The sequence below is a fragment of the Cololabis saira genome, chromosome 12, assembly GCF_033807715.1.
Source record: "Cololabis saira isolate AMF1-May2022 chromosome 12, fColSai1.1, whole genome shotgun sequence".
NCBI classification, from domain to species: Eukaryota; Metazoa; Chordata; class Actinopteri; order Beloniformes; family Belonidae; genus Cololabis; species Cololabis saira.
In genome coordinates, this window is record NC_084598.1 from 21,576,531 (window position 1) to 21,648,619 (window position 72,089).

The 72,089-nt window shown below is 40.4% G+C and overlaps 2 protein-coding genes across 2 annotated transcripts; one reads left to right on the plus strand and one right to left on the minus strand.

Moving 5' to 3' along the window:
• Positions 1 to 8,435: 8,435 nt before the first annotated feature.
• spata2 (spermatogenesis associated 2) lies at positions 8,436 to 17,273 on the minus strand. Its single transcript, XM_061735979.1, has 3 exons — positions 17,212 to 17,273; positions 14,923 to 15,750; positions 8,436 to 14,453 (listed from the first exon to the last, which is right to left on the minus strand). The coding sequence occupies exons 2-3, from the start codon at positions 15,271 to 15,273 to the stop codon at positions 13,098 to 13,100; spliced, it is 1,707 nt and encodes a 568-aa protein (XP_061591963.1). The 5' UTR covers positions 15,274 to 15,750; positions 17,212 to 17,273; the 3' UTR covers positions 8,436 to 13,097.
• Positions 17,274 to 20,100: 2,827 nt separating this feature from the next.
• Positions 20,101 to 30,105, plus strand: rnf114 (ring finger protein 114). The gene is made up of 6 exons (XM_061735980.1): positions 20,101 to 20,258; positions 21,833 to 21,983; positions 25,454 to 25,560; positions 27,203 to 27,317; positions 27,423 to 27,530; positions 27,643 to 30,105. Exons 1-6 carry the CDS (start codon positions 20,122 to 20,124, stop codon positions 27,706 to 27,708), a joined length of 684 nt encoding a protein of 227 aa, XP_061591964.1. The 5' UTR covers positions 20,101 to 20,121; the 3' UTR covers positions 27,709 to 30,105.
• The last annotated feature ends 41,984 nt before the right edge of the window (positions 30,106 to 72,089 follow it).

A 72,089-nucleotide genomic window follows, 5' to 3' on the forward strand; every position in this document is an offset into this window, starting at 1 on the left:
GTCTCGATGCAGAATAACAACGTAACAAATGAAGCATACAGATTTTATAGGCACAAAGAATGATTCATTGTTAAGATTCGAGTAGACAAAAACATGTTTAAGTGTTAATCTTTTTTGAGCAGACTCCCAGTCTGTACATCTGGCTGCTATTTTGCTGCTCTCAAGAGCTTGGGTTTAATCAAGTAGCCAAGGCTGAATTTCCTATCACAGGTATCATAATTCATGTGGCGTTTTGCCTATGCGCATGCATGATGGGGGGGTTGGCAAGCGTCCAGAGCTGAGGTTAGCCGTGGCAGAGCTGCAAAAATCAATTGGCAATGACAGGTTTGTTGATACAAATTGCAAATGCCGAAGGGTATCAGATGCGTGCTATTTCAGAGAGCTCTTGCGTTAGCATCAAAGGCTGAAGCGAGGCAGCTGTAGTTATGACAATAAAATGTCAAATTGTCAAATTATATTTTTGCCAAAATTGGAACAAGTTTGGGAAATGCAGGTGATAGAGTGAACCTGATGACATGCATCCTACAGGAAGTAGCCTATATCTTTTTTTTTTTTAGTTTTTTAGTTTTAACCCCACCAGACCTCCTAAATTGTGCAGATCTAGCCTGTTTTACAAAGTGCTTAGATGTAGTTTTTATACTAGTTTCTGAACAAGCAGCCTTGTGTGTGCTTGCTTGTTAAAAGGATCTCCCAAACTCCTTCAACAGTACTTGTGAGTTCACAGTGACCTCTTACTTTTTTCTGTAGTAAATGTGAGCAAATGTAAACATACAATTTTTAAGAGAAATGTTCAAGTACTTGTATCACAGTTTTTTCAATTAAAGACAACATATTTTGAAATTAAATCACATTTTATGTGTCTGAGTATATATTTTGTTGTCTGAGACCTCAAACACACACACACAAACACTGACACTGATACACACGCAAACCATCTTTGGTACCCAGAGGTCGGTCAGGGCGATTATGACCTCAGGTCAACATCACGATTAATTGAATTTTAACTCAATAACGATCAATCAACAATGATTTTGTGTGTGCGTCCCCCCAAACAAAAAGATATACAAATCAACACATACACACAAATGAGCTATTAGGTTATTTATTGAATGCCAACTATTGCAATTAAAGCACTTACTTAGCGTACAAATTAAGGTCACATTTCAATTTCGTATTCAAAAAATACATTAAATAAAAACAAATAACTTCCATAACTTACTAATAAAGTAAATTGCATTCAATCTTGTAATATTTAAATGGCATTAACTATTTTAAATCTTTCTTTGTTTCTCTAAACATATATCTGAAATAAAACCAATGAAAAATAGAAAATAATTTTTCAAAGTTCACACATAAATAATTTCTGTTAAATTAATGTTTCAAACATTGCAATGTACAAAGCATAACATATCTTATACCTCTTGCAAACAAAATTTAATTTACAATAGTGACATGACCGAAATAATTGCCATGAGCATGATTACATCGGTTATAGGTTCTAAATTTTGGTTTCGATTAATTTGCGGTTAATTTCCCAGCCCCACGCAGAGGTAATTTAGGGAGTGATGGGCCACAGTCCTACGTGGTGGTGACTATGTGATTATGTGAAATTCAACTTTAAAGCCCAGTTCTGAGGCCTCAGTCTGAGACCAGCCTCAAATTTTATTCACTGACCACATGGTTTGGGGAATAAAGGAAAAGACTCCAAAGCCCAGCGGGTTTGTAGTCCACAGGAGGTGTCAAAAAAAGGGCGTGCCTGAGGCGGCGCGCTTTACAGTAAGGACAGTGAACTGGTCCGCGCGCGCTGCTGATGTCAGCGCGTTCCCGGCGGACAAAAAGAAGTGGCTCCCCGAAATCTTCCGTTCCGACAAAGTAAACGGGGGACCCGCACACACCGAGACGTGACCAGGCTCCGACGACCAGGGGGAACCGCCCGGCTGCCAGCGGCGCTGCATTATCTTCTTTTTTGTTTCAGAGTCAGGAAGAGAGGGGGATCCGAGGGCCACTCACACTGAACCACCAGTAAGAGCGTTAATCAGTACCTGGTGGACCAGGACTGAACCAGGAGTTCTAAAAATCCCAGGACGCCGCCGACAAACTCCAGGGCAGCTCGACGTAAGAGGCCTTGGTGACGAAAGACCAGACACCTAAAACAGAATGTAAAGAAGGTGTACTTTCTTTTTCACATGATGTATAAAATTGACAGTCAATTAATTCTAAGTTTGGTTTTCTGTGTAATGCTTAGGCATGTCAAATTAGCGCGTTAATTGCGATTAATTACTTACAGGCATATTTAGTGTGTTATGTTTTTTAATCGCTTAATCTAATTTTTAATCTCTTTTTTTTTTTTTTTCTTCCCTTGTCTGCACACATATTAATGATTGATACCATGACGGTAGAAACCAAAAGTATATATATGTGCATTATTACTATATTTAATATACAGTTGTATGAAAAAGTTTGGGCACCCCTGATCATTTTCAAGATTTTCCTTTATAAATCATTGGTTGTTGGGATCAGCAATTTCAGTTAAATATATCATATGGCAGACAAACACAGTGCTATTTGAGAAGTGAAATGAAGTTTATAGGATTTACAGAAAGTGTGCAATAATTACTTAAACAAAAGTTGGCAGGTGCATACATTTGGGCACCATTGTTGTTTTATTGATTTGAATATATTTAGCATTAATTATTGGAACACAACAGTTGTTTGTTCAGTTCATTGACCCTTCACCTACATACACAGGTGAAGCCAATCCTGAAAAAGGGTATTTAAGGTGGCCTGTTGTAAGTTGTTCACCTCTTTGCATCTTCTTTGAAGAGTGGCAACATGGGAGCTTCAAAACAACTGTCAAATGACCTGAAAACAAAGATTGTTCAACATCATGGTTTAGGATACAAAAAGCTAGCTCAGAGATTTCAGCTGTCAGTTTCCACTGTAAGGAACATAGTGAGGAAATGGAAGACCACAGGCACAGTTCTAGTTAAAGCCCGGAGTGGCAGGCCAAGAAAAATCTCAGATAGGCAGAGGCGAAGGATGGTGAGAACAGTCCAAGTCAACCCACAGACCAGCTCCAAAGACCTACAACATGATCTTGCTGCAGATGGTGTCACTGTGCGTCGTTCAACTATTCAGCGCACTTTGCACAAGGAGATGCTGTATGGGAGAGTAATGTGGCGGAAGCCTTTTCTGCGCACACGCCACAAACAGAGTCGCTTGAGGTTTGCTAAAGCACATTTGGACAAGCCAGCTTCATTTTGGAATAAGGTGCTGTGGACTGATGAAACTAAAATTGAGTTATTTGGACATAACAAGCGGCGGTATGCATGGCGGAAGAAGAACATAGAATTCCAAGACAAACACTTGCTACCCACAGTCAAATTTGTTGGTGGTTCCATCATGCTGTGGGGTTGTGTGGCCAGTGCAGGTACTGGCAATCTCGTTAAAGTTGAAGGTCGCATGGATTCCAGTCAGTATCAGCAGATTCTTGCCAACAATGTTCAAGAATCAGTGACAAAGTTGAAGTTGCGCCGGGGCTGGATACTTCAACAAGACAACGACCCTAAACACTGCTCAAAGTCTACTAAGGCATTCATGCAGAGAAACAGGTACAACGTTCTGGAATGGCCATCTCAGTCCCCAGACATGAATATTATTGAAAATCTGTGGTGTGATTTAAAGCGGGCTGTCCATGCTCGGAAACCATCAAACCTGACTGAACTGGAGGTGTTTTGTAAAGAAGAATGGTCAAAAATACCTTCAACCAGAATCCAGACCCTCATCGGAAGCTATAGGAATCGTTTAGAGGCTATTATTTCTGCAAAAGGAGGATCTACTAAATATTGATGTAATTTTTCTGTTGGGGTGCCCAAATTTATGCACCTGCCTACTTTTGTTTAAGTAATTATTGCACACTTTCTGTAAATCCTATAAACTTCATTTCACTTCTCAAATAGCACTTTGTTTGTCTGCCATATGATATATTTAACTGAAATTGCTGATCCCAACAACCAATGATTTATAAAGGAAAATCTTGAAAATGATCAGGGGTGCCCAAACCTTTTCATACAACTGTATATACATATATATACGCATACATATGCGTACACATACATAAATATAGACATACAAACCCAGTGATTTTTTTTTTTTTTTTTTTTTTTTTTGGGGGGGGGGGGGGGGGTGACGACATCCACTGCCAATCCAGGAAGCAGGAACACACGGAAACACACGTCAAGCACTGGAAATCTGCAACAAAAAACCACAAACAAAGCACGAAACCGGCACGGAGCCAACCAAAACAACAACAGCAATCGACCCAAATCTCGAGATCCGACCGCAGTCCGAGCCAAGCTACCGCTACCTAAACCCAAAAACCAGAGAGCCAGCATGCAGGTGAACAAGCCAGCGTGCACGTCCATGTGCGTGTGCGTGCATGTATATGATCATGTGTGTGTGTGTGTGTGTGTGTGTATATGCGTGTGACTAAGTGACTATGTGTGTGTGTGTGTGTGTGTGTGTGTGTGTGTGTGTGTGTGTGTGTGTGCGCGTGTGTGTATTTTTTAATCTCTAACTTTACTTTTTCTGTTTTCTGCGAGTTGCCTTTTTGAAATCTGTGTTTGTGCGGTGGTACTTCTTGTCCTTGATTGGTTGGGGTGGACACTGATTGGCTGTCACTGTGTTTGGGCCTGTTTAGGATAAACTGGTAGGATCTCATTGTAGCTGGACAGACATGGGGGGGTAGCGGAGAACAGAAGTGAAAATGGAGGAGCATGTGAAAGTTGTCGATCCAGTGAGTGGGGAATTTACATTTCTAAAATGCCCCGACGGCGTTATGAAGCTACAGCAACGCTCTTCCCCAAACTAGACTCGAGGAGAGCACCACGCGCATGCGCACGTCTGCGACTGAGAGGCTGGCGAATGTTCTTGCCAAGTGGATGTAAATGGTTAGAACTGCATCTGTTCAAGTCTGTTAAACAAATAAATAAATGACTTTATAAAGCCACTTTTTTTGTTGTTATATATCAATCTTTTGATCTGCCACAATAATGTAATGAATTTAAAGGAAAACACCTCAAGCTGAGGACTTTTCTCAGCAATTTTTAGGTGAGATTAAAAAAGAGATCAATTAGATTAATTACAGATCTTAATTAATTAATCGCTCAATTTTTTATCGCTTGACAGCACTAGTCATGTTACTGTGAGCTCTAACGCTAGGGATTGCATGTTTTATCATAGAGTAAAATGGGTTTCAAGGGTTATTGGGTGTCATTTCTGTCAAAATGAATATTTGCATGATTGTTGGAGGCTGTAGGGAGATCTCAACGAAGAAACACCACATGGAAGCGACAGGTAGACTGGAGTCGAGTAGTTTTACTTGCTCTTCTGTGTTGAAAACCAATATAATATTCCTTTTTCATTTTTTCTTTGCTCTATCAGAACACGAATAAATCAAATTCAACATGAAATAGGAAAGTCTTACAATTTTAGGACGCACGAGCTGCAGCAGACTTACAGAGTCCTAAGAGTATTTTGCACATACATGGCTGATAAAAACTAAAGGAGGGTACTCCAGGTTTTGTTTAAGTTTGACAGAAAGAAACCCTGTTCCGAGTTATCTAACATGGTTGGAATGTTCATAATATACAAAAGCTGGGATTTTAGCCTGAAAGCAATTGCAATGTTATGATCCAACAACAATATTTAAAAGTCAGAAAGCCAGTGCAGAAACCTCAGAACAAGTACAATATGATCCACGTTCATGGTCTTAATGAAGGCTCAATCAGCAGAGTGAGCTGCAGAGACCTCTGATCTACTTTTTTGGCCGACCACTTAATATACAGCTAGAGTAACATAGTCTACTACAAACAAATCCCTGGACCTGCTTTTTAGAGTCACCCTGAGACAGAAGCTTTTTTAATGTTTGAAATATTTTTGAGGTGTGACTAACTGAGTTGATGTAACTCCAGTTTCACAGAAAAATGTGCTCATGGACATGAAAATAATTAGAAGAAACATTGTTACCACAGTTCATGAAATACGCGTGAATGCTGTTATATCACATTTAACCAGGAACACAGTTGGTGGTCAGAGGGGGAGTAAAACATGGCTGTTAAATGGAAGAAATAAGTTTTGAGTCATGTCCCAGAACTGTTTTGAACTATTTTTTATTTTGAAATGTCTTTCTTTCTTTTTTCTTTATTTTTCCTAAAATGTCATGGCTTTTGTTAAAACAGTCACTGTTATAATGTATCACATCAAAATCCTTTTTTGGGGATTACCTACTGACAAGTTCAGTCTCCTTGGCGGCACAAAGCACATGCCCTACTGAACTACATCACTTATGAGATCCTGCTGTTTGGCAATGAAATAGAATTTGTGTTCATTAGTAATGCAACAAAGTTTTCTGTTTCATCACAGTTACAAGCTTCAAATGGCTGTTGAAATTCAAGTCTAAGTGAATAATGACACACAGATATCTAAATTTGTTTTGTGGTTCTTAAGATTAAAGATGGAAACTAATCAAAAATATTAAAACCATTTTTTTATTAAGAATAATAATTCTGTTTAGTGCTTACTTAATTGAGGTGAATAATAAATTTACATGTTGAGGAAATGCATGTAATACTAGATGACATAGTGTAAGTGTAAGAGTAACAGTCATGCCAACCCTGGCATGTTTTTGTCTCGTTTTCAGTTGTATTTAATATGTTATTACAATCTACACTTTGCCAGATTACATACATGGGGTTGATTTGTGATTCTAAATTTTGTAGGAGTGTGAGCATATCTGGTTGTTTGAGTTGTTTGTTTTTATGTGGCCCTATCAAGGACTGCCACAATATTCAAGGTGTGACCTATTTCATGCCCAATAACCGCTGGGAGGCTCCACCCCTCCTGCATCCTTTACTTAAATCATTTGAGTTGTCCAAATTGTTTTTTTTTTGCAGTTTTCTTTATTTTCAAAAGGGGTGTAATGACATCAGTAATATTTAAATGCATTTAACACCAATCTCCTCCAATATCAGCCTTATGGCTTGGATCCAGTGGGTATCACTATGCTAAAATATGTATGCCGTTTTAAATTTGCCTCACAAGAATAATGCATCCGGTAATATACTAATTCAAGAAACCGTATGAGCTGTTTTTGCAGCCAGATTTAAACTCTATAACCCAACTGAAGGCAGCCAACTGTTAAAGACCTTGGAGCTGGAATATATAAACTCCCATCACAAAAGTACTTTGCATATACCTCCACGTTTGCTTTGTTTTGCTTTTGTTTTTAACTTTGGTCAGGTCAGTTCGAGTTGACTGAATTATATGCAACATACAGTACATGTATTTGGTGAAAACAGATGTGCACATGCTTATGCAGTAATTATAACCTGATACTACTTCATTCTGGTGAGTAGTACATTTCACGGTTAAGATGTATGTCATCTGCCATTATCTTTCTGTCCTGCGGAACAGTGATGTTTTTTTCTCAACATTTTCTCACTTCGCACGGCATGTAATACTGTTAGTCAGCACATTTCTGACATGTCCCAGTGGAGAGGGTGATCCAGGGACACTGCTGCGACCCACTCAGCATTTCCCTTATGCGCGTGGCTTCACTAATACCCGTTTATGTTATTACCTGATTGAGTATAGTCTCAGCTCCAGCTACATTACAGCAGTTTATTGGAGGCAGGCCCTGGTCCATCATTATACCCAGCATGGTGGGTTACCAGACTTCAGCTCTCATTTGTTAAACCCGTCTGCCAAAACACACACCTGGAGGATTATCCCAAATGTGTGCCAATTCCAAAATAACCCTCTTGTTATTGATAAATGATACCATAGGGATCTGAACTAAATCAGGTTAGTTATGTAGGACCAGCTATAAACAATAAGAATTTGATCAGATCCTTTCCTTAACTTGTGATATCTACTCAACTGCCTGTCATCCATATTAAGAAAGAAAGGAAAGAACTGGCAGTGTAACCAAAGGTACATAATAAAAACGTATTACAATATTAAAGTTAACAGTTTGCTGTCCAGTGTTTCATAAGATGTTGACTTTAAATTCTGTCAACAAAAACTCAAAGCTGCATTATGAAAGTTCTTCTGCAGACCTTGCTTCAAATAGCCGGACCTCTGTTACCCTTTTCTCCTATTGCTTTCTTCTGTCTGTACAATTATTGACTAGTTCATTATACTTCACAATTTGGTTAAAAAAAAAAGATTACCACAGCCCCTCCTAAAGTGCAGTTATGGGAGTACAGTTAGGACAAAGATTAATTTAGATTGTGTCAAAAAGACACATATGATCCAATTTGTTTAGCTTTGTATAACATATGCAAATTTTAACTGTCAAATATAATTGAATGATTTTTCATGGCTTCAAAAACAAAGAAAGAACAAAAGGAAAGAGAAGGAATTGGTAACTCCATATAAGCTTTATTCTTTCTACCTTTTGGTATGTATCTCCATCTACTGTTCATGATGGGAAAATCAACCAACTCAGTATTGAGCTGCCCCACAACATGGAAGACAGAAAAAAAGAAGTAACAAGTGGATGAAAAAAACCAACAACAGCAAGATTTTATGCGGATATTCCCTACGTTGTTAGTGCAATCACACATTTTTGCATTCTAGCTGCATTTAACAGGTCAATAATGCCACAAACTCAAAGCACGACATTTTTTCATAATTTTATTCTTTAAATTATTTATAAAATCTCATTTACATTTCGATTCTCTTCATATCATATGTGTATATATATATATATATATATATATATATATATATATATATATATATATATATATATATATATATATATATATATATACACCCAATTAACAGTTTATTAACAGTTTTGGCTATTTTCCCTTTCCACCTTGATTTATGCCCATACATTGAACTAAGGTCCATACCCCTTCACATAGACATTGTGCAATAGTCCTCAGTGCCAATGCAGGTGGGGATTTGGTTTATGGGTATGGGCCTTGTACAGAGCATGCCAAAAGAAAGGTTACAGAAACAGAGAATGGTAAAGAGGCTCCCTAACTACACCACAACTGTTAATATCAGTAAGATAACCACACAAAGAGGTAAAGGGAGTACTGACTTCCACAATGACTTGAGTGTTTACGGTGTGCATTAAACCAATCATGTTAAAATAGCTCGATGTATTCCATGACCTTTACCTTTTCAATAACTATCACCACAATCAGCAATGAATGCTTTTGACTTCCAGATGAGATATTTATCTATGACAAGTCCATTTATCATTAAAGTATTGAAAGTGAGCCCACAACTTGACAGCAGCCCTCAAGACTGTTTAGCCCTTTTTAGTGACCTACACGCTATCAGTTCACTGTTTGAAGTCAAATCCACATCACATTGCGTGTGAGTTATGTATCTATGCTGATGACTTTCTTCCTAGGTTTCTGAAAAAGGCCGGCATCTACAGATACAAGGCTAAACTTTTTGCAGAATAAAAAAAAAAACAAAAAAAAAAAACAGATCAGCTGTACATCCAGGCAAGCCACAGGATTTCGTTTTTTTTTTTTTTTCTCTTCCAGAGATATTTGTTCTTCATTTGGCAACATGATCGCTCTTGCAACATGGCTCAATGCTTCTAAAAATCATCCTTGTTGCTGGTATGATTTGCAAACTGAGCAAATTAAATACATCTATGATATATCATTCAAATATTCAGAGAGACTTAATTCAACAGAAAAATTGCACAATTCCCCTAAGGTCACTGAAGACTTTGAACACTCAAATTCGCTTAAGTTGACCCAAGAACATCTGTCAAGGAATAACATTGGTATCAAAACATCCCCTTTTCAATTATTATCATATGATTACGACAACAGACTGGACTGGAGACGCAACACTGAGGCTGCTTACAGGAAAGTACAGGTCAGATAACTTCTTGGTGAAGTTTGGGTCCTTCAGTGTTCACAGCTGATGTTGCATATCATCTATGAAGATGTGATGAAGAGTTCCATTTCCTTTGCAATCCTATGTTAGGACCACTGTATCACAGCCAGTGACTTATGTTGAGTTGAATAAAATTATATAGAAATCTGGCTCTTTTCTGGGTGGGGACTGTTAAGACCCTTAAACTGATTGTAGATAGGAGAATGTTGCAAAATAATGAAAGAAAGTAGACCCTGACCAACAAATGATGACAGAACAGTGTCTTCAGTCGGAGGATTCTTCATTTTTACTGCAGTCAAGGTGGTGCAGAATGTCAGTCTTGACCACAGACTTTTAAAAGTACTCCCTGTGCCACGAGAGGAGGCTACTTTAGGATGCATGATCTGACCGCCTCTTTATTTGTCCTTTCAAAGATTATCATTGAAACATAGCACAATGCAATACTATTCCCTTAAATCCAGTTTATATAATTATACATGTAAAGCAAACAAAGAAAAATCTGTAAACAATCCAGAGTAAAACCAATTAAACTTCCAAGCAAAACCAAATTACAAATACACTTTTAATCCATGTACAGGAGTACATCATATGTAACCTGTTGTGCTCTGACTTAGAAACCCATCTATCATTTTCAGTTTTTAATTAATTTCCCAAAAGGGAATTTAGTTTGTGAAACCTGACAAGCACAGGTTAATGTTTAATCCACTGATAGGAAAGACACAATACAGGGTAAATGACAACATGAAAAACAAATGATGTGCGATGATAGAGCGGAACGAGTTTAAGGCATTTAGCGGTTATTCCTGACAGAACATGAAGGCTACAGTAGCCTCTGTGATCTGTCAAAATAAACCAGACCTGTTTTCTCTTTTTTTTTTTTTTATGAAATGGCATTAAGAATTAGCCCTTGGTGACCATGAACTGCAAGATAAAATAGTTCTGCTCTTACATGGTGTCTAACACTAAAAGTACCCAGAAAATATGGGCATCAGTATGTAAGCAGGGTATACGTCGACATAATGGATAAGCTTTTCAAGCATATGAATGAATAAGTTTAATTCATTACTAAATCCCCTCTAACAAGTAGCTGTCAGATATAGGGGTCTTTTAGTGTCTTACACGGTCATTAACACTAGCTAGCTAAGAAATGATCAGAGCTCTGGTTGATCTAAACTCTTGACACAATGCTGCAGTACATGGAAGTACTCAAGTGAAAAAATTCAAATCAACATGTGCATGTGAAGAGCTGTAAACTTTCATTATCAGCTTTGTGTCTGTTCAGTGGTTTACTGAACAGTGAAGCGTTTTTTGTCTTTTCCCAATTAGTCAAACTGGGGACAACCTATGCTAAAATACAACCTGAAACAGCATTTTTTAAAAACAAAACAAAAAAGCTTAATATGACCATAAAACATGCAATGCCTGTGTGAAAGTCTCAGCCACCTCTAGTCTCGTTTTATCAAAAGTTTTAACATTCATATTTATTTTACAATCTCTTTATTAGGATGAGGGGCAAATATGATCATAATGGATGCTGACCAATTATTGTCCATTCAAACCAAGCACATATTTAACTCTTCTCATGAAGAATTTCCCATGCTGATGTTTGCAGTGATATTCCATTCTGTTTGGGTTTAAGAAAGCCAGGTTTCTGTTTTTATCCTAAAAGAAGGTGGAAAGTAAATACGAATGTTATTATAAATTGGACAAAACAAGACTACAGGATCTTATTACCTTTTCACAATACTATTTAAAAAATACTAAAGTTTAAACTTGTCTTGTTGTAAAGCCACTATTTATTAAAAAAAAAAAAAAAAAAAAATCAGATTTCATTGCTTTTTTTCCCCTCCTTTCTTCTCTCCAGTCTTCTGAATTGTGTAAATCAAAAGATTCAGACACAGAAACCTCTGAATGTGAAGGATTCAGGTGATTTTAAGAGGGGATAGTTTCTGCTTGGTTAACATACACGTGGCAAATAAGAAAAAACGTGTTCGTTCAATACTTTTTTCCAGGTCTGAGGGCATATTTGAAGCAATGTCAAACTGGATGTATAGGCTGATGCCATCTGAGGTAGACAGAAACAATGCTAAGAGTCTAAACTTTCATACTGCCTACAACCGATCAATGAGCTCTTGCATTCTGCTCTCACTTGACTTGTGGCCAAGCATGAGGCTTCCTGTGACCCCACCTGAGACTGACAGGAAACCACCGATGTGGTGAAGGAGTACATGAACAATGGAGGCTTAAGGAGTGTTATAAAATGGCAAGATTAGGGCTGACAGAACTGTTAAAAATAAAAAACAACACCACACTTGTTTAACGTTGAGTCAACAGCAGCATTTAAACCTCAGTCATATCATCAGAAACGATTCAGGGTTAATTTACAAGGCATAATCTTTTAAGTAAAACATATGGCGTCTGACCATTGTCTCAGTATGACCCTTCACGATATCTCCCACCCCACATCCACATACATACGATGTATACACAAATAATTCCAATGGCAGACCTCGTGACTTTTTAACAGTCTCACATTGATCTAGAGAATAGATTAAAAATATATATACTATTCATTTATTGACTTCCAGTGTATGTTTTTTTCTTTTCCTAACATTTTTTCAGTTTAAAAACATTTCTTTTATGCCAATGCTAGCTCAGAGGTCTTTTTCCACACACACGCTCACACTCTATCTCAGACACACATACATATATACTATATATTTATATATTAGAGGAATTTTTATCTGAGAAGTTAGGCAAAGTATATTATGTTCATTTGGACAATTTCATTCAAAATTATATGGAATTATACTCTAATCCAGTTTCCCTTTTGAACAGGATAAAAATATGAGGACACTGGGAAGCGCTACAACATCAGATGAATACTTCAGAGCAGGTTGCAAGGTAAAATGAAGAAATAAATAAAACGCCTGAAGTTGTACAAGGCAGAGAGATGGGCAGACGATATGACTCTCTGTGGCATGTGCATTCCATGGCCCTACTGACAGTAAGCAGAAATGTACAAGACGGGGCTCGAGAAGGACCATCACATAAAAGGGAGGACAGTGAATAAACTGCTAAAGCATGAAGAAAGCTAAAGCAATAGTGCAAGACTACACACTGCAGGTTGATTGGAGATGGGATTAGTCAATCTACCTAATTCACCGGTACACCAGGTGAGATATGGTGCCAGATTTGAAGTTGAGCTGATGGTTAGGCACAAAGCTGTGCTGAGGATTCTTTCGCGTGCACATGTCACTTCCATACAAGCCCATGCATGAGTCACATGATACCTTGGAGCAATTCACACAGGTGTGTGATGCACCTGGCTTGTTGCAAAACCCACATCTGGGTCCCCCCATGCTTACTCTTTCGCTGATGCCCCCCTTTGGTGTTGTTAAAGCAACAGGCTTGCTTGGAAACAGCTTGGTGGACATCAAGGGTTTCTCCACCATCTGGGGGTGAGGGTGGGGATGAGAAAGTGAGTGGGTCAGTGTTAGGGGATGTGGATGGAGATGGGAGTGAGAATGAGTGTTAGAATAGACGGAGAGCTTTTCCTTAACAGGAATGTATCCATCAACGGGTCGTGGAGATTTGGGGTGGTAGTCTTGGAGGCCACAGCAAGGGGAGGGGTCCAGATCATGACAGGCAGTGCAAAGAATCATGTCACACCTTTGGCAGGCAGCCATTGTGGAACAGCCCAGCCCACAGCCCTGACACTTCACACTACCATGAGCTTTGAGCAACCACCCGTCCTTCGTATCTCGAGGTTCCCTGGATGGTGGTCGAGATGGGGTTTGCCTTCCTCCTGTCCCAGCACCCCCCCTCTCTGTGTACAAGTCGATCTCATCCAACGAGGACAGATGGTAGGATGTATATGGATCAGCTGGTGGGGGTGACTGAATTGGGAAAAAGTCAGCAACTGGGCTATAGGAGGGTGGACCTGCAATTGAGAAAAAAGATGCTGAGGTGCTGGGCCTGATGATCTCATCCTTCATATCCTCCCCTGCATCCACAAACAGAGGCTCCTTCCTTAAACTCAACGAGGTCTTCAAAACGGGCTTGCTAGCAGCTGCGTGCCAGTGGCCAGCTCCATCTGTAACATCCACAGACTTGGAGGGCCGGCTACCTCGCCTCAGGTGATGGGCATGAGGCCTTTCTATATCCAGTGGCCGCACAGTCAGCCGAGCCATGTCTGCCCCAAGGCTGTCGCGCCTGCGGAGCGCCTCTGCACAACCAGCTGCATCATCTCGGCTACCTCTGCGGAGTTCCACAGCCTCCAGCTCCGAGGCTGAACCCCGGGCCAAAGCCACCACCTCCGCCAGAAGCCGACACTCTGCCTGGGCTAGGAAAAGCTCAAACGCCAACTGGCGGAGATGATTTACGCTGCCTGGCTGCTCCTGCAAATGGAACTGTGAATCGTGATCACAGGCATATCCGATGGTGCGCATTAGAGTTCGGAGTTCAGCATCACAAATGGCAGACTGCAGATGGTAGACATATGGGCCGGTAAAGGTCTAAAAGATAGAATTCATTGATCATCATTAGTGTCTGTTACATTAAGATGGATTAACAGATTAAGTTAAAATCTGAAATAATGAAAATGACTGTTATTCTACCGATATGACTGCAACATTTGCTCTACTATTATTGTGAATATTATATATACACCTCTCCGTATGGCGCAGCACAGATTAACAAAGCACAAACTAAAAGCAGCAAACAGTTATCAAATAGATTAGTTAAAATAAATTATAAAATCCTTTATGAATCAGAATTACATATGCTTTCTCACAACATCTTCACTGACAGAAGTTTGTATGCATGATTTCAAAAGGTAAACAAAACCTGCAGCACTCCAACTGCAACAATATAAGTGTTCAATGATTAGTGCTGTAATGAGACAAGTGATACATCAACAACAATGAATGAATATGAACTAAGTGAGGTGAAAAGAATACTATGACAAAAACACATTAATATCACCTTTATACATCTGAACTCCTTCTTCCAAGGGAAAAGCAAGAGATTGGTGCAAATGGTTTCCAGGGTGCGGAAGGCTCTCTCCAGGCTCTTGAGGTTACCTCCCCTCTGGTAGTGGAGGGAGTTCTCCACCATCTCATAGAAACGCACCAGGCGAAATCGCTGTCCAGGATCTGGCTGGTAGGCTCCCAGCAGAGCTGTAGCTGTGGAAAGTAGAGCCTCATTGTCCTTGTGTCTGCTTCTGTCTCCCTCTGGTGTAGTTCCAGTCCCTGTATATCCACCCCCCTCCTCCAGGCGCCTTTCCAGTGTCGTCACATACCTCCGAAACAGGTCCTCTTTTAACTTGGCATCCATTATTTTCAGCAGACTATCAGTCAGCTGTTACACGTTTCTGAGAGAGCCTGACCTGTATAGGTACAACCCACACCAAGATGCCATATTCAAGCACCATTTTTGATCACCATATTTTACTGTCTATTGCTGTATTTTAATGCTCGGGGGAGATGGGAGAGGAATGAGACTTTGCATCCAACCAGAAGCACATCCTCTAAACCAGAAATGCAGGTGCCCGGTGCTTTCAGTTGACATAGCGAGGCTCCAGCTTACACGGATATCTTTGTACAGCCATCTCTGGTGAAGGCTCAAAGCCTACCTTGTCTCCAGACAAACAGATCTCTGTCATGAAAGATGAAGTCAGGAGGAGATTTTGTTTTTGTCTCTGTTAATGCCGAGTTGAATACTGTTCCTTGGCTTCCACCTGCATACAGTTCAAGGTCACTCACGTAGAAGAAGCACTCTCAGTGTGTATGTTTCTTCACATCCATCTCCAAACTGTAATGACACAAGTCAACATTATAAAAATGGAAATACTCAAGACACACATCAGGAAGTAAACATTTTTCTAAATATTCCCCAAAATACATGCTGGATCTGTTAGTTCCCTATGAAGCTCCCAGACCCCTGAGGTTCATCTGGATCTGGTTTGTTGTGGTTCCCAAGAACCAGAACGAAGCAAGGTGAGGCAGCGTTCAGTTATTCTGCTCCTCACCTGTGGAACAAACTTCCTGTAGACCTGAGGTCTGCTCCAACTGTCAGCTCCTTTAAATCAGGCCTAAAAACATTACTGTTTACTGAAGCTACTCTTAAATTAAATACTTACCTGCTGTACTCTACTGCCCTTATTTTTAACAACTTGTGCTTTTTATTATTTTACCTCTTTTCTTATCATTTTATTTCATTTATTTGTTATTTAAGTGTACTCTTAAATTAAATACTTTCTGAAATGAGATGTGTACCCGCGGTACTCTACTGCCCTTAGTTTTCAGCAACTTATGTTTTGTATTATTTTACCTTCTTTTCCCATAATTGTATTTCATTTCATTTGTTATTTACCGTCTTATTATGTCTTGCCGCTTTTAATGTTGATGTAAAGCACTTTGAATTACCTTGTGTTGAATTGTGCTATATAAATAAACTTGCCTTGCCTAATGACATTTAATACACATAAAGAAAAGAGACTAGTAACTACCATCGAATGTTTCAAAAATGCAAAGTTTGAGATATGAGATGAGATAACAAGAGAGATATCACAGAGCTCATGCTGTAGGATACATTGCATGGGGTTTTTATTTTCTTCATATCAGTCACACACTTTACAAGTTGGACTGGTGGATCATTATCTTGATTTGAGCCAAGAAAGGGACAAGGTTTATTATAATGAAGATAAGCAGGTTTCGGGTTCAGGATGAGGCACATTCTCGTTTATGCCTAATAGTTTTCACTTGGAACAACCGCTCTCCCGTCCAAAAAAACAACATGCGTATTTATCTGACCACTTTTAAAGCCCCGAGGCTTCAACCTTAACAGAGGGAGGAAGTGCTTGTCGCTGGCTGGCTGGTCCAGTGTGTCCACAGCAACATCCGTGCAGCGAGCTAGCAGTCAGGACCAACATGCCTGCTCACTGCGCACCAGCTACAACACAAACCACCGGCCATCCAGAGAAAGCACACCACTGTTTAGACCTACTCTTGCCGCCTCTCGGACCCCACACTGTCACGGAGCCCCAGCTGCATGTAACACAAGCAGTGAACGCCCATTTCAGCGCAGCTGGCGAGCTAACGCTGGCTAGCAGGGCGTTCCAGTGCTGCCAGCAGATCCCGGTCACCAGATAAAGGTCTGTGACCAGCACAGACACGGTAACAACGGAGGGACTTCTTTAATGGGAAATGTTATGTTTCCGCTAAAAGAACACATCACCGTGGAAACTAAATCAGCAGAACTGCTTCACCTTACCTTTAACAAGTGCTAGCCGTGGCTAGCTACGCCTCCTCAGCTGTTGAAAATTCCCTTCGTCGTAGCGCGCATGCGCGGAGTCCTCACAGTTCAGAGGACTGTAGTTCATGAGAACTGTGGTTGCTTGGAAATAATAGAGCTTGAATTCAAAGAAAACGACATGAGACGATCTAGTGTTGGAAATATTAATGGTATTGCGGAGGTTATGCAGAACTGGAATTACTGTGCAGTTTTGTTGGGTTCCTGCCCATATGGGTGTTGATGGCAATGAGAAAGCAGACAATATTGCTAAAAGAGCATTGAAATTGAGTAGTGAGGCAATTGTGGAAATTTCTTTTGGTAAAGGTGAAGCAAAATCATTAATTAGAAAGGCAGTGAGGGACTCATGGCAAAAGGTGTGGGTCAACGGTGTAAAAGGAAGACATTTTTATAGCATACAGAGGTCAATTAACATGAAGGTTTTCAAAAGAAAGTGTAGGAGAGAGGAAGTAATCATTTCTAGATTAAGATTAGGTCATACTAGTTTAAAATCAACTCTGTATTTAATGGCAAAGTCCATGTCTAATAAATTTGATGAGTGTGATGTCACAGAGAATGTAAAGCATTTGCTTCTTAAATGTGGCAAGTATGAGGTAGAAAGGAACGCTTTAAGAGACAGGATGTACGAGCTGGGAAGGGAATGGAGTTTAGTAGGTTATTAGGAAGGAGTGAGGTGATGAGGGATTGTTATATGTTGCAATCCTTGTCTTTCTCAAAGATGCAGGGATAGACAATAGGATATAAATGTGGTTATCTTATTTTACTTAGGTATTTACTTTTTTTTCTCCCTTTAAGTTAGATTGTATCCTGATGTTACACACTCCGGTACAGCAGGTGGCGGCACCTAATAAAATTGGTTGTGATCCGCCAATCAACCTAGAAGAATCTAGAAGAAGAAATAATCATTAATTTCTTTATCAGTTTTCATGGGAAAACAGGAACGTGAACTCACGCAGACTTTCATTTGAAAGTCGCTTTTCATTGAACATTTTTAGATATAATTTTTCTGACTTTGATTGTTTTATGTACATGAACGACTCCGAAGCTCTCTCAAGGAGTCATTGGACATTTTGATTGATTTTTTTTTTTAACTGGAATATTGGAAATGGAGTAGCTATGGAAAAATCATAGTACATTTTTTTTTAAATGGACATATGAATCAATGAGTTAACATAATTAGGTGCATAAACAAATCATTTGTAAAATAATGCTTAGTGGTTACTGTTTTGTTTGACAGAGCTCAGTGAGCCAAAATAACCTTTGCACGGTAACAGTCTGTGGTTATAAACCATAATCTTTAAACCGGTGATTCTCAACTGGTGGGTCGGGACCCAGAAGTGGGTCACAGACCCGTTTTCAGTGGGCCCCGGGCCCTGTGCCTTGATGGTAAAGTTCTCAGGTAAACTATTGGTATCTATTGTTAACACAATATGAGCTTGCAGAAATAAATAAAAAATACATTAGAAATATCTGACTATTTTTCTTCATGTCTCTCAAATATATCAGGTAAATTATTGCAATAATAATAATATTTAATAACCACAATCATATGCTGTAACAATGCACCTTTCAATAACCACTTTTGTTTTAAATTGTATATATGTTAATAAGAGCTGTCATTTGTCTATTTACTGTACAGTAAGCGAAAATAACTGAGTCAAATTCCCTGTCTTGTTTGACCTGACTTGGCCAATAAACCTGATTCTGATTCTAAACCTACATTATTTTGAGCCTTTTTGGATATACTTCCCTATTTTTTCATGTATTTGCAGGAACACACCACCCGAGTCTGTTAAAAGTGGCTGTTGAGATATTTTGATTGTCAAATCAGCTTCCTGTTTGAAGCTTGATGAATGACTGAATAACTTCACTCCTACTGTATTAGTGCATTTAATTAGTGGATGCTCAGCTAAAGCCATATATTTTTCAGTTGCACTTTTATATTTCACGTTTATACGTGAAAACATTGTTATTTCTCTACAATCTGAGGCTTAAGCTACACTGCATTTTAAATGAATTTGAGAACTAGAAAATTGTCTTTGATCGAACACACCAATCCATTATTCATTAAATCCAAAATAATTAAGTTGTTCGATATTGCAGAGTTAAGGACTGCACAAATAATATTCAAAAGCCAGAAATAACTCGTTACCCGGACAAATACAGCAAATGTTTCAGGAAAGACAGGGGGGATATGAATTAAGGGAACCAATTAATTTTAAATTTAAGATATATATATATATATATATATATATATATATATATATATATATATATATATATATATATATATATATATATATATATATATATATATATATGTTGTATATGTATATTATTTATAATTGCTCTGGTATATCATTTATTTATATCATTTATTTATAATGCGCAGGTATAATATTGCAATGAAGTGCTGTAATATATTTATAATGTAATAACAGCTATATTTTTTGAGAAAGTAAAGCTTGCTGTTATATTTATTTATATTTATTTTTATTTTGTATTCAAGGAATACTGGAAAAGAAACAAGGGGTAGGACGTCATAAGTTTTTTTACTTCCTCCTACTCCTTTTTGGGCATGAAGGTTTATTTCCCTTTGATTTGTTTAATGACTGTTTATTTGTATTCTTTTCTGATGTTTTGCGTAATTGTATTTCTTTTATATTTATTGCTCGAAATAAAGATTTCAATCAATCAATCAATCAATCAATCAATCAATTTGGGTCCTTGCTCGTGCTGAACCGGACCGTGAGAGCCGCTGCTTAGCAACGCTGCTCTAGCGGTGTCGCCCCCTGGCGGTCGGAGGAGCGCCGGTGACGCTGAAACGGGACGTTGGTGCTGCTGGGGATTTTCACTGAGTGAAGAAAGGAAATGGCGATGCGCGGAGGCTTCAGCGCAGCACAACAGAAGAAAAGCCTATCTGACGGGGCCAGCGATGTGTCAGAATTCGTCTGCCCAGTTTGTCTTGAAATTTTCGAGAATCCCGTAACAACACAATGTGGACATACGTGAGTATTTCCCTGTTATTCTTGTCCGGTTTCCCCCCCTTAACCTACATCTACCACAAACGATGCAATGATACGAGTTAAAACAATAAAGGGCAAAGGCTTAATTTTCAGCGTGTTTTATCACTAGAGTTGCAAAACATCGAGCCTGCATGCGTCCACCTGTGCCATTACTCTGTAATCATGTTTTTCCTCGCATTAATATTTGTCAAAACCAATTCTAGCCTGCTAAATCGGTTTCAGTTTTGTTTACATCAAAGAGGAGGCCTCGCTCGGGAGTTGTAGTTCCGATCTCTATTGCTACAACTGGTTAAACATCCGTGAAGGACTACAAGTCCCTGCGCCCTCTTCAGGCCAATATTTTCCATGGTATTTACAGGAAGCTCAAACCCTTTCTTATAAAAGGATAGAGAACATCTGCTTTGTCATGTTAGAGTATATATTCCATTACCAGCCCATAATTGTGAAGAATAGATTCCTCCAACTAGTCGTATGATGGGGGTTATAATTTAAGGGGTAACCTAAACTTCAAATCTTTATTTGTGCGTACAACAACAAAGTTTTTGTGTGTCAGTTTGTGAAATTAAACTGTGGAATGGTTTGAATTTGGAGTTCATTTTCATTTTCATTTCATTTATTTATTTATTCAAACAGGTTAAAACAAAAACAAAATAATCAGAATACATAAAATGTATATACTGAAAAAAACAAAACAAAGAACAACAAAGAAAACCATAAGCAAAACAAAGCAAATTAAAGAGACAAATCTATATGTAAATAAATATTTCCTGTTTGAAAGGGTGTAGGATGAAGTTTCAAAAAACTTTTCTAGTCCTACCCCTTCTAATGTTCTGTTTTTACCATTTCTTCATTTCACACAACTTCAAAAAGAAAAGCATAAAAGAAAAGAAAAAGTGGTTCAGCTGAGCAAGGCACTTTGGTCATTGGCTGTCAGTGCATGTGTCCATTTTCGTTTTGTATCCATACAGAGTAGTGTTTTTAAAGAATTGTTTAAACTTACTTAGTGATTTGCATGATTTAATTTCATCTTTACAGTTGTTCCACAAATTGACTCCCTTCACTGATACACAATGTTTAAAGATCACTAGCTGTGTGTGTTCTGCTATTTTGTTATGTTGTCTTTGTATGTTTATATACTTAGATATACATATTATATTTATATCATAGTTATATTATATTTATGATAGAGCTTACATCTGGTATTAAACAGGTTATTTTTGAAAAAAAAAAATATATATTTATACAAATTAGTGTATAGTATAAAAAGTAAATACAGACATATAATTTATGTTTAGTTGTGGAAAGGGGGTGGGATTAAATAAGTTTATACTTCCCCCCACTCCTTTTCGAACATGTAACTGAAATATGTTTTGATGTTGGGTTTTTTTCTTTATGTGGTGGAATGCCCACCTGTATTTGTTTTCTTATCTTTTTTCTTGTTTTTTATACATGTTTGAAATAAACCGAACGAACGAATGATAAAATATAATGTTTCTGTGACTGTTTTTCCTTAACTTATGCATCTTTATCACTTTCTTTCCTCCATTTCTTCCTAGATTCTGCCAGAGTTGTTTGCAAGAATGTTTGCGTCCACAGAAGCCTGTTTGTGCTGTATGTAGGGCCACTCTGGGCCACTGGACTAAAGCTGCAGATCTAGAGGCCCTCATCCATTCATCTGTGGCAGCTTGTAAGGGATGTGGAGTTCAGGTAGGATGAATTATTAAAGTATGAAAGCTAAATCAAGACATCCAAACATGTGCTGTTTTTTGTATTTTGTGAACTGGGTTTAAAATATTAATTAACCATGCACAATCAAACTCAATTCTATTCTTGTTTGAACTTGCTTTTAAAGAGATCATAAAGTAGGCTACACCCAATCTATGCTCCAAGTTGTGAAAGATGTAAAAAAAAAAAAAAAAACACAAAAACAATGCAATGCTTTTCAAATCTCATGAACTGATATTTTATTCAAAGTAGAACATATACATTATATTTGACATTTTAAATGATAATGATAATTATGTTGATTTTGAGGGCAGTACCATATCTCAAAAAAAGTTGGGACCTGGCAATATATACCACTGCATGGCATCCCCTCTTCTTTTAACGACGGACTTGGTGCGTCTGTGAAATGAAGAGACTAGTTGCTGGAGGAATGCTGTCCCTTTTTAGTCTGATATAGGATTTGAGCTATTCTAAAGTTCCAGAGTTTTCTTTTTCATGTTAGTTTTTTTCCAAATGCTTTAATTTGGTGGAAGGTATGGACTGCACACAGGTCAATTCAGCACCCAGACCCTTCTACCATGAAGTTATCCTTTTTCTAATGAATGCACTGTGAGGTTTAGCATCGTCTTACTGGAATGTGCAAAGCCCTCTCTGAAAAGACATTACCTGCAACCTAAAGCCATACCTTTCAGCAGTGATGGTTTTTTTTCCAGATGTGCAAGATGCTCATTCGACTTTCATGTTCCATTCATTTGCTTTTTGCGATTGAGCGTAGTTCTCATAAAACGTCATCCTGCGAGACTCCTTTTTATGAGTGTAAATCTCCTATAATTTCAACTTGCAAGACTTCTATTGAAAACAAAAAAGCAAACAAAACAAAAACAAAAAATCTTGACTTTGAAGAAAATTAAATTCAGCTTTTTTTTTTTTTTTTTTTTGGTCCAATTATTGCAGCTCTTGCTCCTGCTGTTGCTAAAATAGTCAACAAAAGAGGAAGGCGTCATATGACCGACTATATCAGATCCAGTGATGCCGGAGATGTGGTAATGTTTCAATTACACTTTTGCGCTAAACTGGACAACCAACTTGTCTGAAAAAACCCCTCATGAAAGTGTAAAAAGGTTTTGGCTGGAGGATGTTCATGGATGGCTGCTTCTTTGCATGATAGAGCTTTGACCTACATTTGTGGGTGGCATGGCCAGCTGTGTTTTTAAACATTGTTTTCTTGCTATGTAATGATTGCTACTCTGTGGAGTGATGTCTGTTTTTAACACGGTTCTGGATGCGGGACCCAAGCATACAGAAATTTCACCAGATTCATGCTCAATCCTTTGGTGAGAGTATGTATTGTAGATTAAGAGATACTCATTGAGAGTTGTAAGCAGATTACAGAACCTCTGCCCATCCTTTTTTCTGAGAGACTATCTCTCTAAGCCAACATTTAGTTTAGGCCTGGAATATACTTGCCGTTCATAATGCGTACATAATCATGGCTGCCACATGTATCCTCATATCCTCCATTTGTTAGGCACATTTGTGGTGCATATTCTCGAAACCATGTATCTGACATGTCATGTTCATTTGAAGGCTGGAGGAGCTGGAGCTGGCAAGTGCAGCAGTTGACTAAAAGTGACTGGTCAGGGTACTCTGCTGTGCGTGGGGTTCTGTTGAAAAATGGGGGTAATCCAGTGCAACAAGCCATCAAACTGTGTGGAAGACATTAAAATACACTGTTGCTGTATCTTGTCATAACTTTCTACCATTGGCAAAGTCAAAGAAACACGCCTGAGGAGGTTTCATAGAGGTCAGAGCAATAAAAAGTAATTTCCAGTTTTCCAGTTTTAAAATGCCTTTTCAAGATTAATATTGTCCCTTGCTATCTATAGACTCCCCCCAAGCCAAAGAGTAAATACATTTTAGCATTGTTTTTGTTCATGCAAAGTAGTTTTTTGTGTAATTTGTATTGCTACCTCTCTCTTACTCAATGCATTTCAATAAAGGAATGATAAAACAAAAAGAACATTGTCTTTCAGCAGTGTAGTAGTGGTAGTAGTAGTTCTTTACGGCTTTATTTTTGACTGTCTGCTCTCTGCCCCAAGCAGAGACCTCCGTTATCCTGCGTACTGCCATGTAGTACTGAAAGCAAGAACTTTTACAACACAGCTGGTTTTGTACACAGATGGACATGGATGCTTGGTCAAGCTGCATGTGTATTCCAGGACCTACCTGCCTAAAAGATGTGTATCCAATATTTTCTAAAATAGTTTGGTCTTACAAATATGGATTTTTAATTTATTTTTTATTGTTGTTGATATAGTGGACACATGGTGACATGTTTCTGGTGGGCGTGTCCTTTTTCAGAGGGTTGTCACATTCACGTGAAAGTCTGAAACAAGACACTTGAACCATCAAAACAGATTATTAACGAATCAGAATTATATTTGACTTGGACAGCGTGGCCTGCAATGTGAATGTAGAAGATACTCTGTTTATACCCAGTCATGTCACTGACTGACCTGACAATGAATTTAATTAGTTGCAAGATGTTCTTCCGTTTTGTTTTTGTTTTTTTTGCACAGCATACTTTTCCAGCCTTTAGTTGCCCCTGTTCCAACTTTTTTAGATGTGTTACTGCTATCAAATGCAAAATTAGCTAATATTTTCATTGAAAGGATATGCTTTCTATGATCAGTTGTTAATTGAATATTGGTTTATGAGACTTGTACATCAAGGCTGTCAATGAGAGCAGGTTTAGCAGCATTATGATAAAGTAGATAACTTTTATGGCAGAAAATCACCAGTAGAGCACAGATTTCACAGCAACAAACTTGAAACCTGTGTGGTGATAAATTGTCAAAGTTCACCAGTAACATTCAGAATTCAGGCAGTCTTCTCCGACAGATGAGCTTCTCTGGTTTTGACGTGATCATACAGTTTGAACACGGGACAGACGGGTAGAATGCTTCTTTGCTATTTACCTGGTTATCATTATGACTTTTTTTTTGCTCGGATAATTGGTTGTGAAAACGGCACCCTTCTGAGAAGCTTGGATATTTTAATTGTGCAAGTGCGGGCTGGGGCATTGCGGCATTAAAATGGAAGAGCTGTCACAAATGGGAACTTTAAATTAATTTATCTTATAATCAGTACACTTAACTGTTTGGTGCCCAGCTAGGAATGCTCACGGAGCTCCCGATTGGCTGCTCCTCTCATTAGAAATGTAACAAATCTCTTGAAAATGTAAGGAATTGAAAGTATTGATATTAATGTCAGTCTGTTGACAAAAAAAAAAATAAGTGCGCAAGTATAATGCAAATACCGGAAACTTCTGCTTTAGTACAGTGACAACGTAGTTATCTTCAGACCATAACAAAGTTCCGACTGTAATGGTAAAACAGTTAGATTGTACTTGTAATGCAATAGTAGATACTGAATGTGTGTTTTCTCACAAGGTCGGCCTTAATTCCATGAGAAGCCACACAGCTGTCTGTGCAAAGTACCAGGAGTACATTGAGGAAGGAGTAAGGACCACTGCCCAGAGTCAGCCTGCCATTGTCAGGTGAGGGGCTATATTATATGTTCAAACACACACTGACGTGGGGTTCTGTATGAAATGCCAGCTATTTGTACGGTTGCTGACTGTAAAGCCTGAATTATGGTTCTGCGTTAAATCGACGCAGAGCCTACGCCGTAGGTTCGCGTCGTAGGTCACCGTACGTTGCGCGTCGCCGCATTCCCTACGCCGTAGGCTCTGCGTTGGTGTAACCATAAATCAGCCTTTAGACAGCTTTGTCATTCTTACAGCCTGTTCACGGGGGAGTCTGCTTTGCATTTTACATATCCCTCACACGTACAGATTGGAATCAAAATGGTGTAATATGTGGGATAGCCGAGGACGGAAAGGTCTGTTGGAGAGCTTTACATTTTGAAAACCCAAGCCGGATCTGGAAAGTTACAGTTGTCAATGACTGTTGCAGGACACTTGAGGTTGTGGATAAATGATAAGCTACTAGTCTGAGTGATTTCATGATTGAGCCGCAAACCACTGACACATTCTTTTAAAATGCTGTTTTTCCTCCAACCCCCACTTGGCAGTCTATTAAAGTCATTTAATGTCATGCCAATGACCCCCCCCCCCCCCCCCCCCCCCCACACGGCAAGGACTGGAAGGAAAAACATGGCAGTGTGACAAAATACTGTGATGAAGGCTTTGCTGTCATAAAAGTGTTACTGTGATTAACAAGTGGCATGATGTTCATAAGACAAAACAAAATAAATCTGGTTCTTGCTGTTTTCAGTTTAAGTAAATGTACGTATCACTATTCTTCTTTGGATTTAAAAATATCCTCATAACAATAGTGACACATTTTTATGATTCACCTTGCACCGGCTGTGGCAAATGATAAAATAATTGGTGTCATAAATGTTGAGTCATGAAATCCTGTCTTGTGGATGAACAAACTGCCGGTAGTGTCTTGGAGTCAGCCTGCTTGTGCTCATTGTTGTGAGTCCATGGCGTGAGGTGTGAAGTGGGAATGTTTTCCTCTAAAAATGAGCTTTATTTTTAAGATGAATAACTTTGTTCTCTCTCTTGCTCCTCTAAAGTTTAAATTTGTACTGCTTTTCTGAGATAAAAACATCTAAAAGCTGATCGTAGAGTTCTAATGTGGGTTTTATCAGTTTGTTTTGGGCAGAGACACTGCAGCTCTGATACAACACAGTCTGGTTTTATGAGGTTTATATACTAGATCTCCAAGCCAGCTTCAAGAGTGTCTGACCGCCTTATCCCTTTTCTATTCTTGAAATGTTTTTTCTTTTTGTTTTTGTCTTGTATTGTCCTTTTTAATGAAAATATGTCTTGCTATATCCTTCTGCCAAATTGAAAATAATATCATTTTAATACACATATACTCCAAACTAGAATAGCACTTATTTAGAGACTGATGCCACTTGCTGTCTGATTTGTACCCCAAAGGTATTGATTGTATGATTAGACGATCAGAAAGCCATGCAGTCGGGTTCAAGGTCTTGTGTATTAAAATCTGATACTCTATTATCCTGCGGTACAGCGCTCTGTTGCATTTCCTCAACCTGATAAGCATATCTACATTGTAAAACATTTCTAATGTGTTACTTATGCTTCAGTATATAGTAGCAAAAGAGAGAACAATGTATCAGTATTTCTGCTTCTTTTTTCACAGTCCAGTGCCAAACCGTTACACCTTCACCTGCCCCTACTGCAGCTGCCAGAACCTTGATCAGGATGGTTTGGTTGAACATTGCACTTCCCAACATGCTCGAGATTCACGCCAAGTGGTGAGGAGTCCACACTCTGGACTTGATCAGCTTCACCTGCTTTTTCTTTTTTAATGTAGTCAAAGTCGGTGAAATATTTATGGAAGATTTATCACTCTTTGTTAGGTGTGCCCCATCTGTGCCTCAATGCCTTGGGGGGACCCCAACTACAGGAGTGCAGACTTTTTTCAGCACCTTAAAATCAGACACACTTTCTCCTATGATACATTTGTCGTAAGTAACACACTGTTTGCTGTTTACTTTTTGGGTTTCATAAATGATATACTGTACTTTTTTTCTTTTTTTTTTTTTAATTTTCCTTCCACTCCCACTTGTGTCTCTGCAGGACTACTCTACAGATGAGCACACAATGATTCAGGAGGCTTTACAACGCTCTCTTTTGGATAACTAAAGTGTGAAGAACAATCTAGAAGGAGGAGCATTCCTGAGAAGTGAAGAGTTGTCTTAAAAAGACACAAAAAACACACTGTATCATCATTCATGTATCTTGAAGATGGTGGTACTGACTTATTTTGGGTAATTATTTTCATAGGAGAACTGGTATTGTATCTATGAATCTATAGGTTTAATATTCAGTAAACCAATCAGGCAATACGATACCATATTGTACCGTTTGATTTAGGACTGATATTGTGTTCCTGGTGTGATAATCTATTACCCCCACCCCCACCATCCCCCCGTTAAGTCTGTAGACTTGATAGTGTGTTTAGTATCTCCTTAACTATGTTTAAGTAATTTGTTCAGTAATGACCTGGTGTCATATAACCAAAAGCTTCCAAAGTTGTGATTAAACGAATTCTCTGTTGTCAATACTTGATGTTATGCGAGGGTTTGACCACTAGGTGGCATATTGCCAGAAAAAACAACTTCAGTGAGGTTGGCATATAAACAATAACATACAGTAATATACCGCTCCAGACAGGAAAAGGGGATTTTTTTTTCTGTAAGGAATTTGTTTTGTGTGTGTGTATGTGTATATGTATATTGTGCGTGTGTGTGTGTGTGTCATTCTTTTTTCAGAGATCTACTGGAAAGAAGAAATGGTGAGGGTCAAACTAAGCCAGTAACAGTGGTTTGGTTCACTGTAAAGTTCCTTTGTGCCTTCTAGTAGATCTTGTTTCTGACTTCCAAAACGTTATAGGGCTAATAGTTCATCCCAGGAATCAACATTGCAGACATCAGTGGGTTCAAGTTAATAAGTATGATGATTATTTTATTTTTTGCATGTTTATGCCACAAGAGGGCAGTAGAGTTCTATCTTTACTCTTGGATGTTTTCCAACCAATGGCGCTTGATCTCCACATGTTTTAGCTCTTGTAAAGGCTACTTTAGTTCATGTTTCATTCAGTGTTTGCTTTCCATTTTTTTTTTTTTTTTTTTTTTTCCCTCAACTGCATTATACAGATATCTCACAGGTATTTTGAAATTGTGGTTTCAGCTGGCTTATTTGTCACAGATAAATCAACAACCATCACTCCACTTTTAGGCAAATGTGACATGACTTAAAGTGTGACTTTTTGAAATGTGTGTGTGTCTCATGTCCTCATGTCTGGTCTCTTAGGTAGTCAGTCATAAAGTTTTTGTTTCTGTCTTTTCAAAATCTTTGGAATTATTTGGAAGCTTCCCAAAATTGTGAGCATGCTCAATGACAGAGTTTGTACCAGATGGTTTTCGTTGAATTTTTAAATGTGAGAATCGTCTGTTGATTTTAATTTTTTTTTTTAATTTTTTATTTGTGACTCAGTAAATGTCTCAGATCAACCTTACACTGTATTACAAATCATCACACAGTGGCATTGAATTTGTGTTCTACGAAGAGGTAAATAAAACTCCTTACATGCAGAATAAGTAGCTCTAGAGCAGAACCTCAATGCCTTGTCACCCCATCTTTCCTCCCACTTCCACTCTGGATTTTCACCACCCCCCAGCAGAAAAGTGTAATAATTTTATATGTGATTCTAATGTATAATGACAGCTTTTCCTTTTTCCATATATCTCTCATTCTCTTTTGTCAGTCTACTGTCAGGGGATGCTAAATCCTGATAAATTAAAGCTCTTTAATTATTGAAACCCTGGCCCCGGAAGTCAGGAGCAGTGATTTATACCTGTGTGTATGAGACGTGTGGGGGAAGAAACAACACTTGCTGCTGATGGATGACCTGTGTTTGTGAGGGAAAGTAGTCGGGGGGGGGGGGGGGGGGTTTCATTGTCACTATCACGACAAAAATGAAATGTGTGTGTTACTGAGAAAAATGTAATATACAATATGTAAAAAAAAAAAGAAAAACTTTTCTCCCCCAGACCTTTGTTTCTGTATTAGACATCAGGGCAGTGGCATGTCAACTTGTACTTTTGCATGTGCTAACTTTCTGATGAAACTTTGACCCTTTTGTGTGCGTTGTCCACAGGAAGGAAAAATCCCCACTTCTATTTTCTTTTAGAGCCTCCGTATCACTAATCACTGCTGCTAAATGAGTTTTACATGCAACTCTACAGAGAATCTCACCCACCAAACTTCTTGATGCCCCCCCCCCCCCAACACACACGCACAGACACACACCCTAGCACATCTTCCCTTACATCTTCCTCTCTATATTTCCCCACAATCAGGTTTTTGCTCCTGGCTGATAGAGGAGTGATGTTAGCTGTGAGAGAACTAACGAGATACACGAGTGCTTCTGGGCAGGAAGGAAGTTGAGTCGAAAAACATGGCAGTAAGAAGTCTTTCTTGTCTGTTTGGTGGCGCAGCTTAAAAGAGAGAGGGGATCCAAGGTGGGGAGGAAGAGTAGGAAGAAAATGAAGGGGGTGGGGGGGACACTGAACACAATGAATAAAAATTTTATTAAGTTCAGTGTGTGGTTTCTTTGATGCGAGCAGAGGATGGTGTATGCAGTCTGCGGGCTCTACAGAGACAACAATTAATGCTACATGTGCCCAAAAGGCACACAAGGAGAGGCGTGGGACACCGGTTTGTTTTAGAAGAAGTGTGTCATCACTCTAATCTACACCTTTTTGTTTTCTCTCAGCATATTGTAAATCTATCCTAACACCTCTTCTGATTAAGACACTGGTTGAAAATAAAGCATCCCTCAATCTGTAGATTTATGCTCATTAGTCAGTATCAACAGTAGCAGATTCATACATATTCTGACAGCACTTATGTAAGATTGTTGAAACTGCAAATGTGAGTCATATCCAAGCAGGAAAAAAATAAATGCCTACAAAATGAGAAAGGAAAAGCGGAAATCCATCTCCATTTCTCCGTTAAATTCTTTACGTTAATATTATTATTATTACTATTTTGGATCCAAAATCGTGGCTTTGTGTATTTATGATCTTCTGTATGATCTCCGTCTTCCACATCATTTTGGACGGAGTTAGCCCCACTCATATTCATAACTGTTATATTTTATTCAGGTTTACAGACAGTATAAATGCAAATATGAGTTGGAGCATTTTAATCAGTTTGGGATTTAAATTTGGGCAATTGTAACACTTTGGTTAATCTCTTTCAGAACCATATATTTGATTTGGGATATTTGTCTTATAACATCACCCGTTTTCAGTTTTACGTATTGGACAGATGGCTTTACATTTTACTCCAGACTAATTTGGTGGACATGGGAGTAAATGCAGCACTACAACAATCCCATTGCTTCCCCACACCTATGCTTGACAGTTTACATGAGTTATTCCGAATACATTGTACTGCATGGCCAGCACAGTGGCATGGTGTGTTTTACACTTTTGCCTTTTTTTTGTATCCACCTGTGATGGACTGGTGACCTAACTGGTGTTTTTCAAAGACTAAAAACAACCAAATGTTTGTTTTTGGTTTTTCCTGTACTCTGAACATTTGGAGAAAATATGACTGAGGGGATTATTTTAAGAAGGGGATGATATTAAACAAAGGCTGAAGAGTTTATGCATATGAGCTTTGCCGTTTATTTAGTCATTGCCTTGCCTGATCTTGGGGTAAACTTGCTGAAATATCTGTCTCACTAATTGATTCTAAATTGTTTAAAAATGAAACAATTTCCCCTCCTTGAACCGCCACCTTACTGTGGTGGAGGGGTTTGTGTTGCCCGAGTGATCCTAGGAGCTATGTTGTCGGGGGCACTACGCCCCTGGTAGGGTCTCCCATGGCAAACAGGTCCTAGGTGACGGGCCAGACTAAGAGCGGTTCACAAAAGCCAATCATGAGGAGGAAGAAATCGAGGACCGTAATGTCGCCCGGATTGGCGTCACCGGGGCCCCGCCCTGGAGCCGGGCTTGGGGTCGGGGCTCGCTGGCAAGCGCCTGGTGGCCGGGTCTTTGCCCGTGGGACCCGGCCGGGCTCAGCCCGAAATGGTGACATGGGCCCGCCTTCCCGTAGGCCCACCACCCGCAGGAAGGTCCGTGATGAGCTGGTTCCATGTGGACTGGGTAGCAGTCGTGGCGGGGTGCCTCGACAACCCAATCCCTGGACCAAAACCCTCTCAGTAGGGACATGGAATATCACCTCGCTGGGGGGGAAGGAGCCGGAGCTTGTGCGTGAGGTTGAGAGATACCGGCTAGAGATAGTCGGGCTCACCTCCACACATAGCTTGGGCTCTGGAACCCAGCTCCTTGGTTATAGCCCCCCAGCTCAGTCGCCATGTGTTGGAGTTCACCCCGGTGAACGAGAGGGTTGTTTCCCTGCGCCTTCGGGTCGGGAAAAGGTCTCTCACTGTTGTTTGTGCCTACGGGCCAAACAGCAGTGCGGAGTACCCAGCCTTTTTGGAGTACTTGATAGTGCTCCAACTCGGGACTCCATTGTTCCACTGGGGGACTTCAATGCTCACGTGGGCAATGACAGTGATACCTGGAGAGGTGTGATTGGGAGGAACGGCCTGCCCGATCTGAACCCGAACAGTGTTTTGTTGTTGGACTTCTGTGCTAGTCACGGTTTGTCCATAACGAACACCATGTTCAAACATAAGGGTGTCCATCAGTGCACGTGGCACCAGGACACCCTAGGCCGGAGGTCAATGATCGACTTTGTTGTCGTTTCATCTGACCTTCGGCCGCATGTCTTGGACACTCAGGTGAAGAGAGGGGCTGAGCTGTCAACTGATCACCACCTGGTGGTGAGTTGGATGCGCTGGCGGAGGAGGAAGTTGGACAGACCGGGCAGACCCAAACGGATTGTGAGGGTCTGTTGGGAACGTCTGGCTGAGCCCTCTGTCAGGGACATCTTCAACTCCCACCTCCGAGAGAGCTTCTCTCAGATCCCGGGGGAGGCGGGGGACATCGAGTCCGAGTGGACCATGTTCTCTGCCTCCATTGTCGACGTGGCGGCTCGAAGTTGTGGTCGCAGGGTCTCTGGTGCCTGTCGTGGCGGCAATCCTAGAACCCGGTGGTGGACACCGGAAGTACAGGATGCCGTCAGACTGAAGGAGTCCTACCGGGCTATGTTGGCCTCTGGGACTCCTGACGCAGTAGATAGGTACTGGCAGGCCAAGCGAGCCTCGGCTCGGGCAGTCCTGGAGGCAAAAACCCGGGTCTGGGAGGAGTTCGGTGTGAGGCCATGGAGGAAGACTTTCGGTCGGCCTCGAGGAAATTCTGGCGGACCGTTCGGCGCCTTATTATTATTAACTGAGAAAAACACAAAGAAAAGATACAAATTTAAAAATAAAAATTATTAAAGGGGTTTTTAACCACAATGAGACACTGACAACCATTTAATGTCCATTCAAAATGCTTATTCCTTGGATTCAGTTTCTCCGTGGAGTTTCGATAATTTAACTTCAAAATAGGATTTTGTTTCATAGCTCCCAGGTCTTCTAGATCTGGCTGCATTCCCTGAGGTTTCAGAGGTTATATCTGGTAAAAAAAATTAATTTAAGTATTTAATTTGTGTTAGGCAGATTTTGCAAAAGCATGCATCTTATAATTCTGATGTCTATTCTAGCATTGCATTTGCCTATTTTTACGGCTTGGCAAGACAAGTGTCTAAGTGTTGATGGTTAAAATCTTAGAATGGGAAGAGGTTGTGTTTTCTTTTTCAAATAACTGTGATATATCTCTGGGTGACACGAGACAGAAAAGTCCTGAAATGCCTGGAAAGTTCTCTGGGCTCTTTGACTATCGCTCTCAAGTTTTGCTGAGGCAAGTATCTGCAATGAGGTGCAGGGCATGTAAGGAGAGCACTGGGAGTTTGTTCACCGAAAAATTCCTCGAAGTCAGGAGAAACAGGAAGACCGGGAAACCACCGCCCGGGCACTGCAGCTCGGCAGGTCGGTCCTTTCAAATGCTTGAACAGAAGTTGCCGATGGGCTTCCCTGGCATCAACACGGGTTCTGCACCAATTCATCTTCCGCTTTTAAACGCTTAACAACCGACCCCCTACCCCAGCAAGATGCACTCACTCCTTGTGCTGCTCGCCTGAGAGCATCGAGTCTTAACTTTGATTTAATAACGCCTGCAACCAACTTGGCCCTGTATCAGCTTAAGTAAAACTTCGACATCTTCTTAGCTTGTATCTATTTTTTATCCCTCCATCACCTGACACCTGCTAGCATTATCCTTAAGGTAGTCAGTACTGGAACAACATCAATAATATCAAAACTATCCTGTGTCGTCTCAGACAGGAACTCTGTTTTCATGCAGGCAAGAGGAACGAGGGAATCCTTCCAATGCCGTAAAAGCAGTGAGAGGGAAACTCCTCTAACCAATTTTGGAATCTCCTCTTAACACTCAGAAAGTTCTCAGAATCACTGTTTCTGCAGAAATGTTGTCCTGGAAGTGAAAATGAATATGAAACACATTGATATAACTATCGGGAGAATTACTAACCCCTATCTCCTCATTTATGTATTCATTTTAAATCTGCACAGCCAACTGTGCTAATATTTGAAAGTTGGGCCCTCTAAGGTGAAAAAGTCTCAGGTGTATTTGTATGGATTCATATGGGCGCCTTTGTCACTGCAGAATATCAGGTTGAACGAGGCAAATTGATCTAGATCTCACCCCCACACCACCCCCACTCTCCTCTATGTACCCCTGTAGACCAACTAAGATGTGTGCGGAAGAGAGCAAAGCCTAAGGCTGTTATTCTCCCATTAATTTTTCCATTTGAAATCAAACCTCAGCGGGTGTGCATGAAGTAGGGGGGGTAGACCGGAGCGGGGCAAAACTTAACCAGGAGCGGGGACAAATGTTGATTGTAGCGGCATCAGTGTCCAACAGGGGAGGCAATTTCACCTTCACAGGAATCCTTCTTGTTTATCCTCCACTTTTTCTTGGTTCAGCGTTCCTGAATGGAAAACTGCCTAACACTAAGACTCGAGTTTGTTTTCTAGCTACGCAGACACGAGAACAGACTTATTCATGATAAGCTTTCCATTTAACTGTTACTCACATAATAATATACTCACATCAATGTAGTCAAGTAAGTTTTCTCACTTCATTTCTCTGTTTTCCACTGAAAAGCTGTATAAAACCTCCTGTTCATACGGTGCTCTTCGCATCTTTATATTCCTCAACACACATTCATCTGAGAGGACCTGTTAACCTGCATTCCTCCATCTTAGCTACCCACCCACACAAATGCCCACCTCCTCGACCTCACACTTCCTCTGCAAGTCCCCTTCAATTTCAATCACACCTCCCCTCCGTTCTTCCACCATCTTTCTTTGAAAAAAGCGCCAGCGCTTGCTAATCTGTCAATCACATTTTGTCCTGTTGTGGCGATGATGGGGTGGGGGAGTTGTGTGAAGGTGGGCCATACACCTCCAGCAGCTTGCAGCTCGGAGTGGCTCGATGATTAACCAGGCAGGTAGTGAGTCAAACTGCTGACAGCAAAAACACGCTGACAGCTGATTTGAAAGACAATGGTCTCGTTCTCTCTACTTAACTTGTCATGGCAGTCAAAGCACCTTCTCAATTAACTTGTGACGTATCTGGAGAGATGGAGGGAAGACACTGACAGCTTTAGCACAAACACAACACAACTTTTCATGTGTCTTACTGATGCTTTACCATAAAACAACAGTTGAATAATAGCCAAGTGATGGGGATATTTCTTTATATATGTGGCAGAACTGCAAACCTACAGTAACAACTGAAACTAAAACCAGCATCACCATGTTTCTCAGATTAATAGTCCAACACTTCCCAATTATTAACCACTCCTCTAAGGTGCCATTCATATTCAAAGCTGTTTACCTCCCTCCACTTCCTGTCTTTATAAGAGGGAATGGATGATGCAGGCAGATCTGTCAGTCAAGCTGCAACCCCCCCAAACCACCAGTGTCTGCTCATAGACACCCATCCATACACCTCCACCGACTGCGGTTCCTCCTCAGCTCAATGAGTAACTAACTTGTAGGTACTGAATCAAACTGCTGACAAGCGCATGCAGGGGAGTGGAGGGAAACAGGGTCTGTGTAGGTGGATGGACAGAAAGATGGAAACGGAGGGGAGGACAGAGATGACAATGGCATCATTTTATAGCCCACCTAGGAGACACAGCCTTTAACATTGCAAAGGGAGATGGGTCCCTCTGCTGTTCCTCCAACCCCCCCTCTTTCATTTCTCCTGACTCTCCAAGTGGCTTCCTTTGATGGGCCCTCCCTGTCCCTCATCGTGTCCTCTTAGACAGATGAGTGCTGTCAGTGCTGTCATCAGTGCCCAACTAAACATTAATGACTCTCTTGCCTGACAAGTGTTGGCGGGGCAGTGAAGGGGTGAAAGGGGGACATCTCTGGACAAAACCGGGGATGAAAAGGAAAAGTGATGGCTTTATCTGCCTGACGGCTTCTCTTTTGTCTCCCTGAACTTGCGTATACATATGTGTGGCATCAGCAGATTCTTGGCTTGACATGATGGTTTTATTGCCCTGTTTATTTTCCCCTCTGAGGAGATGGGCCTCTTTGTATTCCCATATGCCCAATGCCCCTCATCCTTCCTGCTGGCATTGCTGACATTCCTTCAAGTAATATTGCACATGTGTGTGTAGCTATCCTACCACATACTTGTGGGTTCAAGTATTCCTATGTTTCCTACATATCCACATGTGCTTTTTTGGGGGGAACTTTGACATTGGTAACTGTGATGGTGATGACAACAGGTCGTGGTTAAGAATCATCCCAGAGGAACAGGTAGTGAGGGGATGAAAGGAGAGAAGGATGGAGAGAGTAGAGAGGATGTCATCACATTCTGTCTTTAAATTTTAAGGCCAAAAGAAAAGTTATACAATGCCATTTCCAGAGTTTATTCAATTACCATCTAAATTTTGTTTCTCTTTTATTCTTCTTCTATGATTCTTCTACATTTTCCCTCAATAATTTCTGTCACTCTTTCCATCCTTTCACTCTCACAGCCATCACTCAGGCTGGTAGCTTCTTTTCCTCTCTTTCTTTTGAATTATTAACTCCTCAGCTTAGTGGAGTGAATGGCTACTGCTGAGTAGACACGGAACAGATCCAGCCTCTCATTGCCCACATTTTGGATGTTTAAAGGATTACTGTGCGTGTCCCATCAGCCCATACAGCCAGGGGTCTTCACTCTCACGCAGACATCCAAATGCATGCATTTACTAGCCATATACTCAAAGGTTTCCAACCAAATGTTTAAATATTTTATATGTTATTGGAACATGGATTTATTTTCTTTTTTTCCCCACATCTATCTTCAAATAATACTCCACAATAACATATAACAGATGAAAACATCTAGTTTACATTTTAGGTAGGCGTCCACAAATTACTTTCAATATCCTGACAGAACTGGCGTCAAGGTTATGGGCTTTTCTGGCTCATGCTTTTTTATCAGATTGTTGTCAGGGTTTTGTGATGGCCACTCCCAAAACATCACGTCCTTAAACCCCCACGTACAGGCTTCAACTTATTGGCTGATGTCTTGAAATGTTGTATGATTATGTCCCCTCCCTCCTTTTTGCCATCTGTTTTATGAAATGCAGCAGTTCCTTCCCCACAGAAGCAGCCTCACTGCATGATGCTATCGCCCCCCATGCTTTACGGTTGGGATGATGTTCTGAGGGTTTCAAAGTTTGCCATTTTTCATCGAGATATAACAAATTGTATTATGACCAAATAATTAAAATTTAGTCTTGCTGTACCAAAGGACACATCTTCAAAAATCCAGATTTTCTTCCTTTTGTGCAGCTGCAAACTGTAATTTGTTTATTTTTTTGTTTGTTTGTTTTCTTATGGCAGTTTTGGAGAAGTGGCTTTATCCTTGTTGTACATCTTTTCAACTCATGTGCTCTGAAGTACCTTGAAGTAGATACAGCAAGTCTCTTCCCCGCAGATTCAGTCAACATCTTTACAAGGACTTTTCTTGTTGTCCTGAGGTTCACCTGCACAATTCACTTCAAATTGCATTCATCTCATGAAGGCCATCTTCTCCCTGAGCAGTATGATGACTGCGTTCCCATGTTATACGTGACATTTGAACAAATCAAAATGGAACATTCAGACATCTGGAAATTGTACTTAAGACTGAACCAAAGTTACATAAGTCAGTTTTTGTTATAATGCATTGGTCAATATCTCATGATGTCGGTCAACGAGGCCCTTGTTTTCGAGGGTAGATACTAGTCTTCAGATATGCGGATGCCTTCATTTAACTTAAAAAAGGCTAACTGATGCCTATCAGAAACTTCTAATGCAAAAATAAAACATGATCACATGAAATTCTGTTACTATATACAGTCAACTGAATGTGTGTAAACTTGTGACTGAAGAAAGTAAATACAAAGTTATGTCTTTTTCTCAGTGGTATATAAACTTCTGGTTGCACCTGTAAGATAATGATAATCAGCAACATAATACCACAGTCAGACCAATAAAACATCGATCACTCTATTTGAGATCAAGAGTTTTCATATGGAACCTGGACTAATTTAGAGTATGTGGATGTACAATCATATAGATCATTCCTTCGGGACAATATTTACTAGATTTCTTGGGACTTAAGATCTTCTGTTCTGAAGAGGTTTACATTTGTATAAAATATAAGATATTTGGGGAAAATGTAGTGGAAGTCCTTAGCCATTGAATGTGGACCCAGCAAAGTGGTCTCTTGAGGCAGCTGAGAAAGGTTGTGGAGTGGCACGTTGCATTCTCGTGGAAAGGTGCACCAAGCTTGTTAGAAGCCTCACATATTTTAACCACATCCAAAGTATGCATAATTAAGAAAATACTAATAATTAAGAAAATAAATCAACAGCCCTGCTTTTTCTTTGTGGGAATATGAGTGCATGCTCATAAACAGAACAACGTATTAAGCCCCCTTTAATATGAATCTATAACAACAATAAGTGAACAACTTAACATGTTATGAAAACATTCAATATGCACAACTTTGAACCGATTACACCAATTATGAACACCTGAAGGTTGAACACGACATAAACAGACAAGCGCTAATGTCCTTTTGCCAGCATTCCTTCATTGTTGAGCTGCAGGCTTCCTGCAGAGCAGCCGCCCACTCACACTGCTAACTTCTCCCCAGGCTGCCTATATCTCTTCTGGGTTCCCACAGCAATGATTAACCTGGGTTCTGATCAATGCTTCTGCTGACTCTGATACATCACTGGAGCCTAGCAGCTGCCATGTAAAGGAAGCGTCAACTCTGCGTTGCTCCTGACACGGTGCATCCACTCCATCACATGCATCAAGGCATGCACACAGACACACAAAGGGGTGGTCAAAAAAAACAAAGATTCCATGCCCAACAATAAATGTAATAGAATTTTAAGAAAAAAGTTTACATTGGAGGATTATCCAGAATACTTTTCATTTTCTCTACCTTTTAAAATTACAAGTACTTTAAGTGAGAATCTGAGGGAGAATCTGAGTTGAACATGAGCCTGAGGACATTACATATTATTATCAGTTTTTGAAGAGATACCTACTGTGTAGTCTGAAAAGGTTTAAAAGGAAAGAGATAAATTAATAAAAAAACAGGAAAAAAAAAACAAAACCAAACAAGAAAATAAAAGGGATCCAGAGAGGGATTGTCACTCATCATCCGGTGGTCCTTTACTTTGACAGGAGGGGAAAACCCTGATTTCCTGAAGATGACAGGAAACACAATAGCAGAGTGTTCTGTCAGCACATCCTACTTACAGAGCAGGTTAATGATTCGGCAGCCACAGTTGAGCAGGAGAGAGGGATGAGCAGGGGAAAGAAAAAGAGGAGGGAACGGGCATTCAGCTACACTCAGGCCATCATTACAGCTGCATTAGAAATGATGGTGTGTTTTTGTCATTTTAATTGTCTTTAATCTGATCTCTTCCTACTTGGGCCGTTCGTTAATGAGGCAGAACAAAAACTGCATGTCACACATGTTTACCATGTATCCAGGCTATCAGTCATACAGCTAACATGTAAAGGGGGTTTTCTGGCTCAAATGGTTTCCCATCTCTGGGGGAAAGGTGGTGAAAAACAAGAACAGATACTGCAAAACCCAAATGATACATTATCCTGTGAAATCTGTCTTAAAACACTGGAACAATTGTATAAGTAAAACCCACAAAGATTTGCAAATTTGCAAAGACTGGTTGATTAAAAAACAAATGGAAAATTAAAGCTGCAAGCAGCGATGAACGGGCCCTCGCACCCTTGTGCACGTTCAGGCGTGCTGCAGTGGAATCGCTTGTATGACTTGCATGTAGATTCTTCAGGCCTGGACATTTAGCGGATGACACCACCCACAACTCTCTATATCAAACCATTCAACAGTTATGGCAGAAAGTAGGAATTATCAGATATTGACCAATCAGAAGAAGGGACGGGGCTTATTCATGCCAATGAAGGTCAAGTACTCAATACCGAGTCCGATGACACCACCCACGAGTCTTTATGTCAAACCATTCAAAAGTTATTGCAGAAAATAGGAACTATCAGATACCGACTAATCAGATGAAGGGGCAGGGCTTATTCATGCCAATGAAGGTCAAGTACTCAATACCGAGTCCGATGACACCACCCACGAGTCTTTATGTCAAACCATTCAAAAGTTATTGCAGAAAATAGGAACTATCACATATCGACCAATCAGAAGAAGGGGCGGGGCTTATTCATGCCAATGAAGGTCAAGTACTCAATACCGAGTCCGATGACACCACCCACGAGTCTTTATGTCAAACCATTCAAAAGTTATGACAGAAAGTAGGAACTATCAAATATGGACCAATGAAGGGGGGGACGCGCTTTTTGGCGTCTATCGTTGCCACGGTAACGCTTTTGACTGATAAAAGTAATGCCCATCGTCGCAGGATCGAAACGCACATTTTGATGTATAACACATCTGCACGTTACGGTTTGGGCCGCATTCACTGACGAAGGAATGGCATAAATTGTGCCAAAATGACACGATTAATTAAAAATGGCCGACTTCCTTTTCGGTTTCGGCCATGGCGACAAGAGACTTTTCTTTAAGTTGCGACATGATACAGGTGTGTACCGATTTTCGTGCATGTACGTCAAACCGTATTGTGGGGCTTGAGGCACAAAGTTTTCTAGGGGGCGCTGTTGAGCCATTAGGCCACGCCCATTAATGCAAACCATTAAATATCAAATTTTTCGCCAGGCCTGGCTTGCGTGCAAAATTTGGTGACATTTGCGGCACGTTTAGGGGGGCAAAAAGGCCCTCATTTTGTCAGAAAAATAAAAACGAGAAAAAAATAATAATTCCTACAGATACAATAGGGCAGGGGTGGCCAATCCTGGTCCTCGAGAGCCCTTATCCAGCATGTTTTAGATGTTTCCCTGCTTCCTCACACCTGATTCAAATTACTTATCATCATTAGCTTGTCATAAAGGTCTGGGCAGTTCTGTTGTTGAAACAGCTACTTTTATCACGGTATGCTGAAGCAGGGAAACATCTAAAACATGCTGGATAGGGGCTCTTGAGGACCAGGATTGGGCACCCCTGCAATAGGGCCTTCACTGTCAGTGCTCGGGCCCTAAAAAAGACCATTGATCCCTGAAGGAAAATTCAGGTGCAGGTTATCGGTTGCATGTGTAGAAAATTGGCTTTTTAATAAATGCAATTTTATGTTGGTTCAATAATCTACCAACACCCTTTCACAGAGAGATGAACCTTTCCTCATCTTTACTTCTGAAATGGTGCGTCATATTATTTATTAACCAGATGAAATTTCGGACTATTTGCCAAATAATTTAGTTAATCATGGAATGTAAAGGACCAGGGCAGATGACGAAAAAACTCCCCTTTAGGAGGGAAGACAACTTGAGCAGGACCAGGCTTACAAGGGAGCCGGAGGCCAGCTGGGCATTACTTTTCCAAAAAGAAATATCAACTCAGTAACAAGGCCAGCAAACAATTATGACTTCTTTTTTTTAAATGGCCAAGGAGAAGTTTACGTATTGTAAAATTGATCAGGTAACTGGTATATGAGAAAGTTAGAACATGACCAATCTTTTTTTTCTTTTTGTTTCATGAAATTACATCATTGGTTTAACAATCCACACTATCATAAAGGTCAAAGCAGGTGAAAAAATGTACATTGTACGAAAGGGTTTTTTATTTTTCCTTTGATGAAGACAGGAATGTGTCAAGTTGATAGAAACATTGAAGGGCATGAGAGATGGAGGGAATATATAAAAATCTGAGGTTAGAATCAAACCCAACCAGATCCAATGAGCTCTCAACCTGGAACCACAGTGTCCCCTCAATCTGTACCAGGGGGCAGGTTTTGTTATGCTAATATATATAAATGTTCCAAATGTAGACACATTTGTGACTAGTGATACCAGCCTGAATAAATTAGTTGGTTCCCTTAGAAAATAATGTGACCATCATGTCATGTCGACTATTCAACATCACAGGTGTCTTCAATCATGCAGTCAGTCTTCAAGGAGGGAATGTCGTCACTTTGTTGTTTGGTATCATCGTGTTCATCACTGAACATGGACCAGAGATCTAAATGATAGAAAAGCATGTTAGAAGTAAAAGCTATAAGACCATCTCCAAGCAGCCTCATGCTCCTGTGACTACAGTTCCAAATTTCATTCAGAAGTTTAGGCTGAAAAAGACTGTCGACAACCTCTTTGTTGGCTATTATTTGTGACCAAAGAACCCAGAACAACTTCGAAAGAGATTCAAGGTGAACTTAAAGGTAGAGTATAAGTGTCAGATCACACCATCCATCACTGTTTGAGCCAAAGTTGACTTAATGGAAGACGACTGAGGATGACTCCGCGTTGAAAGTAGATCATATAAAAGACGTGACTTTGTCATAATGCGTTTTGAAAAGCCACAAAGCTCCTGGGAGAATGTCCTTTGGAAAGATGAGACAAAACTGGAGCTTTTTGACAAGTCAATACGGTTCACAGATGCAAAAGTGAAGTATTCAAAGAATAGAAGACTGTAGCTACTGTGGAACATGGAGGAGACTCACTTGTGTTCTGGAGATGCTTTGCTGCTTCTGGTACAGGATTGAATTTGTGGAGTGTACAATGAAATCTCAAAACTATCAAGGAAATCTGCTGGCCAATGTCAGAAAGCTTGGTCTCAGTTGCAGGTCATTGCTATCTTTATTTTCTGTTTAATTTTGCATTTGATTGGAGTTGCAACTGCTGGTTTGCTTCCAGTTTTAAAAGACACCTTTAAACGGGCGCAATAATAGGAATAAAGACACATAACAAGCCATACTAAGCTTCAGGAAAGTCCGCATTCACAGACTCAGTTGAGTTATTAACCAACCGCTGCCTTACAATATTGCTGACTGGTGTGAGGAAACAGGACAAATCAAAGTTATCATGTAGAAGAACAAAGGCACCATTCACCGGGCTCATACAGCCTGTCCACTCCATCTTACCAACCCATTCATAGCAGCTACCCAGAGCAGGGCTTGGGACACTCCCATCCTCCCACTCCTCAGCTCCCTCATCCTACTCTGATTTTTTTTATCCCTCATCCTTTATCTTTGCACTTACTCTTCCAACTTTTCCACACTCATAATTCCTTTATGAGCACTATATTAAATAATTATTTATTTCTTCCTGAAAAACTCCCCCACAGGTCCCCCCTTGAGCACCTTCCCTTCCATCACCACTGTCTATCTGTCTTTCCATCCATCACCTGGTGGAGTAATCACATCCACATTTGATAAGGCTGGTTAGGTGAGTCATAAAAAGTTTATGCTTGTGATGTTGGAGTCTCATTTATTATCCCTGCTAATGTAGCAGTTGGGAATGGAAAGAGGGAGGGGGGCTCAGAAAGCATGCGAGTGGTTGAGGAAGCCACCACATTAAGGGATCATTACTCCTCTTTACTATTGGCTCTAGCCCTACCTTTCAGCGGTAGAAAAGTCCACTTCACGCTTTATGGCCTTGATGAAGGCAGCGCTTTCTGTATTTAAGTGTTCCACAGCCACTAAAAGTTCAAGAAGCTTATGGGACAGGAGGTAGTTACCATCCTCTGACCACAGGACTATCGGCTTTAGCCCATGACTTGTCCAGAGTCTCTCAACATCGTCATGCAATTACAATAAATGTAAACATGTGTTGAATTTTAACTGCCATTGGTTAGTGTTGTATGACAAAGTCCATCTTGAGTTAAAACACCAATTAGAATAACGGACAGAAGTCCTTAACAACATAATAGACTGCAACACAACACATATTAAATCAGTTGTAATGTTTGTGTTCATGTGTGTAATAGGAACTACTTGTTTATATATATATATATATATTTTTTTTTTTTTTTTTTTTTTTTTTTCTCATTCTGTGTTATCAAATCCCATGAAAATTCTAAAGTCAGCATTGAATTTGAACCTAAAAGAGTAATATTTGTGTATCCAGAGTCTGATATGACTTCTGCTCCGCATGCATCAACACATATGGGGTCAACATCGTCATGCAGCTGTAAATAATCATCATTTCACAGCTGAAAAAAAATTGAGCACAAAGTTTTAGTCCCAAAGGCCACATTGGCACTGCAGCCCTGACATAACCCCATTCTGATTTTTTACCTCCCACGTGGCACAAGTTGGACATGACCTCTGTGACCAGTGGACAAGTAAGGAGTTGAACCATAAAGCAAATGGGTTTGGATATACGTGGTTTCAGGTCCTGTTTTTGTGGGAAGATAAATCAGATCTGAGTTGGATATGTGTATTTGCATCTGCCGTTTATGTTCTATGAATGAGTTTATAGTAGATTACTTTCCAAGATTCAAATGATAGGCAAAAATAGTATATGATCTCATTAAAAAATTAAAATAAAAGAAAAAGATCATGATATGAGTGTGCAGATGGGGCGACCAGTGAATGTATGAGATTGTTGAGGTGTGAGGGGGGGGCTACCCAGAGGCATAGATAGTGATAGATTGGCCTGGGAGAGCTCTGATGCAGATCCACTCATCAAGATTGATGTTCTGCCATTCTGCTTTAAGTGCAATTAAATTGGCCCCTGTGTTAAAAAGCCCAGCTGATAACATGTCCGAGGCTGAGATTACATACATTTCCCTTGCGCTTTCCTCCACCTGCATTCCTGCCAGAGTCGCTCAGAGATTTGCTTTACATTCTCAGCCTCTGTTGGACAGAGACTTTAATCTGGAAAATCCTGGGCCGTTCATCAGTCCCTGATTTACAGCTGTGTCTTGTGTGTATGTGTTTTTTTGTTGTTTCTCTTTTTCCCCACTCAACTCTTAAAGTAGTTTTTAAATCAATGCCCCATGACAGTTTTTAATAACTTTCTGGTTATTGTCTTGCCGCAGAATTGATCACTGGTACATTAGTGCATGTTTAATGTGTAATAATGCACAGTGATTAGTGAGAGGAAGAAAGTTTAATGTCTTCATGAACAATTCTGACATAACTCATCTCTGGCTACAAGGTTGATGAGTTTATGTTTAAAAGCAGCAGTCTGAAGTGAGATCAAGGTCACAGAGACATGAATTGCCTCTTATTGGCTGCTTATAGTTCTGAACTGTGTATATAGTTTGTGTGCAAACAGTTTAACACAACATATACCCACACTTGTCCAGCAGCACCAACACTTGTTAATGTTCTCATTTTTCTGCTAAATGGAAATATTTGCCACAATTCAAATTGAATGTCGATCACCGTCCAATCCATCTCTCTTCCTGTCTCGTACTCCATTCTGCCACAGGCCTCGCCCACCTCTGTCAGTGTCAAGTTGTTAACCCCATGTCAACAGTGGCGCAGGGCGTATTTGGACCCGGTTGATGGATGGGTCTTGGTGGACTTGTCCCACGCAAACATATTCTCAGAGTCAGCTGAGAGAGGTGCAGCGCGTGTGTGTGTCAACCCCTCAACCCACACACACATGTCGCATTCGTGATCACGTCCCTGGACGCTGGATGAGTGGTTCGCCCCCTTGGTCACCTGCTGACACCCAGTGACTCCAGTTTAGACCCAGATGGGTGGAGCGCTGACCCCACTGTCACAAACAAGGAGGACTTTTTTTTTTCTTTTTCCTGCAAATGCTAAACTTGACCCATGTCCTCCGCATTATTACATTTTCCTTGCAAGGGCTTGAAATCCTGTGCCCTTAAGGAACCAGTAAAATTAACTCAACCAGCTTACCGCGGGGGAAACATGGGACAATTAAGGGGAGGATCATTACAAATTAGCATGATTCTTTTGTTATTGTTGTTGTCATTAACATCTTTCCCTTTGAATGCAGTGAGAATGTCTTCCTGTCGTGATATTTTGTGTTCAGACAAAATACAAAACCCAACTGCGAGTAGAACTCATTGGTAATAAATCTTGAGAATATGCGAACATTACATTTCTTTAGATGCTGTGAAATTGTACAAATAGCCCTCAAAAGTACTAAAATGGCATAATATGATTTATTTATTGTATATATTCTATCAGTTAATCAGCTGTCCCTACAAAAAACATCAATTTCACATCATTGTGGGCTGAATTATATACTTCTGTTTAAAACTGGAGAGGCTGTTTTCAACTTGAAAAAACAGCTGCCATATTACGACACCCTGCGCTACTGAACACATGGTCTGAGGCAGAGATGCAATGGGTACGTGACTGATCACTCGTCAATATCAGGGGTTCAACCAGCCCCATTAGTCATCTGCACCACATCCTGTCACTCCACACAGCTGCTTGCCGTCTCTCTCCTCCACCTCTCATTTTTCTCTTTCTGCCCAACTTTCTCTGTTCTTTTTATACTCCTCGCCAGCTTCTCTTTCTCAGGAATTCCTCTCATGGTTAATGGCGGGTGGGGGCGAAAATAGGCTGGGAATAAAGGAAGAGGGGAGCGCAGTGGCTCGTGTAGGCGGGTGAGTTAAGTTACATGCCATGTGTTGTCTGTTTGCCTTTTTGAATGGGGGTTGTCATAATGTGTTGCGTTGTCCATTCTGGCTCAGAGGGTCAGATTAACCAGCAGTCCCTATTTGCCGTAGTCCCTTCACAGGGCACAATGGCAGGGGCGATCCATCACTTCTGTCCCTGAGAGATTGCGGGTCAGTGGGGGTGGGGGCCACAGGGCTGTGCTTGACTCTTACTGGCTGATGGAGGATTGCGAAGAACAGGATGGGGCTGGTTAAACTTTAACCGGCTCTCTTCCTACACACTGAACACACCATTCTCTGCTGTGGGAGACCCCGATTCCTCCTCAACCCGAGATCCATGACCCACCGCCCACTGGGACCTCTCTTGCCCACTGATGGCCCCACGCCCAGCTGCGTCAATATGGTGACTATAGCATTAGAGCAAACTTTTTGCGATTGTGTGGGAAGAAAAGTGACTGAGGTTTTCCCTCCATCTGTACATGGAGTAAGTGGCTATATTAACCCAGCCCTCTGCACACGCCACAGAGTCCTCTAATATACTAACCATGACTTAATATACTAAACACCCTTGCCTCTTCGTCTCTAGTGCTGTCGAATCCACTGCTGGTACATTTTCATGGTGGATCAATAATAGCAGTCAGGGGTTAGTTCTGGGGACACCGTGGTTACGCCTTGAAAAATGATGGCCCGTCTTTTGATGGCCATTTAATACACAGTTGCACACTTTGATAGAATTTGGCAAAAGCTGCTCCCCAGTGAGTTAACAATGCGTACTGAAAGTCATATTTCCATGTCGGCCCATTCAATCTTATCCCGTTGTTCCGAGAAAATACTGCTGTGACAAATGGACGTGAGCCGGCTCCAGGTGGCTGAGGGTCACATCAGGTGCAGAGTTGGTTGGAGGTGTTATAACCCAATGTGTTCCTGTTCACTGGTCCAATCATCTTCATTGATTGAGGGAATGATTGAGAGACTTCCCAGTTTCTTTATGAAGGAGCTGAGGGCTAAAGTGGATAAAGTAAAACAGAAAATGACAAATACACACATAAAGGGCTGGTAATCTCGGTTGATATGCCTTTGCGGCACGTATATGGCAAACGACATTGCTATCCAATTATCCAATTATAAACAGGCATCACTTTGAATGAATACATTTAAATTTTAAAAGGTGTACACACACACACACGTACACACACACACACACACACACACACACACACACATATATATATGTATATATATATATATATATATATTTTTTTTTTTTTTTTTTTTTTTTTAATTTTTTGGATATAATAATTAATTATATTTGATTGATTTTAACTAAAAAGTCCCATTCAGTTGTCATACAGAATGCCCTTAAAACAGCAGTCTTGTGTGTGATCTTCAGGAACCTGCAGATGGGCAGCATTTTGTTAAAAGGAGAGCAATGGTCCTAGTCGCTCTGCTGTGCACACTATTTTTTTTTTTTCTTTTGAACTATTCTCCTGATAATGGCTTTGTGAGCATCACCATTTCTTAAATTAGTACCAAGTTTTACTAGTCAACCTATTTTGGATGGGCTTTATTAGTTTCCTTGTTACCAAAAGAAGCAATTCAGTTAAGTGAGTCCAGTGTTCTTTGCTCTCAAAGCGGCTCTCAAAATTCTCAAAGAGAATTTCACAAGGATCTGCGGTACAGTGGATTCAGGTTTAGACAAACGTCATTCATATTTTGCATTGTCTGTCTGCATTTACTTGCTCACTCCCTTCGTGCTGCTTGTACCCAGTGAAGGGAACAGCTGTTCTTTTCAGTGTACTCAGTCACAAGAAAAGACACATTCAAAAGATTTGTTCACTGAATTGTTCAGAAGTTGATCTGAGCTCTAAGTGCATATCAGACTCACTGAAGTGAAGCACGGCTGAACGGTTTAAGATTCATGCTCATGATTCTCAGCTTTCACCGGTGCTGCTACTTTGACAAACACAACAGAATCCTTTTAAACAGACATTGTAAAAGTTAACTCGTAGAATGTTGGAGAAGAACAGTGGTTTTAAATTATTTTAAAGTGTTTAACTGGTCCACAGTTTTAATACATTTACTGAATGGAGAACTGATCCTGAGGCAGCTGCAGCTCCTCAGATGAGACTTTTCACTTCCTTGCTGTATAAGCCAACCTATTTAATTTTTTTTACATTTGTGTTTGTGGCTTTGTTAGTGCAATCATCTTGAGTGAAGTCCAGTCTTCCAACTACACTACAGTTCCAACTACAATGGACACAGAAATGATCCACCAAAGTCAAAGTCAACAGAAATGACCATGTTCATTCTGTCTCATTCAGTTTGCTGCCTCGTTCATAGGTAATATAAACTGAAATGAGAAGTGAATAGCTTGGTTCTCACCACTACAAATTCCTTGTGTGTAAACTACTTGGCAATAAACTTCTTTCTGACTCTGATTCTGATTCTGTAAGTGTATCACTTCAGTTTGTTTCCCCAAGTGACTTTTTCATAATTTGCGACCCACAGACTGTGGATATCCCACTTGATTGACAAAAAGGGTGGTATGACCTTTCCACCAGGTCGAGGGGCAGCACATTGAGGTTATCACCCTGACAGTGGGAGCTGGGATGATTTTTCTACATGGGAATTTCAGCCAAGGGGTATTAGCATGTTTAAGCCTCAGACCGGCCAGGCTCAATTGTAGAAAAATGGTAATTTTATCCTGTTCAGGGTTATTGGGGTCTGTTGGAGTGTATCCCAGCTGTAATAGGGCCAGAATTAGGGTTCATCCCAGACAAGTCAGCCCTTCATCACAGGCCAATTTAGAGAGGAAAACATCCTCCTTAAATTTCAGTTTTAAATTGATGTTAATTTAGAAATGTATGTTTTCATGCACAGAAATGTGATACTGTATCAAGTACTTCAGCAATTTAATGACCAGGTTTATTTTGTCTGAGGAGAACACAAACCTTCATATCGATCGCCGACACGCAAAAACTCCTTTCTGCAAAATGATTAAGAACACTTTAACTGCAACTTCTTAATACCTAGTAGGTCTTGTTAACACAAAGTATAGTATTTTTTTCCAAAAACATTATAATATTTTTGGGGTATTGGTAGAAACTTGTTTGGAAAAACGATTTATTTTCTTCTCGCAGGACATTTTTCAGATAGGAGGTTTTCCATTTTGGCCATCGCTATGCAATTATTATTATACAAAACAAGTACATAACATTTTACTGGAGCCTTCCGTTAAGGGTCTGTGTATCACGTTCATGTGAGAGTGGGAGTCATGACAGTTTGACTTAATTAGATCTGATGAAGTGACTCGGCCCTCTCACACTTAATAATGCAGCAATTTCTGCCCATTTGAGATGGCGAGAGTGAGGAAGTGACATTCGTAAGGGGGAAAGTGGGGGCAAGACATTTTTAAAGTGGTCAAGTAAGGAGGAGATAGATGGTTTGAAGAAAAAGCATCACGGGCGAAAGGAAGGAGGTGTTCCTGGGGGGAGAAAGGAAGAGGTGAGAGGATCTGGGGAGCTGTCCATTTGTACAAATGTAAGAATCTGTCATGTGTCAGTTTGTATTTTCTTTGGTCCAGCCTTTAGCTGGTTTTGACAGCCAGGACTTTCTCTCCTTCATCCATGCTGCAAATGACATTACGGAAATTGTGTTTGTGGAGTCGCCTAGGCCAGGGACTCCTGGGAAACTGGCAGGATCATGGAGGTCAGGTAGACCGGGAGAAAGAGCAGGCCAGAACGTGTAAGACAGAGAGAGAAATCAAGATGGATTAAACATGAGGTAGTTCAAATTACCAAAACCTTCTAAAAATGAAAACGATTAGTAAACCAGGAGAACCAAAAGTTGTGGCAATCCTGTGGATATAAGCATTATGTAACATTATTTTTATTGTTTTAAGATGCACATGTACAGTGATGTCGTGATATATTTCTTGTTGACATCAAACACCAGCCCACCTGGACTGGGATAATCAGGGATTACTACTTCCTGCATATATACAGAGCTGTGTCTAGGATTTGCTACATCTTGTTTCTTAGGCCATGCTCAAACTCCTAAATATTTCAGCAATAGAAATGAACTGCTCTCTCAGGGGTGCAATCCTGTGCCTGATTGGCCGGGCCTGGCATTTATAGCCAGGGTGCGTCCCGGGTGTCCTGGGCCACACTAGGATCTCCACCATGCAAGTCTATACATCCCTAACTTCCACTAACAAGGACCAGGGGAGCAGCAGGACCAAAGCACCTCCATAAAATGCAATTACAAGTTGAAGGCAGGATTTTGTGCAGTTATAGATGTGTGATTTTCCCCTTTACAGCTCACAATCAATCTTTAATGAGCCATTGAATATTAACTGGATTTGTAGGAGCCAAGTGTCAACTCCCATGAGTGTAAGCTGGAGGCCCAAGGTTTAGAGGGTGATGAAGATGAAGGAAAGAGGGGGAGCGTTTGGAAGGTGGGGGTGGGAATGTTTTACGTGGGGTTTATATGCAAAAAGTGGATATAATCAATTAGAATTACAATCAATCACCAGGGGAAGGACAACCAGGGTAATTGTGGTCTTAGTACCCCCCTTGAAGCAACTACAGTAACTGCATAACAATGGAAGAAACAGTGATGCAAGAAGTAGGAGGACAAATTTTATGTTACCATACATCTGAGAGATTTTAGGTTTCTAATAAAGCTGTAGCATCAATGTTCAGCAGTATGAGATGGTGATTAATAACATTGACTCTACAACAGAGTCTCTTGTGTGAGACCTTAATCTAGTGAGGGTACAGCCCTGAACCGTAACCCCTGCCAGGCCATCTCTTTGTCACTGTGCTGCCTGCTACTGATTAATGGACATAGCTTAGTGATCAGAAGACTCGGACGTGGATGAGGTCCTGATCTCTCTGTGTCTGAAGGCAACAGATTGCTGTAACTGACTGAGACAGTTTAAGCCTTGATGCTGACCCCAATGAAGAGACCTCTGGGGTGGAGGAGCAGGCCAAGGGAACTGGGGATAATGGGGCCGCTATCTCACCTTTTAAAGGAAAACATGTTTATGGCTACTTAGAGGGAATTGATTTGATTGTGCCAGAAACACATGTGTGAACACCGTTGGCACTTTTATTGGCTATTTGTCTTTTAAGTCACAGCAAAAGAAATTTATGCCCATGTTGGGGTTAAGGAGAGTGGGTGTCGTGGCCGTATGTTTGTGTGTTTAAGAGAATAAATATTAACATGTGTGCGCACATACAAGCATTCGCAGACGTCTGTGCTTTACTTGAGAGCAGGTCATGATAAGCGATGGACTGGAGGTGCACTTTAACTGGATGTCCATCATTAGGTATCAGCTTTAACGACTAAACGCACAGAATGGAAGCAGTGGCAGAAATAAAACAACAAGATTTGTTGGGTCACATTAATTCTCTGAATTTATTTCAGGAGGCAGCTGTTTCTCCCGGCTCATGTTTTCATGCTTATGCACCTTAACTCTACTGAATGGCAAATGTTTGGCTCATGATGTCGCTGGACCAAAGAAAGAACATAGATGTTCAAGAATTTTGAGACCCCGAGTCATGACAACATGTGAGGCATCAAGGGGTTATGAATCTTTATTTATGATTGAGCAGTTAATTTCTGCACTTGCAGGCATTCATTTGTTGTAATGGTAAGACTGCACCACTTCTCAAACAAGAACCATAATTGCATTAGATCCCTCTGCAGCCGTGATGGAACAAAGAATCGGTATGATGAAAGCCGGAAGAAAGAGGCTTTCTTGTTGTAATTCTTTTGAAAAAGAATTAAAAAACTTAGGGCCCGATTTACTAAAAGTTTGCGTGTGTAAAAACGTGTGCAAACTTGACAGCACCCGCAAACCAAAGTGCCAGCTGATCTACTAACAGCGTGCAAAGAGGACTGCGCCTCTCAAATGCGCAAAATAGCACACGCAATCCATTTAGTACTTTTGCCCTGATGAATAATCAATATGGGGCGTACCCACCAGAAATCGCTAAATACTGGGAGGGGAAGATGCAAATTGGTCCATTTACCACGCGCAATGAGATTTACCAAGCCTGAAAGTTTTTGCGTGGATTGTGATTGCGTCTGTATTTAATACGTTCGAAAGGAAGGTGCTAATCTCCACATGCAAAAGGAGAAATATTTTATTTGAATGTTAAATCGAGTATTATTCAGCAAAAGGTTGCCACAGGAGGCACATTCATTTTTTTATTTGTGATAATAAATAAATCACGTGTTTTCATGGAGAAAAAAGGGTTTCTCATTGTGCGCCTATACTTGTTCTGCAGTCATACCCCGGTGTTGTGCCGTATTCAGCACCCCTGCCGTGAAAAGCACCCGCTCGTCTGACAAAAATGATATTCTCATTCCGTGTTCTGTTGTTCATGTTCTGTTTAGCGTCCAGTTTTGTGTTAATGATTCATGTTTAAATGCGCTCATGGATTCTTGTAAAAAAAAAAAATCGGGTAAATGGTTATTGATGTCATTAATTAATAGCCTGCTTACTGTGTTGTCTTCCATAATATTTGTAAATATATATAATATAAACTCCTAAGTATATGTTTGTGTGAGTGTGTATATATAAATATATTGAAGTGTCAGTGTGTTGTTTTTTTTCTTGGTCTACTTATCATTGAATATACGAGGGAGCGCTTTTCACGGCAGGGGTGCTGAATACGGCACAACAATTTGCCTCTTCCACTAATATCTCTAACTCCAACTCGTCAAATTTCATTTTGCGCTTGCAACTATATCCTGCTTTCCATCCACTCTCCATGGCGCAAAGTTTGCGCCGCAAACCGTAAGACGCGCAACACCTCATTTAAATACTGAGGTTTACACCTGTTATCAATTGCGCACGCAATCTTAGTTGATCACCCGCAAACCACGCAACAACAGCACGCGCAAACTTTTTCAGTGCACACGCAATTTAGTACTCTTTATTTAGGATCTTAGTAAATCGGGCCCTTAGTATGGTGGCTTGGTCGTTAGCATTGTTGCAAGAAGGTACATGGTCCGATTTCAGCCTAGGGTCTTTCTGTGGGGCGTTTGCATGTTCTCCCCATGCTTGCATGCATGCTCTTCTGGTACTCTGGCTTCCTTCCACACTCAGGTTAATTGGTGACTGGAGTGAATGTGTTTGTTTTTCTATAAGTGGCCCCTACTTTTCTCTCCAAGAAAGCTGTGATAGGCTTCAGAAGATCCCTGTGACACTGAATATGAATAAGCGGGTATGGATGGATGGATGGATGGATGGATGGATGGATGGATGGATGGATGGATGGATGGATGGATGGATGGATATTAATTCAAAGTGAATATATACAGTATATGTATATGCCATGTTAATGTCTGACGCTGTCTGTGACACACTCAGCCTTTGACAAACACAGCAAGGATCAACTGTATTATGGTCAAGTATAAGTAAAGCTGATAAAATGAATGGTTGAATTGGATGTAATTTTTTATGATCTTCCAGTTAAAGTTACTTATATTTGTGAGTAAATGAGAGAGAGAACAAAAGGCCAGAGGAAGCACATTTGTCTGATGTAGGAGTAGAATAATATGATCAACAGAAGATTTCTGTCATCTGAGCACAAAACATCGAACATTGAATGAAAGTCTGGTGATTTCAGAGATGGCAGGAACAAGTGAAGGTGTGGCACATTCTTACCAAACAAAACAGAATAAAATATACAAAGGAAGACAGATGTAGTCCTCAAAATAGTAATATATGCAAAATTGAAGAATTGAAACTATTGGTAATTGATTTACTTTGATCATCCTTCACTTAAGCTGAACTCGGGATGCATCGATATAAGGTTGCTCAACCCCGACTGCATCAAGATAAATCAAATTCATCCGTCCATCTTTTCTTTCTCTGCTGCCATCCATCAGCCTCATTGCATCACTGTTGACACTAACATGTATGTATGTGCATGTTAGTGTGTGTGTGTGTGTGTGTGTGTGTGTGTGTGTGTGTGTGTGTGTGTGTGTGTGTGTGTGTGTGTGTGTGTGTGTGTGTGTGTGTGTGTGTGTGTGTGTGTGTGTGTTCTAATGTCCTTCTTATTTCATTTAGAGACTATATTTTCATGATTCTGTTATTCACACAGCTTTTGTAAAAGGTGGTGCAATATTCTGTTCATTTGTGGGAAAATCAAGCTAAGAATGCTCAATGAGATTTTCAAAGCTTTGGATCTATTTCGCAAACAATCTAACTCCTATTTGTTCTTCTTCAGAACTTTGCATCTGATCTCTTATGATCTGGTCTTCTGGTCTTCATGGGGCTGGTTGTTAGGTGGGGCCTCACGTGACACTTACAATACACACAGGTTGACTTTATTTAACAGATCATGTAACTTATGCACAGATTGGATCCACTACAACCTTTTTAAGGAGCAGGTAACGAAACCATATCTACATGCCATGTTTTCATTGTCATATATATATATTTTAGATTTCTTAAACAATCTTTTTTCCCATTTTACTTCACCTACTTGGACTATTTTGTGTAAGTCCACCACAAACAATCAAAATAAAAAATACATTTCAACTCCAAGTTGTAATGCAACGAAATAGGGAAAATGCCAAGGGGAGTCCATACTTTTGCAAGGCACTTCAACCAGTAAAAGAAATGGAAACTTGTGTTGATTCATGGTAATGATGGAGTGTTTGAACATACACCTGCACAATATAAACTATAGAGTGTAAGTTAATGTTTGTGTGTATTAGAGTTATTTGGCCATCCCCAGGGGGACAGCACTGCTGCTCCTCTCGCTTAGGTAATGGAGGCTACGTGTCCATAATCCCAGTGAATGACTAATAAAAGAGAGTAGCGCCTTGGGCCTGTTCCCTCAGCGATATTAAGGCTGGGTATTAAACTGAGTGCCTGTGTAATACTGTCAAGTCACTGTTTTTTCGAAGACACCCCACGCACACTTCATTTATTCATTCTGCGCCTGAATATCTCTGTATTTGCAAATGAAAGTTGAGGTGTTCTTTGTGAGCTGAGATTGTTCTCATCGGCGTGAAAGCTGCATTGAAAATCTTGGATGCATAAATCATCAGATTACAGTCATTGGATCCACGGACACTCGTGGCACTTGTGAATGCTGCTTTAATGGAAACCAGACACTGTTTGAATACTAATAAGCCATGACGCCCCAACCCGCAACTGTCCACCTGATACCCCTGTGCTCTCTTTAAACGCTCTTTAATGGCCATGTCAGTGTTATACAAGATGCTCATTAGACACTTTAATCGGCGTGGTCGCTGTTGACAGTGGTGTTGATTGGCCGTGCCAGACTACGAAGTCATTGTGGTGGTTTGTGGAGATCAGTGATAGGGTGCTGCTGGTGACTAATGTGATCACCGCGGACCCAGTGCTCGGGATGAAGAGCTTGATAAGGATGGGTGGTGGCCAGGGGGATTTCTCTGTGGCAACATGAGGTCATTATGCTCTGCTTCAAATATTCTAGATCTATCAAAATCCGGGAGAGGAGAGTCAGTTTGTACTAATTAGAGAGCAGCTGAGTTTTCCTTTTATTGGCCTCCTGATTTGTATTGATTATGCCATTTTTGTGGGGATGATGTCACCTTTCTTGGATCTGTTGTCACAGCTGATACTGGTGATCACAGAGGTACCATACTGTTAATTTCTGATACTTGTTCAACTCTCTTTTTTTTCTCTTTTATTTTTTTACCGCCCAAATTTAGAGAAGTCCACTGATTTTACACATTGAAGGCTGAATCAAAGTCTTACAATGGATATTCTCGCACATGAGATAAGAGTTTGCACATTTGTTTCCAAAGGGAGATGAATGAAGTTTGAAAACAGGCAAAGTTGTTGGAGAGTCAGTACTGGTCAGTTTTCCTGATACATTGATTTGGATGTGTTTTCTCCTGGTTTATCCAGTCCGTCAGTGTTGGAATATCTGAAATGTCCAAGGTAAAAAAAAAAAAGTACATCATCATGATTGATGTAGGAAACACATGATCGCATGAGCTTATGTTTTTGGTGTTTAGAGAAACTTTTTCAAAAGTAGAAAAAAAAAGTTTTTTTCATTTAAATAGTTTTGATTTCATTTGAAGGAATATGTGCCTCCTTTATCAACTGTTATCTAGCTCTCGTTGGCTCACGTGTGAGATCAGCAAAAAGTACCCAAAGAAACTTTGGACTCTTGTCCTGGTCATACCTTACAAGAACTGCATATCGCTTCAGAGTACGATGTCACACATCAGTAATGATGAAATAGCTCACACAGACACAGATATCAGACACAGATATGAGATGGCAGAAGTGACTGCAAACGTAATGATTAAAGGAGGGGCTAAGAATTTCAAAAGGTCTTTCTGCCTCTTTAAACTTTGTGTATGAGTGCAATTAATAAATATTTACTGGACAAACCCTTCATGACACCACCCAAAGATATTCTGAAGAATGGTTTTTGATTCTATTTTTCCACATACTGTGAAATGCCATATTGCAATTGGGCGGAACAACTAGACCTGGGAAGCTGACTGGAACAAGCCCACTTTAGGTCAGTCAAAGCTAGCCGTCATTCACTGATCCACGCCAAAGGAGCTGTGGAGTAGCTAGTGAATGTTTTTAGCAATATATCCCCTGTTAAATGTCAGAAATGACTACTGCATTTAGCCGAAGCTGGGTCAGCACAAGCTGCTGGCTGCTTAGGTAAGCTTTATAGCAAAAGTGATGACTGATGAGGAAGCCATTGGCTAAGCCAGATGCCAATCAAAAGTCATTGCCTCTAATTGTACACAATTTTATTGCTTCATCTGATTTTATCTGATGTGGTGAAAAAAAATGTAAAAATGCTCCCCATGTTGTCATGAATGTGAAATGTAGGTGTGGATGCCAAGATAGTCTTTTGAACCCGGCTGTAAATATGTTCATTTCTGCTGCAAAGTAGGACATTTGAACATGGAGTCAATGGAGATTGACTCTCTTTTGGAGATTGTCCCTTGATGGTCCGTTGATGAACTGCAGCTTTATTTATTTCTGTGGTGGCTTAAATCCGGAAGTGCTTATTTCACTGAAAATGAACCAAAAGTAATGTTCTGTAGAATGTACAAGTTTATCATTTACAGGGGAGGTGCAAGACTACATAAGACCTGAAAAGTGACCTAGATGTAGCTCAACCTTAGCACAAATCTATAAGAAGTAACAAAGGTCCCATAAGAATGAGGTTTGTATGTAAGGGATAGGCTTGATGGATGGTTGGATGGATGGATGGATGGATGGATGGATGGATGGATGGATGGATGGATGGACAGATGGATGGATGAGGCTACTATCATTGTTGGCAAAAGGAGTAAAACAAGTGACCCTTTCAATGAGAATGACATATAAATGCTGCTGATTGCATTATCATGATACAGTAATATCATGCAATACTAGAAAATATTTAGTTCTGGAAAATCTGCTGAGTAATTATTCTTCATTCACCCTAACAGTGATTGTCAATCTGCCTTAGACTTGTCTACTTTGAAAACATGCTGATGTTAGGTTTACTTTCATTTCCAAACAAATCAAGCCCAGACAGGCTATGTCGTTAGTAATAAGATCGACTGTGCATGTGCAATGTAAAACTTTCTCTGAAATCCAAAACTAATCAGATAAAATGTATAGAATGTAAGAATAACAGAACTGTTTTTCCTGTTTTACAAAGGCCCACAGTCTTCCATACCGTATAATGTGTAGATGACCCTTTGTTTTGCTTTTCAGTGGTTGTTTGATATGCAGCCCTCTTTTTGCTCTTCCTCTTTGATCAAACCATAAAAAACTGAATGAATGAGAGGGTACTAGTCATCCTTCTGTCCATTCATTGCACTGTCCCAGCCTGTTATTATGATTGATTTGGGTCTGGGACTTATATTGCTTGGCGGGCCTGTTCTGACTGTACTTCATCACCAGGCATAGCTAAATGCTTTAAAAGCATTGATTTGCCTGAATTACAACACAGCATCAGACCTCTCACCTGTCTGCTGGAGCCTCGGTGTGAGCGTACACGTGTGTGAGCCAGTGAGCGTGTTTGAGAGGCGGTAAGTAAAGGCAGATCTCACCTCCACATATCATAACACTCAGCTCTCCCCTCCTCTTTGCCCATCCTGCCCCTCCCCCACCATCATCTCCGTCTCATCGATTTGCCCCATAAAAGGTGTTTAATTCAATCAAGAGGAAAGTGAGTGCCTGTTTTTCTGGGTCCCTGTCGATAGCGGTATAATCAATTAGAGTGGGCCTGCACCGCCCTCTCTCACACATGCATTCACATGTACACTTGCTCATTTTCTAAAAATGAGTGTATGCTTTCTGTTTCTGCTCTGCATGTCCCACATGACTTGTACATCTTCTGAAACATGTGGACACATGTTCTGAACAAAGAAGGAAAGAAAATAGGTTGTGAAGCTTTAACAGTTTAATGACTGAAATTATTGAACTTGGAAAATTATTTTGATATTTTTTTCCACCTTACAAATGTGAGCTCAGAGTAAACTGCAGTGTAATGACATGGTTTCTGTTTTTGTCAAACTCCTATATCATGGCGTAAGCAGTAGCAACTGGTGGTAAGGCAGAGTATGAAGCATACAATTGTAAAAGCTCATTACTCTCCTCCCTCCCTGCTATTGCCAACTTTTCTTTCAAAAGTAAACCCTTAAATGAATATTTCTTGAGAAATTTGGGAGAAACACATTTTCAGACTGAACAAATTACTTATTAAGTAAGTTGTCATAGCTGAAGGCAATCTCGCTGAAATGCATCAACAGGGCATCTGTTGCTCCTAGCTGTGTCTGGTGAAAGTTTGTAAAATGACCAGGTGAAATATGAGGAACGGATGATGGTGTTGGCAGTCATCCTCAACCCTGTCCCTGTGGCTCGGCACAAAATCAAGATTCCAAGCAAACACTTATTCCCATGTTCTCTTTGTAGTTGCTTTATTATACTAGTTTAAAGAACTAAACTATATGATTGAGGTACCAATGTTACTTCACACTTTTTATTTCAATCTACTGCATTTGAGAGGAGCTTATTCTGCTGTAAGGTGAAGTTTTAATAATGATTGCACAGTTAATTAAAGTATGATATAGAAGGCGAGCTGAGATGTTTGGATATATGTAATCTGTTTAACAGTCTTTGTGAATCATATAAATAATTCTCCTGTCAAAGTTTAACCCTTTAAATTGTATAAATTTGTGGTTGTCACTTTTGTTTTATTATACTTGCTAGACACAAGTGCGTATTGACTGAGAAAATAATCTGCAAATTACAATATTCAGAAATTCAAGGCTGATTTAATTTATTATACTTATCACATGTATGGTTTTCAATTCAATTCCATTCAGTTTTGTATATATAGCATCTATATAGTTGTCTCTAGGTGATTCCCAGAGACCTAGAACATGACTCCCGAGCAATTATTACATAAACAATGGCAGATAAAAAATCTCCTAGTGGAAGAAAAATCTTAAACCAAACGGTGGCAAGGAAAAACTCCTCTTTAGGAGGGAAGAAACCTTGAGCAGGACCTGGCCTCCCACCGAAGACCAGCTGGGCAGAGCAGGAAAAGTGAGATCAGACAGAAAGAATGAAGATCAGAGAGAGGAGAGACACAGACACAATGGTTAGTTAGTTTACTACGAGGATGACTATATAAACAGATGCAGACACCACTCTCTGACGTGGTCAGAGAGTGGAACTGCAGGTCAGGATATCAGTAGGCATCCAACAGACATTTATACAGACAGGTGGAAGCAAGCAGTGAGATGATCAGAAGGTGGGACTACAGGGCAGCTTGCAGCTCCTGAAGCTCTGGCCTGCAAACATGCATACAAGAGAAAATGAGGGGGCAGACCAGCACAACAAACTACAAGAACAATGGTGAACAATTATGGTTATGAGATATTTCTAATTAATAACTGAGGGTTGATCTGAAGAAAGGATAGAGAAGAAGAAGAGAGAGGGAGGGGTGAGGGGCATTGATCAATGGATCATGTTGGTTTCCCCCCTGCAACGTAGGTCTATAGCAGCACATCTACAACAAAGCTATGTTTAAGATGTAATGCTGTAGTATTGTCCTGAAGCTGCAGCTATGACTACTGGTCGTAACACACTTATACTAAACAGAAATGTTTTAAGTTTGATTTTAAAAGTGGAGGTGGTGTCAGCTTCCTTAACCCAATTTGGAAGTTGGTTCCATAGTGATGGTGCCTGATAACAGAAGGCCCGTCCTCCAAATCTACATTTGGATTCTCTAGGAACTACAAGTAAACCTGCACTGAGAACGGAGAGCTCTAATGGGAACAGAAGGTACTATTAGGTCTTGCAAATATCGCAGATCTAGGCCATTTTAGGTTTTATAATGTATATATTTTACTGTTAAAGAAGCTCATAAAGTCTTCACTACTGAGAACTGCAGGACTACACGGCTCAACAGAGTTGTGACTCTTTGTCAGCCTGGCCACAGTGCTGAACAGAAAACGTGAGTTATTTTTATTATCCTCTATCAACAATGTTCTAACTTTGCGGATATATATATATATATATATATATATATATATATATATATATATATATATATATATATATATATATATATATATATATATATATATATATATATATATATATATATATATATATATATATATATACTGTTTTTTGTTATTTTAGTTCCTGTTTTATTTTGAAACCCCATGTCCTTGTGCTACAGTGTTACAGTGGGGGAGGGGCAGGGTGGGCAAAGAGGAGGGGATATGTGGAGGTGAGATCTGCCTTTACTTACCGACTCTCAAACACGCTCACTGGCTCACACACGAGGCTCCAGCAGCCAGAGATCTGATGTTTAAGTTTCTGTATGTCTTGACTTCCCTTGTTCCCATCTGTCCTGATCGTGTGCACCTCGTGTGTATATATATATATATATATATATATATATATATATATATATATATATATATATTCATGTTCTGGTTTTTCGCAATCCTCTGCTAAGCAGTGCTTTTCTTTGTTCTTTGTCAAAAGCGTGATGAGTGAAGAAGCAAAGCGGAAAGGAGACACAGTGGTTGGGTCATTGGATTGACCAGATTATAAATGAGCAACAGGAAGAGCTGTATTAGTGCAAACTAGACCCAACTGGTTTTCGTATTAATATGCTCTTCGTGACAGTATATAGCCCATGAGTTGTAAGTCTGTACATGGAAATATAGTTATGCAAACTTTGCAGGGTAAAAATAAAAAAATTGGGAAATCCTATCACATTTGGCTCCCATCTAAAATAGAACCAACAAATGAGAAGAGGCTGTACATGTGGACAAAACTGCTGCATGCTACTGTAAGTCACAGCCTGACGTCCAGAGAGGCTGGTGGACATGAACATATATATATATATATATATATATATATATATATATATATATATATATATATATATATATATATATATATATATATATATATATATATATATATATATATATATATATATATATATATATATATATATGTATATATATGTTGTCTGATTAAACTCAAATGAAATACATTTGGTAATCCTGACTGACCTGCAACAGGAGAGGTTTAGTCTGATTTGACTTCAGACAGTGAGACAAAAAATGTTGTGTCTTTTTGCACAGTGTATGTAAACTTCTGGTTTCAACTGTAAATGCATTAGGAGAAATGTCCCATTCCAGATACCAGCATGTAGTAGCTTTGAAACAATGGTTTCCTCTGTGAGATTAAACACCAGTTTCTAAAACCATTCTGGAGGGTCAGCTTTTACTGCACAGCACCAAACAAAAAAGGATCCCACCTTCACTGATGAGCTCACCTTCATAATTCCCCGGCTTGTAGTCATGTGACTTTTGCATTGACTACCTAAGCTTTTTCCTGCTCCCCAAAACCTCAACTAACTATTCCCATATGTTTAGGAAGTTAAAGCAACAACACTGTTGCTTTGCTTTCTATGTGATTCTATCTATTGATCATCTATACCCAATTCTTCTTGTTCAGAGTCACAGGGGTCTGCTGGAGCCCATCCCCGCTGTCCTTGGGGAAAGGCAGGAGTACATCATGAACAAGTTACCATTCCACTGCAGCAATGTGATGCCATTTTTCCAACTTTCATTCATTAGTTGGTTACGTACTGGGGATCTAACTCGCTGAGGCACCAACATAACTTGCTTTGGCTTTGAGGAAAAACAAATATCCAGCATGTTTGATGTTAATAAGTACTGCCAAAGCAGTGAGATGATTCAAGCTAGAAGTGAGAATTTACTAAACAATTGTGAGACTTTGTTATAGCTATGTCTGTCTTTTTATTCAGAGTCAATGGTTTGTAACAGAATTTGTAAAAAAAAAAAAAAAAAAAAGTATGCAATGCTTTATGGCATTAGATGAAACTGGCTCATAGAGCATCGTGACAGAGGTGACAGATGAGAAAACGAGAAAGAGACCAAGCAAGAGACTGAACAACAGTAGATCTTGGACGGTTTTTGAAAACACCTCAACCTCCTTCAGGTCTATCTTAGCTAAAAATTGCAGAAGTCCCTTTGTGCCACCTTAATTAACAAAACTAGAAGTATCTCTGGACTTTTAAATCATCTTCATAAGTTTAAGATCTGAACAAAGTTTAAACTAACAAAAACATATATTTCATTAACTGTAAGCTGTGAGGAACAGAATGTGTTCAAACACAAATCTTTCTGTTTAAGTGCTGTTGTAGCAGACCACTCAACACCCTTGAACGCACGAACACTTGACATCTAACCACCAGACAATAAAGGGAATGAAGAAATAAAAGGTTCAATTCATCAAAATCAGGAAAAACTCTAGCATCCAGTAAATTAAACAATATTTCATAATCATTGACAATGAAACAAGAGACAGCAATTTGGGGCTGAGAGCTCCTTCTCAGCAGAGGAGCACACACAAATGCTCACACACACACACAGACACAGATAATTATCAGAACGGACATGCTCTGGAGGCCCCAGTCACTCCCCGAGTACCTGCCCAATCAAGTGTCCAACAACAGACACCCACCCAGCCTTCATTTATCTTGTCGGGGAGTGCACGTATGTGTGTGTATTAAGCTAATTACCTCCATGAACCATCCCACACAGAGACCTAACTCAGACATTGTGACGCTGCCCAGGGACTGGGGAGGTGGGTAATTAGCCCTCCATTATTACAACACTCAGGCACACACATCGAGCGCCGAATAGAGAGGCAGGAGGAGGGTTAAGCGTTTGTGTTGCAGGACTTGCTTTGGGCCTGAGGACACTGTAGGAGGTCATACTTGATGATGTGTAAACTGGCAAACAGCTGAGCCAGAGGTTGGAGTTACACCGTGAGGTTGTTTTTTTTTTTATTCCATCAACCCACCTGAAGCTGTCTCAAAACCAAGAATGTTTGCTGCTTGGGTTATCTGATTCATTTTTGCCTATTTTGTCAGATATTTCTTTAAAATAATTTAACCAATACTTTATTTACATGAGTGGCAATGCTGATGCCCAGTGCAACAACTGAGAAGACGTTAATTTTATTGTTGTAATTCTCTAATTAAATAACAAATATTTTGCATGAAAAGGAAATGAAACTCACAAAATGATCTAACTGAAAAGCAAAACATAGATAGCTCATTATATCATTGAATCACATGTGTTCATACTCAGTAATTGTGCACTTGTCACATGCTGTTAGCTCTCGATTGGTTGCAGCAATGATTGGGTTTATACTATTATTGTCATAATTGTGTCCAATTACATGGTTGCTGTTCATCTGTCTGAACAGAGAGCAGACAGAGGAAGATGTAACCAATGAGACATTAGTCATCTGTGACAGCCAGCGGCAACACAAACCCAACTCTCCTTTGCTCTCCAAGAACTCTCCACTTTGCCAAAGCCGACACCACCTTGGGGGGCTGAGCGTTAAGCAGCAACGAAAAGGTGCAGGTGGGTTGAAGGTAAAAAAAAAAAAAGAAAAAAAGATAATAATAAAATCTCATAATTTCAAGCTGGCCCAAAAACTACTCAACTCACCTCTGGTTCAGCTGCTGTCTGGGGGTGTATAATTGTTTCAAAACCTTCTATTCCCCTCCAAGAGTGCCCCTCTAAAGCAGTTAGATGCCTCCCCCCCACATGGTCCTGGGCATCATCATTTTCCAGCAACCATCCATCTTCGGCCTGCGATTAATTCTCTTCATTTCCAAGCACAAGCCATAAATCCTGGCACACTTAATTAATTTCACAGCCAACGTGGGGCTCCCGTAAAGCGGGGATTGTTCTCACAAAAGCCCATATTAATTATGCTATTTTACAGCCATCTCATTGAAGGCTGTGTTTCATCTTTCATAATTACATTTTCAACAACAACAGGGGCAACAAAAGGAGTGTAATTATAGCTTTGGCGGCACACTCTCTTGTAATAAGTCAATGTTAGCATCCAGCTCACAATGCTAAGGCGTTACGACACAGCGCCAAGCAGCCAGTGCGAGCCTCTGTGTTTCAGGGATTTTAGCTATGAGGGCATCACAACGCAGAACATATTGAAAGCATTTGGTAGCCTGCTGGTGGAAACTTTGTTGATGAGGTTACAGGAGATTATTGTCACATTGAAGCTCTGATGATCATCACTCTTGTGATGGGGCTCAATGGGTTTCTGTCACAGCACTGCTCTCCTGATGTTCCACAGCAGCGTCAGCTCATGTGACTAGAACACTTATATAACACAGATGAGCAGCGCCCTTGCTGATACCAATATTTGCTCCGAAGATGTGTTGGTGGGATTTCCACCCCTCTGGTTTCGAGTCCGTTGCATTCTCCCATTGGTCTCCGCTGCAGGTCACCACCCGAGTCATGACGGGTGATGGCGCCTGTGTTAACAACCACCTACACACTTGGTCCAGCGTGCAGCCCTCCACCCACACTTTGCAGGAGCTGAGCAATGATAACATACTCAAACGCATACGCTCACCACAGGACCTGCCATAAGCAAGCTGTGATGCATGGGCCGTCATGGCAGCCTGGTTGGTGGCAGAGTTAAAGCTTGTTAAGTCATGATGATGGAGTGTCAACTTTGACAGGCTTTTACTAGTGATCATTAGCAGTGCTGCAGCTGTTGGGCACTAAATCGATTGCTGGATTGAAAACAGAAAAGAAAGCTATACAATTTTCCAGATCGATTAATATTTTATTAAGATTGTTGCAAAAATTTTCAAGTCACTCAGTCCCATAAAATGGCCTAAGTAAAGCAGTATTTTCAATATGTTGATCAAGCATAGAAAAGGTCAAAAAACCCTTGGTGCTATACCCTGCCAGCTTTTCTTCTTTGACTAAAGAAATGCTATATAGATCGTTGTTTTGATGTTGTGATCCCAACCAGGTTATCAGAAGACAATAACTGTGAATTTGTGATGGCAACGGTGGCAATAATGGCCGTGTCGCTGACCTGAGAGTGCAGCTATGTCACCTCTGATCAGTGGTGTTACAGTCCACTGCCAGATAGTCCTTTCACTTCCTATTAGGTTTCTCACACTGGGAGTCTGCGTGCTGTGGCAAGGGCCATAAGTCCTGTGACAGCGACCTTGAACGAGTGTGTGTGCGTGTCCATCCATGCGCAACTATTACCAGCATCTTTGCCGTCGTGTTTGTGTGCGATATCTCTTCCTCCCCACTCCGCTCCTTCCTTGTCAAGGCCATCGGTGATCAGTGGAGGTTAAAAGTTACAAATCACCGTTCCTCCCCCAGATCTGGCCTCCTCCCCAGCTCCTCTGTCCTGCCCTCTCTCCAACTGTCCTCACACTCACACAGGGAAAGGCCTCTGGGGACCCAAGGTCTCATTCATATTTGCTCCTGTTGAGGGTCTGCAGGGGCTCAGAGAGAGCGGAGAGCAATTACTCCTCTGCTTTAATTGGCATTATCATTTTAGCAGGTTGACAGAGATGGATCACCGAGCAGGACCCTGCTACAGTACTGTCAGGAGAGGAGTAGGGGAGAGGCGAGGTGTGGGGACTGAGGAGGAGACACTGTCAGCCTGGTGGGCACAATGTAATAAAGCATAAAAAGAGAAGAAACAGTCTGTAGAAGTAAGGAAATAAATTGGATATGAACATCAGCGGAACAACTTAAACAAATAACTCCTATTATACAAGAGAGGAGGAGCGGTGTGAGCCAGCAGCTCTCTGGGTCAGTGATGGTCTTCATGATATGTGTATGATGTTATTCCTCTGTGTGTGCGTGTGCATGTGTGTGTGTGTGTGTGTGTGTGTGTGTGTGTAAGGGGAAAGGGCAGAGGAGGGGGAGGGGACGTTGTATTAGTGTAACCCTGTGTGAAGCCTGGCGAGAGCCTAACGAGCAGCATGGCAGTGGCTCCATAATTCAGGTCCTGTAAAGCTGTCAGTAGAATTAAGAGGCACCCATTATAGGTGCCCATGTGAGTGCATCAATGCAAAATACCAGTCTTCTCCCTGGGGCCAGCAGCAGCAGATTATTTTAGCTACTTAGTGAATCATCTTCAGAGTCGGAGTTGGGCTTTGTCAGCTCTTTGGTTACAGTCTCCACATTGAATACACATTCTTACTGTACATTATCTCCAGAATCCCAGGTCTTCCATCTTGGGATACCTCCAAACCCCAACAATCCCCAGAGACAACCAGACAACCCACCAGAGAAATACAATGATGAAAAAATGTTATGAAGCTGTCCGACCTAAATTATTGATTCTTCTGCTGATAATCCCTCATCTGTCTCTTCCTGGAATCCAACAAAATCTGTTAGTCTGATTATAAAAACACTGGATGGCTGAATGGAACAGGATGGACTGGGCTGAGGGAAGGATGTGGGCTTGCACTTGCCGCCTTTTGTTGGAGAAAAAATGTATGCATTCGCGGGGAGAATTGTGGAGACTCTTTCGTTCTCTTCCCAGATATGAAAAATGAAAACTATGAGGGAGACAATAATAAAAATAGCAGTATGAGTGGACAGGCCGGAGCAGTCCATTACTCACAGCTGCTTTGGGCTGCGTGGTAAAAATGTGCTGCTCACTGCAAAAGCATGCATCACCGCCGGTCCAAAACAAATGGGCTGTCTCCAATGTATTTACCTCCAATTGTTCAAGCTTTTGGTGGGGGAGCTACAGCCTGTCCAGACGACTCATGCCTGTCCATCTGCACAACACAAGAGTCGGTTATTGGGATGTGTGATGAGAGAGATGCTTCAAGATACGGATGACAACAATGCTAAAAAATAAAAAATAAAAAAAGGAAGAGAACTAAATCAGTCTGAAAATATTCAGTTTCAACTTAAAGAGAACAAAGTTGTAATGATTTCCTTGCAATTTCCCACAGTAATTTCTGATTTATTATTTTGTTAAGTAAAGATTTGCAATGAATGTGCCAAAGTGCTGCCCTTTTACCATTTGAAATGACTATTGATCAAATATCTTGGACAAAATAAATTATACAAAGCGCTCACTAAGGACATTGACATTAAGAGAATGAGCTGAAACAGGAACAAGTATTACATTCATCTAGAAACGCCCATAATTGACCCTAAAAAAATCACTTGTAAAAGATTTTTCTGTTAAACTAACCTATAATTAGAAAACTGTCATTTGTTATTTTAAGTGTTTGAATCAGAGGAAGAAGAGGAAGGTTTACATGAACAGGAAGATAAAGATTTCCTCCACAAATTTGTCCAAATAGCCAGATTATTGACCTGGAAAGACAAGCAAATCCTCCTAGGGGATATCTTTTTTTTTATGTCCATGTGCATTTCTGAGGAGTATCAGTCTCATGATTACAGACACATTTATTTTCTCTCTGAAGACAAAGATGATTTTGGAAAGAGAAATGAGGAGTAAAGGGTGTGTTGTGAATAAACAAAGCAGAGGAGGGAGAAGGAGTGAAAGAGTCAGATTCCCATAAACCATGAATTCAACTCATGTAACACCCCCCACGTTTATTCTTCTGATCCAAGTTAAAGTGTCCTCAGGAGGCTGTGACTGCAGTCCTTTGATGGTGTGTAATAATTTCATGTGGCTGGATGTTTCAGGCACTTATCTTTCTATTCCTGATCATTTTGGAATTAAATGGCCAATCAGAAAAACAGTGGACCCCTGTAGAGCCGGAGGCTGGGATGTGAGCCAGCTACATCCTGCAGCTTTACAGCTCAGCATCTCCCATCTCCTAGTGCGATACAGCTGTGCTTAATGACAGAGCCCAACTTTTAAACAGCCCTCCTGATTAAGATGGCTCTCCGCTCTCACTCCTGTTTATCTCCAGTACGGTCGTTAACTGGGATGGGTTTGCTAATGATGAGTAGTTTACAATATGGCACTCTGGCATAATCGGCCTCCTGTCATCATCTCGTGACAGAAAGGAACCCACCCAATCTCCGGCCTGTAGCTCTTTTACACTGCATCCATCTAAAAGACAGCAGACTTGTGAGAGCATCGCAGTGTTTCACAGGGACGAGCAGACATATTTTCACTTGTGATGATCGCTCCTTAAGTATGCCAGGCGTCGCCTGATGATGAGGACATCAAATAACATGCTGGGAGGCAAAATGGTAATCACTGAAAATCACCTTCGATGTCTTCATCACATTACAAGGAAACAGGGGATTGAAATGTATCTAACAACTGCATTATTACTGTCTCACAACATAAACTCTGACTGCTGTAGGTTTAATGTGTGGGCGTGTGAAATGATGTAAAGTGCACAAAATGTAATAAAAGAAATAAAAGTAAAAGGAGTAATGAAAGGGGAATTGGGGAGCAGGGAGGTGCAGATGAGAGAAAATGTGCGAGGGAGAGAAAGAGAGCTGGTTATTTAATTTATATGGGTAGTGGGAGAGAGTGGCAGTGATACATGGGTTTGTTAGTCAATTGATAAAGGAGAGGAAATTTCTAAAAAACATTTATCACCGAGAGATATGGCCACCATACATCACCTATTTGCAAACAACGAGGTCTAATATTTATTCCTCGGAGGGACAGAATGACCCCCCACACACACACACACACACACACACACACTCGCGCACACACTCGCGCACACACACACACACACACACACACAAATCAAACCTTATCACCATAACCTAATTAAGCCAAGAGAATGGACCTTAATTGGAAAAATAAAAGTGAATTTCAAAAAGCAACAATGTTACAAAAGACTGCATCTTTTTTTCGTTAATTTGCAAAAGTGAGAGCCTTTATGCTCCTGTTCTACGGCTTTTCTTTCTTTAAATACAGATACATAATGCACCACATAGAAGCTTTTAGTGCTGCTGCAGTTGCGGTAATGTGGTGTCTGGCAGAGGAGGCCTAGAAAAAGGAAAGTGAAGATGAATTTGGGGGGCCTACATGGTTAATTGAATGTACTTACAGTAGCTTATATGTCTTAGGGAAGACAGTGGAGACTATGAATGCGTACATGCACTGTGCACATAAGCTTAAGAGGGCACACACACCCACACACACACACACCCACACACACACACACAGACACCTTATTTCTCTGCGTAACGTATTGGAGGATGAATTCTTCTAATCCACTGCTGCAGGCAGAATCTTTCATCTTCCCCTCTTTCTTCATTCAGGAGGCTTCGTGTAGGCACACTTCTAAATTGTCAAGACTGAACTTTAATTATTTAATCCCCTGCGATCGATCATTAGTTAAAACACCCAATCCACAAATTTGATACCTGCCCCCGCCCCCACCCCCAGCCCTTGCACTTCATCACTTACCACCTAATAAGACAACATTTTTACAACAAATTAAAATTATTTTTCCAGTGGCACATAAGAAGCATCTTTTTGATTAAACAATCAAATAAAAACATGTGTAAATAAACATGGCTCCTTTGTGGGATGGGTGTTGGGTGTGAGTGTGTTGGGGATGTATTGGGGGCATCTTTGTTGCGACTCATAGCCCAGATGGATGACTTATACAGGGGAGTGTATTTATTTTGCGGCCAGGCGACATCGGGAGATTTGTTATTCCCTGGCGCTGCCGAGTTTTTCACATTGCTCCACATCCCCGGGACCATATTTCATCCCTGCACCCCCAGTCCCCAAACAGATTTATTTACAGTCTTTCTTCTTGTACATATACATTCTAACACATGCATACGCATTGCTGCTACACACACACACAGCTTACATTTGTGCATGTAAACACACATGCTGAAGCTCTAAGAACCACAATTGCACCTCATGTGATATTAAATATGTGAACGGGCTCGTGACCAAATACACTTGCACTTGTTTTCAAATCTGTGCTGCTGGGTTTTCATTGTGTTTCTAATGAGGCTGTTCGACATATTTCTATGTTGCTCTCGTGTTTTCATCCATGGACTCATGGTGATGGTGTTGTAGTTGCCCTTGAGTATGTAAAAAAATAAAAATAAAAGCTCTGCCAGGAGTTGATGAGGAGCCAAATGAGGTGCAGCTGGTACTGATTTGTCATGCGTCATTTTAATAAAAACAGAGGAATCTTTGTCAGGAATTAAATTCACAGGTGTAAGTGCCACTAATTCTAACATGGGAACATGAGCCGTATATTCATCTACTACAGTTATGTCACACCCTTCCCATGATGCTGTGTGGAAACAAATCTGCCATGTTGTTGCAAGCAAAACTGGAGATGCTTTTTAGCATGTGACGAATGGGAGGTTTCATAATCATAGACTGAGTTCTCTCTTTTTAGTCAAAATTTAATCTCGGTGCTCCTGGGTTCTATAAACAAATGTTGAGACTTGGTGGATTGTGTGATTGCCTGGGAGCTGGTGGTTTACCACTGTCCGAAACTGTGGCGTTTTAATGAGTTAGGTTGCATTAAAACTTTTGTCGCAGCCCCGAGTCACACAGAAAAACAAACAAACTGATCAAGGCAGCAGTAGATCAGCACTCCTGTGTTCTGCACAGTAAAAATCATTGTTTTTTTTTTTGTTTTTGTTTTTTTAAAGGAGTCTGGTGGCTTATACAACAGTTCCCTGTTGGAAAGAGCAACAAAATTTGTGACCCTCTGAATTTCTGGCTGACAGAATTTGTGACCAGCTCTAAACACCGTGGAGAGGCACTTTTGGTGTGTGCCAGCCACGATCTACTATGGCCAATGGTTCCTGCGGGTCTTTACACTCCACCATACTTATGCATTGGCACTGGGAAAGTGAAGGAAGTTTATTTATATAGCAAAAATTAACATCCAAGGGCAGTTTAAAGTGCTTTACAACATCTGCAGATATCAGAGACTTAAATACAAAAAGATGTGGGTGAAAAGTTAAACAAAAAAATTACAAGAACCATTTCAATAGCAAAGAAAATCACTTGCTCTGAGACTGTTATATTGCCACCAATTGACTTCAAACTGTCGGTCTCCAAAACAGCTGGAGCATCAGATTTGAATAATGAAATCCCTGTGGCAGTTTTACATTGAACCTCCATTC

What these genes read in the sequence shown, in the direction of transcription:
- spata2 (XM_061735979.1), bottom strand. Translation starts at nt 15,273, where the DNA reads ATGGATGCCAAGTTAAAAGAGGACCTGTTTCGGAGGTATGTGACGACA. An exon ending in AGGAGTTCAGATGTATAAAG is followed by an intron (nt 14,454 to 14,922) that starts GTGATATTAATG and finishes TCTATCTTTTAG; the next exon opens with ACCTTTACCGGCCCATATGT.
- rnf114 (XM_061735980.1), top strand. Translation starts at nt 20,122, where the DNA reads ATGGCGATGCGCGGAGGCTTCAGCGCAGCACAACAGAAGAAAAGCCTA. An exon ending in ACAACACAATGTGGACATAC is followed by an intron (nt 20,259 to 21,832) that starts GTGAGTATTTCC and finishes ATTTCTTCCTAG; the next exon opens with ATTCTGCCAGAGTTGTTTGC. An exon ending in TCTCCTATGATACATTTGTC is followed by an intron (nt 27,531 to 27,642) that starts GTAAGTAACACA and finishes GTGTCTCTGCAG; the next exon opens with GACTACTCTACAGATGAGCA.